This window comes from Lactuca serriola, chromosome 5 (assembly GCF_051521515.1).
Source record: "Lactuca serriola cultivar US96UC23 chromosome 5, Lser_US96UC23_V15, whole genome shotgun sequence".
Taxonomy (NCBI): Eukaryota; Viridiplantae; Streptophyta; class Magnoliopsida; order Asterales; family Asteraceae; genus Lactuca; species Lactuca serriola.
Window position 1 is genome coordinate 236,580,086 of NC_136412.1, and position 72,089 is coordinate 236,652,174.

Genomic DNA, 72,089 nt, shown 5'->3' on the forward strand with positions numbered 1-72,089 from the left:
GTACCACGGTACTTATCTAGGTATCTCCCCTAGATTACTCCTCTACTCAAATCCCCCTAAAGGATTTCAACTAAATATTCTCACTCATCACATACTCAAAAGCACATCGCATATAACAGCAATCCCTAGGCTAAGGCATCACAAATCAGGCCATTCTAGTCCTAAGATATGAATTACCTAGCATGCCTCTAACATGCAATAATATCTCATAAGGTGCATCATAAATATCTCATGACACAAAAGTAAGGGTATTTTGGGAAATCACCGTTCGGGCTCTGGCTGATTGTACACACTGCTCTTTCTCGCTTTCTCTTTAAACTCTTATTTGCTTTAGAAAATTATTTCTTTTAAAACTTTTCTTACTTCCTCAGTTTGAGTCCAGATTTACCCGAAGGCGCATCCGAATCCCTCAAACCAAGGCTCTGATACCAACTTGTAACGCCGAAAATTTCAAAACAATTTTTCATTTAAAAATATTCATTTAATTCTTAAAATACTTTGCTTAAAATCTCATTCATAATCGAATTATAAAACATAACTCCATTTTCACTTGCATACTAAACCAGGATCCTTAAAACATGACTCTTTCTCTGGTGTGTACAATCGAGCCAGAGTCGTCCCGTGATCCTGAGAGAAACCTGAAACACATAACACAAAACACTGTAAGCACGAAGCTTAGTGAGTTCCCTAACATACCACACATAACACATATTAGCCACTCGAGGCTATAACTCTGTGGGTCCGTGGACCCTACTCTATGAACCCTCTGGTTCTAACTCTGTGAACCTTCTGGTTCTAACTCTGCAAACATGCAGAGCATAAATCACATAGAAATAATGCAGTACAACACATAACATACAAATACTCTGTCACATAACTCTGGTTACCTACTCCAGGTAAAATATAGTGAGAAGACTCACCTCGCGTATCTCGATAACTCGCAAATCCCGGAAATCACTCGCGCTCGATCCTCCGAGCTATAATCCTCCTATAACACAATATATCTCTAATTAACACTTTCACAACTAAGGTTGACTACCCCTATCAAGCCAACACTGGTCAACTCTGGTCAACGGTCAACTTTGACCGGACTCGGCGAGTGCACTAGAGCGACTCGGCGAGTCTACACATGTTCACTGACTCCCTAGGATCCTCTCTTGACACGTCAAGTACTTCCCTGACTCGACGAGTTCCACCAGGCATGAATCGCGGGGCCACCACGACTCAACTCGCCGAGTCTCAAGAACAACTTGGCGAGTTCCAGCTTGACTCAGTCCACCTGTCAACCCTCTCTGGCTCTCCCTGAATCACTGAGTCAACCCTTAACTCGGTAAGACCACTCGCTGAGTGGTTATGGACAATCTTCATGCTACTCGCCGAGTCTGTTCTTCGGACTCGGCGAGTCTAAGCCATGCATGAACTCAAACTCACTCCTGAGGTCAAATCCGTTCCAGTAACTCATAGATCCAGTCCTTCCAAGCACATTTATCATGTAAAGTTACAATCTTGGTGCTCATGCAAAGGTCCAAAGGCCTTATTTGATGATATGGTCTCTAGGATGCTATTCTAAGCTCATGGCCTCCATTAACACTCATAAAGCTTGAGGGAAAAGAGTCTCTGGACCTCTTTGGGTCCAGATCTAAAGTATCAACACAAAAGGAGGCCAATTACTCCATGAATCATTCCACAAAGAAGCCCTAACTCTAAGATTTACACCAAGGGCTGAGAAAGGGGCGAATGGTTACCTCAAATGAAGTCTCTGGAATCAGGAATCACTGGATTAGCACCTCCTTTGGTCTCCTCTTGCCTTGATCCTCTTCTATATGCAAAATCACCCACAAATAATCAAGGATCTTCCTCTTTTCTCTCACAAAACGCTCAAGGACTCTTTTAGGGTTCTCTCTGGGGTTGGCGGCCGCAAATGACGGCCATCAGCCCCTTTAAATAGGTCTCATACCTTGAAATTTAGGGTTTCATTAAACAGCGTGGACTCGCCGAGTCCACCTTTTGGACTCGCCGAGTCCACCTTTTGGACTCGCCGAGTCTGGACACGAACCATTTCCCAAACCGCGATCATACTCGGCGAGTTTGAGCTCCAACTCGCCGAGTCTCCTCACAAAACACCAAAATTAAGAAGAATAAATACCATCTGGGAATCCGGGTTGTTACACCAATCTTGGTGACAGGCGATGCTTTCCTATTCCCCATGATCAAGTTCATCTTCCCGTGCTCCACATCACTACTTCTTTTTAGACCCTGCAAATTAGAACAAATGTGAAAACTACATCCTGTATCAAGGACCCAAGAATTAGCATGTGATAAGTTATTAGAATGAATAGTATAAATACCTGCGAATGTGGGCTTTATACTTCCATCCTTAATGTCCTGTAATTACGTAGGGCAGATTCGTTTCCAGTGCCATTTTTCATGACGATGGAATCACTCTGCTTCCTTTGGATTGGAAGAGGGAGCAGTAGAACCACTTTTGGACCCACTAGAAGAGGCTCCATCGCGAGACTTTCCCTTGTGATTCTTTGTAGGAGCTTTCCTTTTCTTCCCTTTACCATGTCCAATTTCCAGGACTGGGGCAGCAGCAGTAGGAGTACATACAACAGATTTTCCTTTCAAACTACTTTCATCAGTTCTGGGAAGGCCTTGAAGCTTACTTAGAGTGACTTCCTCCTTGTTCAAATGATAAATCATTCTGAACTGATTATAACAAGAAGGTAAATAGTGTAGGATAATGTCGATAGCCAACTCTTCATCAAAATTGACATTCAACTTCAGCAAGCGGTCCACATATCCTTACATCTTCTGTAAGTGGGCCGTGATGGACTCTCCATCCTTCATTTTAGTTGTTTTCATGGAGGAAATGATTTCATACCTTTCCTGTTGAGCACTTTGATGGTACCTTTCCATCAATTCTTGGTGCATCTTGAAAGGATAGTAGTCCTCATAGGACTTTTGGAGTTCAGCTGTCATAGTGGCAAGCATGACGCTCGACACCTTTGTCGTGTCCTTCTCATGAGCCCTCTGTTCAACAAGTTCTTCAGGTGTAACAGTCACTTCATCAACCTCCTTGAGCTCTTTAACGAGGACATATTCCTTATCCTCGTAACGAGTTACCATCCGTATGTTTCGAATCCAGTCATTGAAATTCGACCCATCGAAAATCCCTCCCACATAAGTTCATGAAGGAGAAAGAGCCAGGAGAGTTGGAGCTAGCAACATTTGGGGTAGACATCTGAAAAGAAAGACAAAGTTTAGTTTAGATAAGAATCCTTAATATAACACCCAAATGAAACATTAAGGTTAGGACCCAACACAATATTTCACAATTCGGAAGAGGGATGCCGTAATCCAATTGCAAAATATTTGAAGGTAGGTAAATGACAATTTACCAATTTTCACCATGAAAAACGAAATTTATGATTAACTTTTAAATGAATTGAAATTCCCAGATCTTTGAGATTCATTGAACATTTTCAATGGCATGTTTAAATCTCGATTATGCCCTTCAAGTTTCTGACTGGGATACCGAGGATCACAAACAAGGTGTGAATAACCATGCAAATGTGCTTGGTACTCTTGATGTCATTTATCACCTAATCAATGTGCCGGTTAACCACACACGCTCCATTGATCTATGACAAATATCAAGCTACCCTTTTCTACCCTTGCTAGTTCAAGTTAGTGTGCCGATTAACCACACATGCTCCACTAACAACTTGGCGAGGTGCAAAGTGCAGTTTCATGGAATAGCATAAATTTCTCATTTTTCGTAAAGTAACTAAGATCAGGAGTTTATAAAAACATTTAGTTACTTTTATAATTAACATTATACCTTTTAACGAGTATTAATGTCCTATCCTACCCATTCAGATAACGACCCTTCACTAGTCAAGGAAGTGGTGGGTGAGAGTGGATACCCATTTAATCACCATTTTATAGGCAATTTCCATATAACCCCTTATAGACCAGCTTTATGAATAAGACATGCAAATAGTAAGGCTGACTTGTCATATATATATATATATATATATATATATATATATATATATATATATATATATATAGTAATAATCCTTTAATATTATAATAGTATAAGGGTTGAGTTTTAACATTTTAAAATTCTAGGGTTTAGAATTTAATGTTTCAAAAATGAGACTTTTCAAATTCCAAAACTTGAGGGCAAGTTTTGAAACTCTTCAAAAGCTCTTTAATTTTAGAATTTAATGTTTCATAAATGAGACTTTTTAAATTCCAAAACTTGAGGGCAAGTTTTGGAACTCTTCAAAACCTTTTGGATTCTAAAACTTGATGACAAGTTTTGTAAGTCTTCAAGACCTTTTGAATTCCAAAACTTGATGGCAAGTTTTGTAACTCTTCAATGCCATTTAGATTAAATTTTAAAGACAAAACTTCAAAAATGGTCCCTGTGGTTTTCGAAAATATCAATTTTAGTCCTTAATTTAAAAAACCTCACAGATGGTCCCTATGGTTTCAAAACTTTTAACAAATGGTCCTTTTCGCTAACATCGTTAGCTTTTGGCAGTTAAGTGAAGGGCATTTTTGTCTTTTCACTACCACAGGGACCATTTATGAAGTTTTGACTTTATTTAAAAAAAATATAATTATTTAATATTAAAGGTCTCTCTCTCTCTCTCTCTCTCTCTCTCTCTCTCTCTCTCTCTCTCTCTCGCGCGCGCGCGCGCGCGTTCAACCCCTGAATACTCTTTCAAGACTCCTCCGACTCAATTTCCAATCAAATTTGTTGTTTCAGGTTACAAATTTCCAATGTTATTTTGTTAGTATATGATCTGAAGAAGTTGGAATTTATTGTTTTCAAATTTGTTCTTTCAAGCATTACTAAAGAGAAGCAAAACAAATACAAGATTCATTTTCCCCAAATCGAAACTGTAGGAGATAAAAAAAATTACATAAATCATTGAAAATCAAGAAAAACACCATGGGGGATCGGACCAATATTTGAAGGTCAAGAACAAACTGAGGGAATCTGAATCTATCAAAATGCCTCAATAATTGTCAATTTATGGGTTTAGATGCACATTTCTCTCATGGCTTCTCGACCAACTTCTAAAGCTCTGCCCAGTTACCAGATCCAAAGAATCTTTGTGCTCAAAGAAAGATTCAAACCCACCAAGAACAACCCTAAAGGACTCTCCGGTCTACTTGGGATTAATATCTTCGTTTCAATTGCAAATGTAGAGAAAGACCACCTCTCGTCACTGCAAACACCATCCTTTCAATTTTAGCAGTTGATTATCTGGTTGATAAGGGCGCCTGTTGCAAGCATCTGGTTCTATTTTCTAGCGAATTGCGCTTTATGGTTTTAGCACACCTCGTGCCACTGAACATCATGGATGGTTCGGTGGGAAGAAGATCAAGTTTTCATTGAGAAGAATGAAGAAGAAAAAATTCGATAGCGATGTTGTGATGATCTTGCCGATTGTAGATAATCGGAACAATGAAGAAGATGATGAACTCAAACTGGCCTTGATTCCAGAGCGATTCATAGATTCCACCTATTTGATCGACTCGATTGTTGTTGCTAAATTTGAAGGAAGATTGATTCATGAATTAAGAGGAAAAGGCGGCAATTGTAGACCTTCAGGGTCTCTTGCAATCGAACGCAAACCTATTGATCGAGCAGCCATTGGAGAAGCGATTAAGGTTGTGACCTGTTTCTATGAATGGAATGGGGTAAACGATTCGGGTAGATGTACGACTCAATTTTGAGAGAGAGAGAGAGAGAGAGAGAGAGATGGGGCCCTTTAATATTAAATAATTATATATATATATATATATATATATATATATATATATATATATATATTTAAAATGAGGCGAAACTTTATAAATGGTCCCTGTGGTGGTGAAATGACTGAAATGTCCTTCACTTAACGGTCAAATGTTAACGATGTTAGCGAAAATGACCATTTGTTAAAAGTTTTAAAACCACAAGTACCATCTGTGATGTTTTTTGAACATAGGGACTAAACTTGATATTTTTGAAAACCACAGGGACCATTTTTGAAGTTTTGTCAATTTTAAACTGGTAAAATAATCACATATTTTTATCATTTATGAATTTAATCTAATTCAACTCTATAGCAAGATAATTTCAAATCAAATAATACAAATAATTAACTTATCATATAATCTAGTAATTATCTTAAAATTTGACAATTATCCTCTTAATTGGATGAGGATAATCACTACCATATCAGAAAAATGGATTTTATGATACAAAACAGTTTGTGGTAATGATCCTAATCCAATTCAGGCCAAAAACCTTGAAAATCTGCCAACAGTGGTCTCTGCCCTCGAGTCTGAGACATAAGCCAAAAACCCAAAACACCCCTGCTGAAGAAGTCTCCTAGCCCTCGCAGCCGAACAGTGAGTTGGACCATACGAGGCTCTTTCACCATAAATAACCAGTTCTCGCCCACTTGGGGTTTGAACTCTCACCCGCTGCCGCTCACAATCAATTACGGCCCCAACCAGTCGATCCCGATGATTAATTTCAATCGCCTCAAAGGAATCGGTACCAAATTGATAAGAAATCTCTCGATGAACATATTCAGAATACTCCTCCGAAATACCCTTGCAACGCTTATGGTACGGTCATCCGCAATCTCAACCTGGAGAGGGGGATCCAAAGTCCCCGGAGCATCTCGAAACTTCTTGCTGAGCGCAAGAGATACAAAGGATCTCGAAACTTTTTGCTAAGAGCAAGAGATACACCTATGTATCCTAGCATTCGTAGGGACCCCTTTTCCAAAGAAAAATCATTCTAAGGGAAAGAAAAGTAATTACCTGAATTCCGACCGTTACACATGGAAGGAAACTGAGGTCCAAGATTACATTTTTATGGTTCCTAATATCTCCATAATGGATAAAGTTTCCAACTTTATCCATTAGAATGGTCCAAACAACCAAGATCTAGTCTTTAAATCTCAAAAGAACCGAAAGTGCATCTTTTTCAACTTAATCCATTAAGTCCAAGTGTAAAACCTTTGGATCTAAATCAATATGATGTTTAGAAGGATACATTTTCCAACTTTATCCATTACAAGGTGACAAAATTTCAAGATCTTAACTTTATGCACTAAAGTGACCAAAAGCTCATAACACCCAAGACTAGGTAGATCTATCAAATGCATCATCAAGATTTAAACTTTATACCTCTAAAAGCTAGATAAAGATGAACAAGGACTGGATCTACAAGCTCCAAGACAACCAACACTTCTCCAAGGTGTTCTTCTTCTTCTTCCCAATGCACCTAAAATCCAGCAAAATCACTCCAAGGCTCAAAATATTTTCAAATGGGGGCTAGGGTTTCGAATTTAGGGTTAGAGGGAATGTAGGCTGAAGATAAGGAGGGTTTGATAGGAGTTAAGGTCATTAAATAGGGTCCACTACCCTAAATTAGGGTTATCACCTGGTGGTCGTATGCCCAACGTACCAGGTTAAACACTCGCAATCATCTAGTCCAGTATGCCCAGTGTACACCAGGTACGCCCAACGTACTAGACTAACCCATAATCCTCCTAACTTATAAAGTTCATAACTTCTTCATTCCAACTCCATTTTCGATGATCTTTATATCCACAGAAAGGTATTGAGGAGCTTTACAACCATATCTAATTACTTTTAACTTAAAACACATCAAACTAAAATACTTAATCAAGTTAAAAGGTATGAAGCATCACTTTTAGCATTATGCCCTTGGGCTCCAAGGCACAAACCAAACTTTTGGATCACATAATCTGCATTACCCACTTCTAATTGGGTCTAAACCTCTCTTTCCTGAAAGCCCGAAGCCTTATGATACTCAATGTTCGGGTCACAGCCTCGAACTATGAAACGGCTCGGAACAGGGTGTTACAAATTATCTTTTATTTAAACTAAAAGCATCAAAATTAGAACCCCCCAACATATAAAAAATGCCTCAATTAAAAAGAAAAAAATAAAAGTTGTTGATTTATTTTTACCAAAATCTAGAAATATACATTATCAAGTTAGCATTGCAAAAACAAAACCTAAATTAGATTTCAATAAAAATAATTGATAAAAGCACACAAAATCATCATGGTATATATAGACATCGGATAAATATGAAAAGCATGTATACTTGAACCATGTATTGAACCAGGTAATCTTTGATGCGATTGCTGCAATAACAAGACTGCTCTAGTTAGACAAGGATTTATTTATTCTCCAATGTTTTCCCATTTCTTGCTTCAACGACTATGTTGCCATCATCAACCTAATACCATAAATACATCCATGCAAAGATTTTGTAAAACATAAACCAACGAAAATTTTTGAAAATCACAAGATGTAAGACTTTATAATACATGATAGATTGACCGATTGATGCTTGGAAAAAACCTCCATCTAACTTTGAGAAAAGATACCAACAACAACCACCTTTATATGATATATCTCACATTAAGCCGAAAATACAACCAAAACTCAATAAGATGGTAGGTAACACTTAAAATAAGGCTTCACAATAAACTAACTTGACAATCATGTAAGACGGTAACCAACTTTGAGAACATATATAGAAATAACAATAAACTTTAACCTATTTGAGTAACATATTTTAAAACAAATACTCCTCTTGATCGTTTAAGATTTATATAAATAAAACACAAGAAAGAAAAGTATAAGAAATCATAATAAACATTAGGAATTTTAAAAATAGAACATGACATACTTATACTAAACATGGTACATACATATCTTTGAGCAATAGCAAATATTGGTTATACAATGAAATAAAAAATTAAAAGGATTAACAAAAAAATACAATCAGTAGCAAATATTAACTAGTAATATAGTAATGATGTAACATACAAATGAATGAAATAAATACATAAAATTTTAGAGTAATTTAAGTCATAACAACTTTGTTTAAAGCCATTTGCAAGTAATCCATCTTTTAACATACAAGGAACCAAAATAAATGCATAAAAATGTAGAGTAATTATAGCCAAAAACACTATGCTTGAAGTCGTTAATAAGTAATCCTTCGTTAAACATGATTTCTTGAATATAATACAAAAGGAAACGTTGTATGATACTTATGGATAAAGATAATTAAACTTAATAACTTTGTAATTTTTTCAGTTCTGGAGAACGTCGTCTCATATAAAATAAAATGTTTTTAAATCAAAACAGAGTGAGATTTATATTGATAATATTCTTAAAAGTAAAAAAGAAAGACCAAATTTATTAATTAGCATTGAATTGTAACAGTGATAGTAATTCAAATTGAAATGAATGTTAACAAATTTATCATCATCACATGATAAAGAGATTTAATGTCTCAAAATTAATTAAAAAATATCTAAATAGTCTAACAATGTTGCAATCCTTGATGCTGCATTGGTCTATAAATCAATCAACATAACATTAATTGTTACCACAAACTATAATGGTTATGTTTGTGGAAAAAACATAATGGATGTTGCTAATTTTGTTTTTGCCACAAACATAGCCACTCACACCACTTTGGACAATATACATTATGTTTTACCCTACAGATAGCAACTACAGATAGCAACTTGCATTTGTTTTTTTAAAAGACTACGAATTTTTTTATAGATTAGAACTATAAAACATTGTTTGTTTTAGACAAAACTGTACAAATGGTCCCTATGGTTTGCTGAAAATTGTCACTTTGGTCCAAAAAGTTTTGGACTAGCACCACATGTCCAAACTTTTCGTTTTGTTGCGAGTTTGGTCCACTTTACTTTAAAAAACTTTGTAATGAAGATTTTACCATTCTTTTTTGTTTTTTTTTTTCAGTTTATTTATTTATTTAAATATTTTCATAACTAAAAGAAAAGAAAAAAGAAAATAACTCTCTCTCTCTCTCTCTCTCTCTCTCTCTTTTTTCTTCTCCGATTGGATGCCAAAGAAACCTCGAGAGTGGTTGCTGATTCCGGCGAGGTCAAAAGGGAGCAACAAACCTTGCTTTCTGTAACACCGTAATTTTCAAAACTAAAATTTTCATTTAAATTCACTTGATTCGTAAAACACTTTTTGTAAAAATCTCATTTTTGTTTAAATTACAAAACTTAACTCCATAATCAAATAAACAATAATTCAGGATCCTCTAAAACATAACTCTTCCTCTGATGTGTACAATCGAGTCGGTGTCATCTCGTGATCCCGAGAGAAACCTGCAACACATAACACGGTAAGCACGAAGCTTAGTGAGTTCCCCAAAATACCACATACAACACATATTAGCCACTCGAGGCTATAACTTTGTTGATCCTCTGGTCAATGTGTCTCAGTGGGACCCTCCAGTCCCATAACTCTATGGACCCTCTGGTCCTAAGCTTGTTGGACCCTCCGGTTCGGTCTGCTTGAGCCTTCCGGCCTCATGAATCGTTGGACCCTCCGGTCTGGTCTATAAACTCCGCATAGCATAAATCACAAAGACATAATGCATAGCATGTCACATACAACAAGATAACATAATACTCAATGTAAGCACATAAGACCTTCCGGTCACACATAACTACCACTCAAGGTAAAGTATAGTGAGAAGACTCACCTGAAAGCAGAAAGCAGTTATCCTTACACTTGAATCTCGAACTCGCCACCGCCTAACACATAAGGTAAATATCTCTAATTAAACCGACAATTTCTCTTTCCCTCTCTAATCGGGTAGTGGGTAAAAGACCATTTTACCCCTCTATGATCTCTATTACTTATGTTGACCAAAACCCCAAAGTCAACAGAAGTCAACTCAAGTCAACGGTCAACTATGACCAAACTCGTAGAGTGCACAAGAGTGACTCGGCGAGTCCATGCGTGTCTTTTGACTCCTCCAAGGCCTCACTCGACTCGTCGAGTGAACCTTCCACTCGACGGGTCTCCACTGGATTCGAATCGCGGGGCAACCCGACTCGACTCGTCGAGTCTTCCCATGGACTCGGCGAGTTTCCTCCATGACTATGCTCATTCGACCTTCTGAGGCCAGATCTGCTTTACTAACTAGTAGATCTAGCCTTCTAGCACTCAAAAGTCATGTAAAGGTTCAAACTTTACGTTCATGCAACCCACATATAGCCATAAATTGAGAAATAACCCTTACAATGATCACCTAAGCTCCAAACTCATAAAGGACTGCATAAAGCTGGGGAATAGGGACTTTCTGGACCTCTCAAGGTCTAGATCTGAAGATATATACACAAGGGGACATCACATACTCTAGATCTCTTACCAAAAGAAGAGAAGAAACCCTAGATTCATGAAATCTATCACACAAACGAAGATGGACATGAATCCTTACCTCTCACAGCAGCTCTGAACGAAATGATGGAAGATTTGAGTCCCACAAGACAGCCTAACACGAAATCCATCCTTCCTTTTGCTAAAACACACCAAAATATGAAGAATTGGCCCTCCCATTGCACCACAAGCTTTCTCTCTGCTCTCTAGGGTTTCTCAGGGTGTAGTAGCCGCAAGTGAAGGCCATAAGGACCTTTAAATAGGTCCCAAACCTGAGAAATTAGGGTTTCTCTGCCCAGCACCTACTCGACGAGTCCCTCCTCTGACTCGTCGAGTCCACTCATTAAATCCGCATGAGAAACCTGACTCGACTCGGCGAGTTGGATCCTCAACTCGTCGAGTCTCTCATTTAATCAAAAGATTAACGTACACAATAATAACCCTGAAAATCTGGATGTTACACTTTCATCTTCTTCCTATGTTGACTAGAGCTGCTAAACATACATGGGGTTATCGAGAAACGCAACCCAATAACCCCAAAACATTTTCTTCCCTTGTTATCCTTCTTCAATCGACAAAGATACCGGTGAGGAAAAACTCCATCGACTTCCACTATTGTTGTTTGCTCTCTTCCATCGGACCTCCGATTTTTCCCCTCCTCCAGTCGAAAAGCATCACCCAAACACTCCCTCGTCACTGCTATACTCGATCTCCAACCATTTCTCTCGTGTAGACCTCTAGCAAAGAATAAGAAGCAAGATCTAGTTAAGACAACCTCCCCCATCTCTTCTTTGTTTACTGAGCAAAACCTGTGAGTATTCGACCAACCCACGAGCCTCCCCACCTACACCGATTTTTCATTGCTCAACCTCCCTTTCATCTCCAACTCGTCTATCTCCCTCGTTTCTCACTTCTCCGGTAGAGAGAGCCACCACAGTTGACTTGGCAGCTCCTCCGCCTCCCCCTGTTGCGACCCACAACCATCCAACATCCCAAATCCAAATCCATAATGGGTGTTGTTCATTCTTGATTTTGGATCTAAAATAAAACCCAAATCCAAAAGTTGAAGGTAGGTATGTTCTTGGCTCCAAATTTGAAACGAAGATGGAGAAGGGTAGATCTGAAACAAAATCCACACACAAAACCTTACCTGAAACGAAAACCAACCATCGATTCGAAGAGAAAGGAAAACCCACCATTGATTTTGGATCTGAAATAAATCACTACACTTGTTGCATCCTGTTTTTCTTTCCTACCGGCAAAGAGGTGGTGAGGTCATGTACGGTGGAGTTTATGGTGGTCGTGGTGGTGCGGTGCTGTGACAGGCGAAGAGGTGGTGGATGTTCACGGTGGTCACCACAGCAACACCATCGGTGTCAAAACCATTGGTGCTCCATTCTTTGTTTGTGAAATAGGGACGAAAGGAAGAAAGGAGATGAATCAATAGAGAGGGAGTTGTGTGTGTGTGTGTCAGAGAGAGAGAGAGAGAGAGAGAGTTATTTTCTTTTTTATTTTCTTTTAATTATGAAAATATTTAAATAAATAAAAAAACTGAAAAAAAAACAAAAAAGAAGGGTAAAATCGTCATTACAAAATTTTTTAAGTAAAGTGCACCAAACTCGCAACAAAACAAAAAGTTTGGACCCGTGATGCTAGTCCAAAACTTTTTGGACCAAAGTGGCAATTTTCAGCAAACCACATGGACTATTTATGCAGTTTTGTCTTTGTTTTATAAACATAGTTATACAAACTCAATTAATTTAGAGTAAATTACGGGAATCGTCCCTAATTTTTTTTTTCACTCGGATCATCCCTGTGGTTTGATTTTGTTGCGTTTTTCGTCCCTTACGTACATAAAGTTAGGGACCAAACGTGCAATTTTGACCAAATCATAGGGTTGAAAAACGCAACAAAATCAAACCACAGGGACGATCCGAGTGCAAAAAAAACGTTAGGAACCAAACATGCAATTTTTACCAAACCATAGGGACGATTTCAGTAATTTACTCATTAATTTAATTAGAAAATAATGGAATCTATGCTTGTTTATATCAAACATACATGAGATGAGAAAGAATGAATACCTGTACATGACATTTGTAAAAACAATCAATACGAATTTGCAATCAACGTGTTCTACTAACTGGTTCAAGTGCTTTAATTGTCTGTACACTGTTTGAGCATTCTTATAACTTGCCAAAAGAAGAGGGAAAAATATATGAAGGCTAGTCTAAACTCGATTGATATTTTGTGTAGTCTTAACTTATTTCAAAGGCGAATCAGGTACTACAATTGATGTTGATAAAAATGGTGGTGGTAATGGAGTTGAAACTAATGGTATGCATGTCATCGACGAGGTCCTCCATCCATGGTGTTTCAATTGTAGGAAATAAACTGGAGTGACAAAGAGAGAGGGGTGAAAGAGGTGAGAAAAAGTGTTATTTTCAAGTGGGTAGAGGTGAGAGATGTTTATTTTGTAGCTTTGAGGAGTAGAGATGGAGATCGAAGAAAAAGCATCGGAGAAGGAGATGATATCAAGAGGAGCATTAAAATTTTAAAAAATTTAAAGGGATCACGGGATATCCTTCCTAATAAATAAAGAACTTTTTGCCACATGTCACACTCTCATTGATTTGGCCACATGTCATTTTGTGGTTATTTTCAATTAATTTTTTTTCACATGGCATTTTGTGGTTTTTTTTTTCATTTTATTAATTTTCACATAATATTTAAATGTAATAATTACAATAAATATAATAATAAATGTATATCAATTTGATTAATTGATTCCTTCTAATTTTAAATTTTCGAAATTAAAGTATAATTAGTTTCCTTTGTTTATTTATCAAAATTATTTGTTTAATTTAAAAAAAAAACAAACAATTTGATTTTAATAATTTAATATTTTTTTATTTTTTTCTTATAAATTCAAATTTCTCAAATGTTTAGAATTTTATATTTTTTTTCTTTAAAATGAACACATGTAATATATGAGTATTATACCTAATGTTTTTAATAGTGATGTTAAAATGCTAACTGAATTGATGATAACAGAAACTACTGATTTTTTTGGATACAATCAAAATCGGTAATTGAGGATTTCAGAAATGTTATGCTGATTTTTTGGATACATTCTATCCTCAATAAAAAAACACAACAAATGCCTAAAAATCTAAGACGTGACAATGCCTCAACATGTGACAAAGTAAAATTATTCTATGTAGGGAAGATTTGACTTTTATAATTTTATATTTGAATCGTATTATAATGAGCATATATATCAGAATACATAATTATGTTATTTAAAATTTTATTAATTTTTGTGTTTTAAGTTTTAACCGTAGGTTACTTCACTTGATTTATGTATATAAACAAAAATACGTAAATTTTTAAATTTTAATTTGACATTCAAAAAATAGCAATATATACAATATTATTGTCATTTATTTTATTCTAATAAATTAAGTTTGTTTTGCAATTTCGTAAAAAAGAGATATATATTAGTTGATACTATTGCTATATGGAAATGTTAATTTTATTTTTATTTTCAATGTGTTTTGTTCATCCAACTCAACTAAAGGTGATCAAATGAAAACGAGAATGAAAGCAAATACTTCATCGGTCGGTGACACACTTGTGTTTGTGATATAAACATATTTTTTGTTGTAGAAAGATAATATACTTCGATATCTTAAGGAGAATTTTGTATATAGCTTTATTAAACGTCTAAATATCGTATTTGTCCGACCTAAACTTTAAATATCATATCTGTCCTTCTTAATGTTTTAAAATATCAAATTTGCCAAAATCTAATTTTTAAACAGTTTTTATTATTTATTAATCATTTTTTACAACATAAAATCATTAAAATTGAAAAAAAAAATAATTAATTGGACAATACTACCCTTACCTTCTATATCGCATATCGCATGAATCCTTTTACCTGCTGCCATGGCAGATTTAGTCGATTATTATACCCTGCATCGACCTTTTTTTCTGTCTTCTCACCTCTTCCCTATTATAATCAACTATAATTATCATGTAAATTTCTGGCTTTCTGCCATCTCAATCCCTCTCCTTAAGAATCATCTTCGACACATGCCGTTTAAGAATTGATCTCTCTCCAATAACATGAGCCTCTTCGCCATCTCAGCCCCTGGCCGTCATCCTCGTTGTTGGACGAATGGGTTGAGACCATGGGCTGAATATCGCGGGTCGACCCACCAGCGTCTTGGAGCGTAGTCAAAGCCCAAGTCGTATTCAATTAGGAATCATCCCGATAATGCTAGGGAACAGATATTCACATGTTTAGGTGTCCTAGTTGTTCTACAATTCATTGTCTATATAAACGCGATACCGAAATTTGTATAAGCATCGATTCATAGAGTTTGGCGAACCCGATTTCTCTATTTTAATCAAAGAGATAGTTTGATTATTTGTTTTGTGTGTGGTAACTGTTTTCTGTTTCAATTCTTCAATTGGTATCAGAGATTGCAATTCCAATCATGCAGCAGGAAGAACGATTACTTCCTAGCAATCATTTCTCTGTGTAGCACCTATTTAATAATTGGTGTGGTGTTTTCTGTGTTTGGAGGTCTGTAGCACAATCAATGCAACACAAATTGATCAGGAGCATTGGTCCAATAGTAGCAATCATTGGGTCCAATTAAATCAATCTTTGATTTTTTATTCTATACGTTGATCAAGGAGGGAATTAATATTGAAGGATTATGAAACACGTTGTTTTTCTTACAACTCATTGTTGTTTCCAATCTGTGAAGAGACTGAAGCGAAATCGGATCATCTTCTTGCTACTGATTTCTGCAGTCAAGCATGAGAGGAAGAGAATCATCAAACCTACCAGCAAGGGAATCACCGACGATGACGTTCCATTTCCCGAAGTTAACATCAATTAATTATACCATATGGTGAATGCACTCTTCTCAGTGTACATGGAGTGTGGGATGTGATCGATCCAGGTTCAACCGATGCTAAACGAAACAACATTGTGAAAGGATTGTTGTTTCAAGTGATGGGTTTTGAGCATAACAACAATCCTATGGTGCACATGCAAACCCTAAAACTTTGGATCTAGGTTTCTCTATTGTACATGCAAATTATCCAAAGCTTACTGTAACACCCAAAATCAGGAAGGCAAAGAAAGGAAAGGAAACCCTAAGTTAAAGGGCCGACTCGTCGAGTCCAAGGAGGAACTCAGCGAGTCCGAGCGGGATCCGAGTCAAGAAGTAAGTGACCGACTCGGCGAGTCGGCTAAGGGGACTCGACGAGTCTGGTCTGAACAAGGAAAACCCTAATCCCAGGAGTTGTATCCTATATAAAGGGTGTTATGTCCCTTCCTCAGCCTCCATATCATCCTAGAGAGCCTAAAAACCCTAGATTTCGTGTGATCTTCCATCATTTGAGAGAAATAGCTTTGGAGGAAGGAACATTTGAAAGGAACTTGAAGATCAAGAGGGTTGCTTCAAAGGAGAGGTGTAGATCCGAGATCTACTTCAGTTTGTGTTCATCTTGGAGGTAATAAGCTACTATCTTCCCACCTTTGCATCTAGATCTATTTTTGTTATGAGATTTGGGGGTTTTATGGTTGCTTGAGACCCAATTCGGGTTTGGGGCTTAGATATGTGGTTGCCACTTCAGATCTAGTGTTGGGATGGTCCAATATGTCGTAAAGCATCAGATATTGAGTAGTTGGTGAAGCCCTTTTGTCCTAAAACCTAGCCCTAGTGTGTTTTGAGCCTAGATCTCTTTAGCTATACGTAAAGTTTGCAACTTTATGTAAGGATTGAGCTTTGGAAGTATGGATCTACAGTTTGGAGCCCCTGCATGGCTCGAAAAGCCACTGAATGGATTAAGAACTGGAACGACTCGGCGAGTCACATGGGTGGACTCGGCGAGTTGGATGAAGTTGGGCAGGAACTCGGCGAGTTGGAAGAACAACTCGGCGAGTCTGTTGAAGATTGCCTTGGACTCGGCGAGTCAAGTCGCGCAACCCCAAAAACCTTCAAGTTAAGACTCGGATCATTGAGTTGAGTGGGGACTCAGTGAGTTGGACACGTCAGGACTCGAAAATCGGTAGACTCGGCGAGTCAGGGGCTGACTTGGCAAGTCGAGTCGCGAATGGAAGGACTCTGAGCGTGTGAACTCGGCGAGTAGGGTTGACCTGGAAGGTTGACCTTGACCAGGACTTTGACTTTGACCTGAGTTGACTTAGTTGACTTTCGAAGGACAATTAGACTAAGTGTTGCATTGATATTGGTAGCTCGGGGAGCTAGTGGAGCAGGAGTTCAGAGAGTTGTCGGGCAACAGCTAGAGGGGTTATCAGCAAGTTCAGCAAGTGCAGGTGAGTTTCCCTTTGTGTGAATGGGTCTAAGGCCATAATGCCAGCCCATGTAGTTATGAGTAGAAAACCCGGGGGTTAGCCCTAGGCACAGTATGCTAGTATGATATTTAGGACGAGGTCCAATGATAGCGGGAGGGTGCCCAAAGAATGATTTATATGATAGTTTATACTTGTTGTCTGTGTGATACATGTATGTGCCTGGTAGGGAGGTGAGTGTGGGCGAGGTCCCGTACCTCACCAATAGCAGAGTGTAGATGGTGTTCCACATCTCATTAGCAGCAGAATAGGGGCGAGGCCCAAGTTAGGGAAGGAGTGAGTGTGGGCTGGGCCCATAACTCACTATCAGTAGGAGCGTGGACGGGGTTCCATGACTCATCAGTAGCAGGACAAGGGCGAGGCCCAGGATAGGCGAGGCCTTAGGATAGGATCTGTTAGCATATGTTTAGCTTATGTGTTGTGATATGTTTATGTGCTATTATATGTTAGCGGGCGAGGCCCAGTGACAGGCGAGGCCTAAGTGAAACAGATCTGTATCTAAGCGGGGCTTGAAGCCAGGCGGGGCCTGGAGCGGCGGGGCCGTTGTAGCGGGCGAGGCCCGAGGCAGGGGCGAGGCCCAGGATAGCGGGCGTGGCCCAGTATGTGCAGTATGTGGTTATGCATGGTATGTGGTAGGTTGGGGAACTCACTAAGATTCGTGCTTACGGTTTTCAGTTTTGGTTTCAGGTACTTCAGGTAGCAGAGGGAAGAGCTCAAGGTGATCGCATGACACACACCATAGACTAGACAGTCTGGGAATGTTTTACTCTGATAACGAACATGTGTTTTGAAAATTAATACTTTGATTATGTTTTGGATTGATGATTTTGCTTTAAGTAATGTTTTATTAAAAGAAATTTTTAGTCTTGAATTTTGGGACGTTACACTTACAAACCCTAGATCTAGCATATCAAAATCAAAATAACATATAAAATAGGTTTAGATGATTACCTTTTGATTGTTGCAAGAATCTTCAAGCTTTAAGAGCCTAGTATCACAAATGTAATACCTCTAATCGATCACAAACACCAAGGCAAGAAGGATAATCTTGAAGAGAGGATATGGAGGCACAAAATCGGCTCTAAGGACTCTAGGGTTCTTCTGGTAGCCTATTTTGGATGCCCTAGGGTTCCTTATATAGCTGAGCTGCTAGGGTTTCAGTCAAAACCCTAATCGGATAACTTAGGCCTTAAGCAGTCCAATGGAACATTCTGGAATGAGGCTTGGATGATTTCAGGGTGGGCTTCCACCCTAATTTCGTCCACCCCCTTAATCCACAAGATCCACAACCGAAAATCCAATTATCTTATAATTGTAATTCCAGTCCCCTAAGTTCAATTAGTCTCTTTTGATCATAGAATTAATTTCTAAATTAATTCTTGACCAATATTAATTAACTAATATGATTTCTCCATTAATATATTATTCTTATAATATATTAATAAACCATAATAACCTCTTTCTCAACTAATTATCCAGCCCAGTTGCTTTGGTGAAGGCAACCCAAAAGGACCATGCTACAACTGGGTCAAGTACATACCAAATATAGTTATTGACTTAGACACTAATCCAACATCAAGCAGTCGCGTAGGACGTCATATTACAAATCGGAAACCTTGCGAAGGGAAAAGAGACGTGGGATGCAATAAAATCCCGTAACCTAAGGGGCGATCATGTGAGGGAAACACGTCCACAAACCTTAACTTTTGAATTCGAAAGTCTAAAGATGATGGACAACGACACTATTGATGAGTTCACATCAAAACTTTCGGGCATTGTATTTGTTTCGGAAACTCTTGCAGAAGCAATACCGCAACAGAAGTTGGTGTAAAAGTTCCTCACAAGCCTACCTAGACAATTCATTCACATTGTTGCTGCGCTCGAACAAGTTCTGGATCTAAAATCAATCACCTTTGAAGATGTTGTTGGAATCCTGAAAGCATACGAAGAACGTATAATAGATTCATATAAAGCAACCGATTTGAATGAAAAGTTACTTTAATCCAGAACCGAAAGTTCAAAAAAAAACCAAGACTTAAACCGTGGAAGAGGACGAGGATTGAACCGAGGCGGGCGGGGCCGAGGACATTGTCGTGGTTAGAATAACACTCAAAACCACGATCAAAGGGACTCGTCAAAGAACTGTGATGATCAAATACGAAAGGCAAAACCCATGAACAAGGAGACCTATCAAATATTCAGTGTTACCGGTGTGATAAGTACGGACAATTTGTTTCGCGATTCCCGGAACGTAACAGGAAACATGAAGCAAATCTCAACGATGCCCGAGAGGAGGTCGATCATGAAGAAGGAACGTTTATTATGATGCAAGAGGAGACAGTCTTCCTAAATGAAGAAAAATACATTCCACCCAAAGTAGAGGCGAATCAAGAAGACAATGATATGTGGTACCTCGACAATGGGGCAAGTAATCACATGGCTGAGAAGTAATCGTATTTTTCGGAGTTGAATGAACGGACAAACGGAAGAGTAAGATTCGGAGATGGTTCGTGTGTTCGAAATGAAGGAAAAGGGTCAATTTTGTTTGAAGGTAAAAATGGTGAGCAAAAAGTTATGAAAGATATTTATTACATTCCCTCTCTTCGTAGAAATGCCATTAGTCTTGGCCAAACAACATTATTTGGTTGTGACATTAGAATACATGGTGATTACTTAATAATGAAAGATCGATATGGGAGGTTGCTAATAAAGTTTCCGCGTAGTGAAAATCGTCTTTATAAAACACGACTTAAAGTCGGAAAACCCCAATGTTTGCAATCAAAGACTGATGACGAATCTTGGTTATGGCATACACGACTAGGCCCATATCAACTTTGGTGCGGTGAATATGATGCACAAGTTGACTAGTGGAGTTCCGGTTTTGAAAAACCAAAAAGAAGTTTGTGAAGTTTCCGTGATAGGCAAACAAAATAAGCACACGTTCCCAAAGAAAGCTAATTATAAGTCTAAAAATATTCTCGAGATGTTACACGGAGATATTTATGGACCGATAGATCCTCCTACCCGGTAATATTTATATTTTGATTTTAATTGATGACTTTTCAAGATACATGTGGTCCTTTTTGTTGAAGCATAAAAATGACGCGGCGGATGTAATCAATAGATTTAAAAATTCAATCGAAACCGAATCGGGAAAGAGATAAAAACATTCCACACGGACAGAGGCGAAGAGTTTACTTCAAACAATTTTAATCTTTTTTGGAGCGAAGAAGGTCTTGCAAGAATGTTAATGGCTCCGTACTCACGCCAACAAAACGGCATAGTAGAACGATGAAACCAGATGCTAATCGAGATGACGCAATGTCTTATGAAAGCAAAAGAAGTTCCAAATCAGTTTTGGGGTGAAGCCATTCGACATGAAACTTATATTATAAATTGTACCCCTACATGAGCATTAGTATGAGCCATGCCTTACGAAAAACTCTATGGTAAAAAACCGAATCTTGAAGATCTAAAGGTGTTCGGATGCGTTACGTATGAAAGAGTTATTTCGAAACATCTAAAGAAACTTGACGATAGATCGAGACCAATGGTTTATTTTGGTAAGGAACCAGGCTCGGGAGGTGCTCGTTTATTTAATTCGTACGAAAATAAAATTATTATAAGCAACAATGTAATATATGATGAAAAGCTATCATGGAAATGGAAAACGGCACAAGAACAATAGCAGCGGAAAAAAGAAAATGACTCTCGTACTTTCAAAATTGCTTGGGCCACTTGGATAAATTAGTCGCATAATGAGCCTCACCAACCCAATACCAATGATACCCTATCTTCGCAGCATTTAAATGAAAGCCCACCAGCAACATCAATCCCAGTAGCAGACACCCCAATCTCGACAAAACCTGATACGGACAACATCGATCACAAGTCCAATGATAATAACGAGTTCGAAAATAACCTGGTACGTCGTACTAGTTGTGTCTCCGTTTTTCCGATTCTCCTCAACGATTATAAATTTAACATGAATGAATTGATCTTATCGTTTGACGAGGAACCAAAAAATGTTAAAGAATCCATTATGAAACCTGAATGGCGTAAGGCAATAAAAGACGAGATCAAGTCAATAGAGAAGAATAACACTTGGATCCTAGTACCTCTACCCAAGCATGCCAAAGTAATTGGTTTGAAGTAGTATACAAAATCAAGAGAAATGCGGATGGAAAGATCTCAAGGTACAAAGCGCGACTTGTTGCAAAAGGCTATGTACAAGAATATGGCATTGATTTTGATGAAGTTTTAGCACCGGTACCCCGAATCGAGACAATTCATTTATTGATTGCTCTCGCGACCGGGAAGGGATGGAAAATTTACCACTTGGATGTAAAGACGACCTTCTTGCATGGTGAATTGAAAGAAGAAGTGTATGTACGACAACCCGAAGGTTTTGAGAAAAAAGGAGAAGAAGGAAAAGTGTACAAGATCGTGAAAGCTTAATATGGCCTAAGACAAGCACCAAGGGCGTGGAACATTAAACTTGATGGCATTTTATGCGGAATGGGATTTATACGATGTTTATAAGAAAATACAGTGTAAAAAAAGGTGGAAAAAGGAAAATACATCATAACCGGGATATGCGAGGAAATTACAAACCAATTCAATAGTATGATGTCCGTGAAGTTTGAAATGTCGGACCTTGGATTATTAACTTATTATTTGGGGATTGGAGTTTCTCAACAAAAGGGGTGCGTGAAAATCAAACGAGAGGGCTATGCAACGAAAGTTTTAAAAGAAGCCGGGATGGAAGAATGCAATGCCACTCAATGTCCAATGGAACCGAGACTAAAATTGTCAAAGGCCAAGAATGAACCGGAAGTTGAAGCCACTCATTACCTTCTACACACTCGTCCAAACTTATCTTATTCTGTGGGAGTTATAAGTAGATAGATGCAAAGTCTGAGGGAATCTCATGCGCATGCAATCAAGAAAATTCTTTGTTACCTTTGTGGTACAATTTTGCTTGGAATTAAATATGAGAAGTGTGACGAGTTGAAACTTTTGGGTTATAGTGATAGTAGTCATAATGTAGACAAGGATGATGGTCGGAGTACTATTGGTCACATTTTCTTTCTTGGTAAATCCCCTAGTACTTGGTGCTCGTAAATGCAAGAAACTATTGCTTTATCCACGTGTGAAGCCGAATTCATGGTAGCTACTTCAACAGCATGTCAAGCAATTTGGCTAAGGGAGTTGCTCGTGGAGGTGACTGGATTAGAGTAGCAAAAGGTGTTGATTCGTATAGACAAGAAGTCAACGATCGCATTGTCTAAAAATCTGGTGTTTCACGGGAGGAGAAAACACATTCATACTCATTTCCACTTCATTCGAGAACATGTGGAAAACAAGCAAGTTGAATTCGAACACGTGGCAGGAAAAGAACAAATGGCAGATCCCCTAACAAAGGCCTTAGCGCGAGTAAGGTTCGGTGAAATGAGATCGTTGCTCGGTGTGTGCGAGTTGCCTTCTCAACCATTCAGAGGGTGCTTGTTGGGCGAATGGGCTTAGACCATGGGCTTAATGTTGCGGGTAGACCCACCAGTGTCTTGGAGCGTAGTCCAATCCCAAGTCGTATTCAATTAGGAATCGTCCCGATTATGCTAGGGAACGGATATTCACATGTTTAGGATTCCTAGTTGTTCTACAAGTAATTGTCTATAAAAATGTGATACTATAATTTGTACAGGCACCGATTCATAGAGTTTAGCGAAACCGATTTCTCTATTTTAATAAAAGAGTTAGTTTGATTATTTGTTTTGTGTTCGGTAACTATTTTCTATTTCAATTCTTCACTCGTCCTCCCAGACTTTGACCGCCGTCTTCCATCTCCGGTGATGTCGCCCTCCTCACATTAGCTTGAATTTATCATTATCTAGAAACAGAAGGTCTCTCTGGTTTGCTTTCTATTTTTTGGTTTTTCTGATTTAATCCTACACATTTAGGGTGATTGGAAATTATGATATGAAACATATCCATCTTGTAATATTTTTTTTTTTGCTTGGTGGATAACCAATTTTTGTGGATTAACACCAATTGTTTGGGTAGTACTCGGTGTGCTTCATTCTTTGTTGTGTGTATAAGTGTTGATCGAGTGTGAAATGGCGGTTCAGGTTTTTGACAAAATTAGACGATGGTGTGGTATTAATTTCGTCAATCTTCTTTTTGTTCGAGATGTACCTGATTTATTGAGTTCTCTACATATTGACAGCAAAGAAATTGGTTTCGGGAGTTATAGTTGTCATGGCTTGGTGGTCCTTATGGAAGTTCAGAAATAATTGCATTTATGACACGATAAAACCGAGAAAAGATAGATTATTTGATGATATTGTTTTGTTTGCTTTTAACTATGTTGCTCATAGGAAGCATAAGTTTCAGGTTAATCGGAATGATTGGCTTCAGAACCCTTTATTAAACTCCCTGATGTAATCGTTTGGTTTTTGTTAGAGCTTTCTTTTTATAATATTTCAGTTGTTCAAAAAAACCTATTTTTATAACCTTCTAAAACTTGATTCTTGATTCCCTTTTCATAGATAGAGGTGGGATAACAGCGAAGGAATCGGAGGCGGTGAGGATATGCTCTAATATTCGATGAAGAGGTGTGTGGTATTCTAATCGGGGGTGAGAAAGAAAGTAGATGAAATAGAGAAGATGTTCGCTTCTACAATGATAAAGAGAAGATAAATTGACGACAAAGAAGATAAAATGTCTCATGTGAGAGGATAAACCCTACTAAATAACATATATGCAAAAAAAATATATAAAAAACTTCTGATTATAACACACCTACAAATGATTTAGGATAAAACCGAATTTTAAAAGTAAAAAATTAAGAATTTTTATATAATTTTCCGGTTACTACGTTAAAAAGATGATGCTAAATTAACCCATTAAAAAGTCAAACGCAAGGTCAAACATCACATCCTGTTGAGCTCTCTCCATACGGTTACAGGAACGCAGAAGCCCTAAAAGAAGAATTTGGGTTCAAGATCAATTTCTAATAGCTGCAACTTGAAAGTTGTCAAATTAGGGTTCGTCTTTGAATTTCCAATATTTCCATCCTCTTGTTCTGAAAGAGGTACGGTTTTGAGGTTTTCTATCACTCAAATTCTAATTTGTTTAATCAGATACATATAATTCCGGCATTAATGAAGATAATTAAGGTTTTCATCATAAGTCGCAGATCAATGGAGCGAAAACGAGCTTTTGCTTCGTTAGATGGTAGAAAGAGACAACGAATGTTGGAATTAGAGAAGATTACAATCGACTTTCAGAGAGAATTGGAGCAGCAGAAGAAGCAGAAACTTGAGAAGCTGCAAGCTCAGATTTCAAAAATAACGCTTACAGATAATCAAGAAAGACATTGATTTTATGCAGAATGTAAGCATATAATCTGGCATTCATCTTCAATTCTTTTTCCTTTTTGCTTCATTGAGTTTCTGCTTAAGATAATTTCGTTTTTCAGACATAATCAAATCATAATCGTATACTAATTTCATAAATCGTGAATACAATTGAATCATAAGTTTAATCTGGATCTGGGAAAAGCTCATCTTTAAGCGAAGGAGCGATCCATTGAATCTGAATATAAGTGATTTCCCACAAATCATTCCCTTCTTGAGGTACCAATATTTCCTTTTCTTGCATAGTCTGGATCATCTTCTTCAATAAACCAGGAACAAGTTCTCGCATCTTCGATTCTCCATAAACCCCAAGATCCGCTTTCATAACACTATCCATTCTTCTCAACATACTCAACCAAAACGTCTTGAATCCAGGGCTCTCCACCAGCACCTTCAAGAATTGCAGATAAACATCCACAAAAAACTCCATAGCCAATTTCAATGTCCCTTCCATGCTCCTCGTTTCCCTCTCTGCGTTCTCTCTCGTGGAATATTCCAACATCTTCTCGTGCACATCATCCACCAGTGCAAAAATCACCAAATTGAAACATTGCATGATGTTGTTTGGAGTGAAGTAAAGCTCATCGGCGTTTATGAAGCTTTTATGGAGGGAGGTAACCGCGTAGTTTCTTACCTCTTCTCGTCTCGCTAAACTCGTCTTCCTCAAAACTTCTCCAACCTTCACGAACAGATTCATTGACATGTTCATGGTTCCGAGAGCTTTCGTGTTATCATCAATGGACGCCGAACTGTTTATGCTCGAATTACTCCCCGGATCCGAGTAACCGTTTCTCGACCATTCGACTATCAATTTCACCGAATCCGCCATTAAATCCATCAGCTTCATGTTCTTATCCACCGGACTGTTTCTCAACGCGACAAATCCAAACGCACAATCGATACAAGATGGGTAATTTGTAACTGAAATCCCCGAACCATCTGCCATTAGGTTTATTAGCGCTTTGACACCACGTTCATAACTCTCCGGATGTCGACCTGTGATTGACAACAAATGAAGAACAGTTTTCCACCCTAATTGAGACAATAAATTCCCTGAATACTTGTTTAAAATCTTCGTAACCGATTGGATTATGAAATCGTTACACGTATCGAGAATCTCCCGTTCCAATTTCCACATCATGTTTATCGATTTGAAAATAAGTTCTTCAGCAACCTTTTCATTCGACTTAGACGCAAGAAGCTTCAAGCAGATTCTTATCAGCGCAACAATGGCTTTTTCTGCAAACGGAATCGGTGAAAAAGTCGGCAATTGAACGACAGTGAGAAGATACTCATTATAAGTCGGCCAGAATTGTGTAAGCCGGTGAACATTACAAGACGCCATCGCTTGAATCAAATCCCAACAAAACTGAACCGTTTCCTCTTCTTCCACCGGAGTACTAAACTTCTGCCCTTTTCCGGCCGCCGCAAAAATCAACGACCGGCCAAGGTTTAGCAACGGATCGAGCGGTAATGTCGAACTCTTACTAAAAATACTTCCGATTTGACATTGTTGAATAACTTTCAAATTCTGTTCGAATTCACTTATCCCAAGGTTTAACGACTCTTCTAGATTCTCCATTGATAAACAATGAGATATCGCCGCCATTAAATTAGAGGTGTTGATCTTTCCCGTTTGATCTTTGCTAATCACCGATTCCGATTCCCCCCGTCTATGCAGGCGGCCATTGGCGGTAGAACTCCCGACATCGACCACCGATTGTGGCAACAGTTTAAGTTTTTTTAATTTCAATAAACAATCAATAATACTCCTCCATCCTCCCCTAATTGAATTCTTGAAATTATTAGCGACAGTGAAAACTGCAAGTGTCGCCATTCGTGGCTTCAAATCATGCCCAAATGAAAACAAAGTTTCTTCAGCTGAAGCATACGGATTCAACAAAGTTGTAAATTTACAAAACGAGGATATAAGTTCATCTAAAGTATCTTCAAGTCCATATTGACAAATCCTCGCAATTGCAAATAATCCTTCAATGCATTCATGAATAATTTCTTCATCTTCAGCATGTTCAAAAATAGCGGAAAGTGTCGCTACAGATGGGCCCGCAATCACCGCAAACATATCTCTCCCGATCCTCCGATCGAATCCACACTTGACATACGGTAGGATTAAGTTCGATTTGTTTATGAGTTGGATCCAACGGCTAGGATTCATCTCGATCGGGGAACCGGTTTGACCAAAGATCGTGATTGCTTTACTCGCAATCGATTGGAAAAGATCCGATAGGTATTCGCGCGGGAGATCGTTGCCTCCGTTTATCGCGCGATTATTTCTTATAAATTCCTCTTCGGTCATTTTCTTTTTGACTTGCGGGTTATGTTGATCAGTGTTTAACATGATGACCGAATAACATAATATGAAAACCGCGTCTTTACTCACAAAAATTTCCGATGATTGTTGATTGTAAAAACGTTCGGAAAATGCTTCTAGAATTCTATGGATCTTTTGCGATTCCCCTGGGAGGCGGAATGTTTCTAGATATGTTCGTAAAGCAGTGTCGAGTACCAACCCGGTTAACTCGAATGACTCGGTGAATTCTTTGAGGACTTTGAGATTAAACTCACCCGGGTCACCAAGAAAGTCACCGATTTTGACTTTATCGAGGCCCGGAGTGTACCGAAAAAACATTGCGTAGCCTCTCGGGTCAGGGGAATCGGAAATTAGCTTTGATATTTTCAAATAATCCAACCCTTTTTTATCATCGCGATTGAAATGACTTCCTGCGATCATTATCTTTCTCTTTTGCGCCTTTCTGAGTCGTATCGAGTCAATCCAAGTTTCTGACTCGGTACCTTCCACCGGGGTTTCCTCCCAAAACGGTTTATAATCGGTAATCTCAACCGGGTATGGGCCTGTACCCGAGTCGGTTTGTTTATCGACAAAATCAGCGATATTATGGATTAAAACCATAAGCCCTTCGAAAGATTGAAATTGTAAGCTCGTGGGAGCGGTTCCACCCGATAAAAATGCGTGTTTGCAAAGAGTTTTTCCGATTTCTTCGAAAATATTGTTAAACATCGGATCACAATCGTAATTTATGTAGGCTTCGATTATGAAAGTTGGTTGTCTGCAAAAGTTTATAATCCCTTCGATTGCAAGTTCTTGGAGTTGAATTGAGTAACCTTGGTTTGCGGTTTTGAATAAAACGAATAGAAAGAATGCCTCGAGCTGTAAACGGATCGATTTCCGATGGAAATAATAGATGTTGAAAACCGTACTGCAAATCATCGAGAACACAAGCGGGCTTGAAGATGTTCCGTAATGGATTAAATGATGGAAAAGATCATCTTTAACCATTCGTAATAGCTTCTTGTGTTTTCCGATTCCGTCCCCGCTCAATTCCAACGCCGAGTTGATTAACACAAGCGCGAAAACTTGCACATCTTCGTCCGCAGTTAACGACGGAGACCCGTCGGAATCAACGATTCCTACGACGTTAAGTAGCGAACAAAGGAAGTGAAATATGTCAACCGCACACCGAATTCCATACCCGGTTTCATCCGTCGCGTCTTCGGTATCTGACTCTGAATTCTCCCAATCCCCGACTTCAATCTCCAAGAGCCGCGAAAATATAATTTGTATCAAATCATGCATCGTATGGCGGGCGGTTCTTTGTAAGAGATCACCTTGGTTGGCTGCCTGCTGAACAACTTGAAAACACGTGTTGACGATCGTGCACACTGCATGATCATTAAGGAGGACGGAGGCAACATGGCGCATCACCGCCACTAAAACCTGCAAAATCCTCATCATCACGGCGGCTTCCGTCACCGGATGTGTCTTTTCGAGGCGGCATCCGGTGACCGCCATGACAACGTTTGACACTGCTTCACGAGCTCCCGGTGTTTTCTTGTCAAACATATCGAGTTTTAGCATCTTTAAAATGGAGGAGAGGGCAACTGCGGTGGCGGCGGCGGGTACATCGTCAGAGGAGATGACGTCGAGAAACGGGGAGAGGTAGATTGACGGATCGACCACCCGCCATGATTGGCGGGGATTGAAGATTAGTGATCTTAGTGATTTTAAAGAACTCAATATATTTGAATCCAAGGCGTCGTCTAGGTAAATATATGAGGATGGGTCAGATCTGCGGCGGATTACTGCTAGAACTGCCCCGACCTCTGTATTTAACATACATGAGATTCCCAGCTCTTTTGATTTTCTGATTTTGATTGTTTTGTCATCTTCCTCGTCCTCGTCATCTTCCTCATCCTCATCATCATCTTCGTCATCGTCTTCCTCCTCTTCCTCCACCTCCTCTTCTTCTTCGTTTTGTTTCCCCATTTAATTCACCGATTTGAATAGTGACGGAATCTCTTTTGCAATGAGAGCATATGAAATTACCATTTTTTTTGTAAAGATTTACTCTGTTGAAGTGAGGATAATGTGTGAAGGACAGGGGTAATTTGGGAATTTAGTATGTGAAACTAGGTGTAAAAGGAAGAAAGAAAGATGGGTATGGTGGTGTGAGGTAAAACAAGAGGATGAACCGAATGGTAGTACCTAAAATTACTCTTTATATTTTGGTTTTCAGTGGCTATAATTCAGTTTTTGAATATTTCTACCTCTAATCTCTCACTTCTAAAATTATAGTTTTTATTTATTTATTTATTTTTTTATTATTATTTTTTTAAATCCTTTTAACCAACATATAAAGCAATTTTATTTGTTAATATCATTAAACCAAAAACAACCAAGGGCATGTTATTCGATGATATCAAATTATTGAATACCAAAATATGAACAAATTATTCTCATAATACATTACTTGACAATAATGATGAAGATCATTTTTTGATCAAATAATGGTAAATTTATATGTAAAATTTATCATTATTTGATCAATTATTTGATCAATAGGCTATTTTGGGAAAGCCTAGAGCCACGGGGAATCATATATGGGCGTGGCCACGGTTTTAACGTGAAGATAATGATCAAGACCCTCAATTCCCGATTCTTTTCCAAACCCACTCATTTTATACCCTCCATGAGGGGCATCTTTGTCAAGTGCTAGAAAACAATTGACCCACACCGCACCAGCTCGAATCGATCTCGACACTGTGTTTGCAATGTCAATATTCTTTGTCATTACGCCTGCTGCAAGCCCGTATTTTGTGGCATTTGCTCTCTTGATCACCTCATCAATAGTCCTGTATTATTCATCATTAAGATATATGTTGTAAGTAAACCTAGGTTTAATAACCGTTAATCTTTATATTGTAGGGTGTAAATATGTAAAAGTGGAAAGTTTGGTGGTTGAAATAAGAGAAATGGAACTTTAAGGTGAATGTATCCTATCTATCTAGAAAAAAAAAAAAAAAAAAAAAAAAAAAAAAAACTTACTTGAACTTGAGAACGGAGATAACGGGGCCGAATATTTCTTCCTTCGCTATGATCATATCATCCTTCAAAACCAAACACCAAATCGTAAACGAAATTAATAACCGTAAGAGATGTATAAGATTTTGTTTGATGTGTTAGATGAAAAAACTAAGCTTTTAGTTTAATATGAGTTATTTTATTAATAAATTATCTCAAATAGCTTATCAATAGGCTAGCTTATAAGCTATGAATTATGATAAACTATTTTTTTTGGTTTAATCAAACACTAAATTACAATAAGCTAGTTTATGCGCGTCAAACAGACTCATATTATATCTATATACCGTAACATCTGTGAATATAGTTGGCTCGATATAATATCCTTTCTTTCCAAAAGGTCGACCCCCGATCAACAAAGTTGCACCTTCCTTCTTGCCATGCTCAATCAATGAAAGTACTTTCTCATATTGTTGTTTATTGCTCTACACAAGGCTCAAGTTAACATTGTATAAATCAATGTGACATATGAAAGCTATGAATAATTAAGTTTGAAATCCATAATTTTGTTATACCTGAGGTCCATGACGAGTGGTCGGATCAAATAGGTCTCCAATCGTCCAATCTTTCGTCTTTTCTGCCAACTTATTAACAAACGCATCATGAATTCCTTCTTGAACAAAAACACGAGATCCTGCCACACATATTTCTCCCTGTATGTAAAACGAGTTATTTGTTGCCTTTTAGTATATAACTTCTTACAAACATGGCGTAATTTAATTACTTTTTTTTCCCTCAAACTTTGTGATTTTCTATAATATTTTAAAACAAAATTTATTATTGAAACAAAAAGAAACATGGCCTTAGGATATACCAATAAAGAAGGTTGAATTATATATATACTTTGTTAATGAAATTTCCATAAATAGCAAGATCAATGGCTTTATCAAAATCTGCATCATCGAACACTATGAACGGCGATTTCCCTCCCAGTTCAAGCAACACAGGCTTTAGATTGCTTGTCGCAGCAGCTTGCATTACTAGACGCCCAACTTCCATGGACCCTGTAAAACTAACCTGGATTCATCACATCACAAAAAAGAGAGATCCGTTAACAAAATACTCAATTTTAAACGTTCTCTTTTGTATATTACCCCATAATTTTTCTTTTTGGTTGTTTGTTTAACTATTAATGTTTTATTGTTAGTATCATTTTTGTCCAATGATTTAAGGTTTGTAAATTATATTAGAAGTGTTATTTTTACCTCCATTTGGAAAAAAATTCGGTCTTTACATATAAGTATTACGAGTAAAAAAAATAAAAAAGAGATAGGAATAACCGTATCAATGTCCATATGGGAGCTTATAGCAGCACCAGCGGTTTCTCCAAAACCATTGACAATGTTAATCACACCATCAGGAATACCCGCCTACATCAAGAAAATAAATCAAAGACATGAAAACATAAATGAATCAAAATAAATCGCCAAACTAACTTCCATTTTAAGTAATTTATAAACCAATTCAATCATTTTTGTTGGTTCTAGTAAACAAAAAGACTTAACTAACCAATTTAGACAAGTGAGCGTAAAAGAGAGCCGAAAGAGGTGTTTGTTCAGACGGCTTGACCACCATGGTGCACCCCACGGCTAAAGCCGGTGCAACCTTCATGGCAAACCCTTGAGAAGGGAAGTTCCAAGGAATGATGTGTCCCACAACCCCAATGGGTTCACGCAATGTGTAAGCATGAATACTTGTACTCATTTTAAGCGTTGTTCCATGGATTTTATCTGCTGCACCTGCATAGTAGCGAAATAGCTCTACAACAGTTGGGATTTCTAAATACCTAGACAAACTTATGGGTTTTCCACCATCGATCACATCTAAGGTTGCTAATTCTTCAACATTTTCTTCGATCAAGTCTGCGAATTTCAACAATATCTTTCGTCGTGCCTGATCATAGGAAAAAAATAAAATAAATAACAGTTGTATGATACAATTTATTGCTTGATTGTTTAATTAGTTGTTACTGATACACATTAATCGAATTTAGAGTGAAATGGAGAAATATGATGGAACAAAAACAAATTTGGTTTGCTCAAGAATAATGATTTATCATTCCGAAACCAAATTAAGTATAATAGAATGAATTACCAGTCCTTTACATAAGTAGCCGAGTCAAATTCGAATGATAAATATGATTGATTGACAGTTAAGTCAAATTCAAAAACTACATGTTTGTCATCCACGCTAGAAAGGTTACCAAGAGAGGCACTATTTTCACATTGATTGGCATAAGGTTTTCATCATGGGAGGAACTCTTTCAATATAATGAGCATCTTCCATTGGTTATCATTTATGACCTTTGTTGGGTTGTCTGATATATCAGATAGTAACAATCCAATTATGGTTTTCTTAGTGCATCTAATTCCATTATAACAATTGTAGGAGTTCTTGACAAAGATCCACCCATTGATATCGCAAAGATATAACTGACCTTCGTAGCATAATAGATCAAAACAACACACCACTTGTCCAAATGCAATTTGATTCTCATTTAGAATAACCAACACATAATACCTCTTGTTAGTGATTAGGGTTTAGGCCCAATACATTTAGGGTTTAGGTTAAGCCATTTTTATATCTCTATTTATATTATATGACCCTCACAATTAATAAACAATCTATTTTATAACCTCTTTTATTCCCCATAACCGTTATGAACTTATTCTGCATAACGGATATTACATAACTTGAAATCATGACATTACAAGCAAGTGAAGCAACTATATCTATGTGACATTTCATGGAACACCTTGTTGGATATCTCAAATCTTTAGTCTTTTTTCATATGACTATGGATAATCATCCCATTCCTTGGATAAAAAAATCTCTCCGGTTATTCTCTTTCTATAAGCGAGGTGGAGGAGAACAATAGCGAAGCGGAAGAGAACAGTAGCAAGCAGAAGTGGGAAGAATCTTGGGAATAGTATTAGACAAACATTTTTGGATGAGAATCATATCGATTTTGGTGTAGAATTGAGCAAACGGTTATGTAGGCAAGGAGAAAAGCAGCCACGAACAACGCAAATAGAAACAATATAGAGAAATTTGTTTGTGGCGACGGAGAATGGAAGAATGACGATCATGAAGGATAACCCCAAAATCTTTGAGGTGGATGTCAAAAGAAGAACATCACGAAAACTACATAGAGACCAAAATCGAATTTGATGAAGGAATGACCATGGGTTTGCCGGTGGTCTACTTTAGCCAAAACAACAATGTTTTAGAGGTTCTATACCTATGTTAGAATACATAGTAGCCATATATTCTCTAACCCCGTATATGTTACGAACTTACTTGGTAATAGATTTTAGATTATAATTTATTTCCATGTATAAAAGATACCTTTGTCTTTATTAGCATATATAATTTCTTCTTTCTATTTATGTATGGCTTTTAATTCTTAAAACCTAACACAACATAATAATCAACTATAAAAGCTAATTTTGTTGTTTTGTCTATTATACATTTTATTTTATTTCATTTCATCATAATTAAAGTAGAAAAATATTGATATCTGTCACCATATCATAATACCATCTTACAATATACATGTATGCACAACATACCTCGCCAGACAAACGAGGCCAGGGTCCATGGTCGAAAGCGTTACGGGCGGCTTTGACAGCCAAATCAACATCTTCCTTTGTTCCTTCAGCCACTCTAGTTATTATTTCTTCAGTCGTTGGATTTGTTGTCTCAAATGTTTTTCCTGTATGTATGTAGTTTCAACTGAGGTTACATGAAAAATCGTTTAAACATGTCTAAGCATGATTGCATACCTAAAAGGGAATCAACAAATTGGCCATTGATGAAAAGCTTAGTGAACTTGATCTCATTGGTGGCTCCATTGCTTTTGGAACTCATTTCTCTCCCTTTTTTGTTCTTTCAAAATTTGACTTGATATGAGCTTATATATAGGCCTTCGTTAGTTATATCATTACCGACGAGTAGCACAATTGCACAAATATTTTCTAGATTCATTTAAAAGGGCATAAATTTATTTGCAAGTTTTTTCGATTGTTGGTTTAGAACATAAATAGTAATGATAAATATATGTAAATATCAACGTTATTAGATAACTGTTAATTTATTTATATAAAAAAACATGTTAATATGGATTTTTAAACGGTCAAATATTTCCCATAACTTTTTTTTTTTTTTTAAATACCTATAACTATTAGGCTGTAGCAAAAAGGACACTTTTCTATAAGTCAAAATGTGTATACGTTCTTTTTGTTGTAATTAATTTTGTTGTAATAGTTTTACTATTAACACCCACGGCATTGAATGTGTGTTATACTGATATCAGGCTACTATAGTTAACTAGCTAGCTGAGACGATTTGTGGTGGGTTGTATTAGGATGATTATATATTTATAGACATTGTGCAACTCGTATTTGACAATTTTTTAAAAATTTTCTAGAAGGTATCTTATCACATGTAAAATACGTTTATTGAGTATGGTTGGAGACAAATTACATACATATAAAACATAAAAATGACTTATATTATTATCACTGTCTTCAAGGAATTATTGCCCTTTGATAGCTTGTAGCGTCTGGAGCCATGAATTTGGTCATGGAGGTATACACGTATAGTATACACATATTCGAAATTCAAAATAGTGTTTATAAAAAGTTGTGAAATATTTAAAATTGTCTATCCTAAAAACATGATATAAAAAAATTGACAACAGGATCCACCGAATCTTTATTTGTTGAAATAGGTGGATTATGTGTTACCGAAAATATGTAAAAATGCGTCATACTCCATGAAAATAGACAAACAATAGTTTATAATTTGATTATACATGCTGCCCTGCAAACTTATTTTTGATACATTATTCTGGAAAAGAAAAAAAAACAATTATTAAAAATTAAAACTAAGCATAGCTGTACCTTAAAAAGTTGGGCAATTACAAGGATAAATAACAAGACTTATGGTCATTAACTCATTATAAGAATTAAGGATAAACATACCTCAAGAGTTATTTTGGTCCAAATAATAATATTTTTTGAATAAAGAGATTATTGTATAGAAATGAAATTCGAAGGAATTATAATACGAGGAAAGGAATCTGAAATGTTTATGGTTAGACATGAATGACATGCTTGGTTATGTTTTTTTGTTTGGTTTTCAAATCGGTTGATCATAGATTAAAATATTAAAGAGTTTTGAGTTAATTGGCCATTAAAATTCCACGAATGTTATAATTTAGCCATTTAAGTTCTAATTACGCTAATTAAATCATATTGAACATTTACTTTTGTTTACATTTCCCTCTTATGAAATGGTTACTTCAAATTTGTTTGACTTAAGTGATCATTCAAATTATAAAAACGTCAAAATTTAGTTATCTAAGTTCATCCGAACTTTTTAATTTTTTAAAAATCTATTTATAAATTTTTTACAACTTTTTTATACTTACTTAAAAAATAGTTATAAACTTGTTTTATATTTTTTTAAAACTTGAACTACAAACATATAAAAAATACACTTTTATACAACTTCTTTTGAATGAAAATGTATTTAATATTTAAATTTTTTAATAATCTTTTTGAATTTTTTATAGGGTTTTATACGGAAAAATCTCACTATTTTGGGAAATTTTTTAATAAAATCCTAAAACTTTTTTTTAACAGAAAAGTCTTTATTTTGAAAAATTACATAATCTGTCATTTGTTGTTCAAATATATAAAAAAAAATTTTCGTTAATTTGGACAAAATATAAAATAATCAGGACTTTTCTGTTAAAAAAAACTTTTAGAAATTTATTAAAAAAATTCCAAAATAATGAGATTTTTTCGCATTAACTTTAATAAGACTATTTTGCAACTTTCATATAATCATTTTTAGAATTTTTTATAGAAATGTCAAAATTTTGTCATCTAACTCAAATCGTGATAATTAAGTCATTGAAAAAAACAAATTCTATTTTTTTAAAATTTTTTATACACTCTTTACAACTTTTTTATATTTTTTTAACGACAGTTTGACTGGTTAGAAGTTAATATTAATATTCCAATTCATGTTATTACCAATTGAGCTATTCCCAATTGACACAACTTTTTTATATTTTGTTTCAAAATAGTAATAAACTTGCTTTAATATTATCATTTCTTTTAACTTGGACTACAAACTTATAAAAATAAATTACACTTTTGTGCAATTAAACAAATAAAATTTTTGAAAATTTATAATCTTTGAGTATTTTATGCTTTCGTACAACTTTTATTGTAACTTTCATATAATCATGTCTAAAATTCTTTTACAATATATTTTTACAACATTTCCTAGTATATTTATGAATTTTTTATACTTATTAACAAAAAAAGTGATAAAATTATATTTTATATATATATATATATATATATATATATATATATATATATATATATATATATATATATATATATATATATATATATATATATGGAAAATCCCAGAAAAACCATATGTTATACCCCAATGCTTAAAAGAATCCCTCTATTATTTTTTTGTACCATTTATCCTTTATTATTTTCCAAATCGTGTGATGTTTCTAGTTTATACGGTAACCCCAGGTTACCCGTGATACATGCTCCCACTATTCCATTTTGATTAATTTAATATGTAGAACTGTAACTGTTCATCGTCATCTTCGTCTAGACCTGCAACTAACCAAAACAAAAGAAAGAAAAATAAACAAGTAAACTTATTTCTGCTGCCTTCTTCGTTTCAATCCAACCCAAGATCTTCACCTGCTGCTTCGTCTTCACAGCCAAGACCCGAGACCTGTTCCATCTTTACCAATCGAGCTTGCCATCACCATTAAAACTGTACCCACCTCACCACCAGTTCACCACCATCGAACCCACATACTGCTGCCATCAACGCCACCATCTCTACCACCTTCTGCCATCTAAAACAAACCACCACCACCTTAATCGAGAATCATGAAAAAGAGAACAAGAAAAATTCAAACTGTGTTTTTTCTTTGAGGCTGTCGATAAACACACATTTTTAGTGAGGGAAGTAGAGACAAAACCTTGAAGGAAAAAAATCGAAATTCAAACTGTGTTTTTTCATTGTGATTTATGGGGACCCTCTCATATTGCTTCAAACGACAACTATAGATATTATATCATATTTGTTGATAACCATTCTCGCTTTACTTGGTTGTACCCACTAAAGGCAAAATATGAATTTTCATGTGTGTTAGTGGGTTTCATCCAAATGGTCCAAACCTAATTTTCCAGGAAAGTAAAAAAATTTCAAAGTGACGGAGGCACTGAATTTTTTAATAACCAAGTCAAGTCGATTTTTGAAGAAAATGACACCCTACATCGATCCTCGTGCTCATATACTCCGCAGCAAAACGGACGTGCCGAAAGAAAACATCGTCACATAGTTGAAACGGGTTTGGCAATGATGTTTAATGCCCATCTCCCCTCCGCTTATTGGATTGATGCCTTTTCATCGGTCATCTACATAATCAATGGGTTACCCTCAAAAGTTCTTGATGGGAAATCTCCCTTTGAGATAGTGCATTCCAAACCGCCAAATTACTCAACATTTAGAGCATTTGGGTGTCGGGTCTTTCCTTACCTATGTGACTACTCGGAAAATAAACTTGAACCACGTAGTATACCGTGTGTTTTCATTGGATATAGTCCTATGTACAAAGGCTACCGGTGCCTTGATCCTCTCATATCGCGGATATATGTTTCCCGACATGCAAGATTTGATGAAAATGTCTTCCCATTATGGATAATACACAACCTAGCTCTCTCACCAGTCTTGACATTAGCACATTCCTTGACCACTTACATACATTCATGTCCAAACCTTGTGCCTTTATCACTCCCATACCATCTGCAAATACCAAAAACTCCTCTCCATGAAAACTGTGCTCAAAAAACACCATTCCAAACCCCCATCCAAGCCCATCCCAAAGCCCAACATCGATTCACTCCTCTAGCCCAACAAATGATTCCTCCTCTAGCCCAACTGATTCACTCCTCTTGAGACACAAACGCTTGATAGCTTGGGTGGAGGACATAGAGACCATTCTCACAGCTTCCGCTGGCAAGGACCTGTTTAGTGTGACAATCTTGGATGGAAAAGGAAGGATAAGAGAGTAAGACATCTACCGAGTTATCTTTAGTTAGTTTACTGATAGATAAGAGGTTGTGAGTGAGATTTGGTACAACCAAGATGTCATTCAAACGTATATGGTTATTGAGGATTGAGTGCCCTTTGTGAGTGACAAGGAGGGACTTACCATTACCAAATGTAACAGATTTGTTACCTATGGCAGAGGAAGCCCCAAAGACCGACTGAGTGGTGGAATTCATGTAATCCGTTGCACCTGAGTCAACGAACCAATCAGGGAGTGGAGACGTGACATGACATTGAGATAAGAAAGCCGAGGCTAAGTCATTATCCTTCACATCAATCCCGACAGCAAACTTCTTTAGATTGGGACACACATTAGCATAATGCCCATTGGTGCGACACAATTGGCAGTGGGGACTGCGTCTACCACCCCGATTGCCACGACCACTATGAGACCCACCATTGTTTCCACCACGATAAGGTCCATGACCCCCACAATTTCCAGAAGCATTCACAGGTGGTCCAGAATTAGCATTGAAGGCGACAGCAGGTGTGGCGAAGTGATGAAGGGCCCTGATGAATAACTTGTGGCTTTCAGCCATAGCGAGCAAGTCAGCGAAGGATGGGGCATGCCTGGTGGAATGAACGGTAGTGGAGAAGGTCTCAAAGACTAGTCCGAGGCCGCATAAGAACCAGTGTAATTGGTCGTCTTCATCAACGGGAAACCCTATCGCAGCCAACTGATCACACAGGGATTTGAAGGCACGACCAAATTCTGCAACAAATTTGGTTCCCTTCTGAATCAAAAAAAGTTGATCACGGAGGTTATGAACCCTCCCAATTGATGAGTTACCATAAGCTTTTTCAAGGGCAGCCCATATTTGATGCGCGGTAGTCATACCCACGATAACGGTGATAGCTTCTTCCGATAACGAAGCTTGCAGAATGATGATGCATCGTTGATCGGTACTGACCCAAGACATGAATTCAGGGTTCACGAAAACTTTGTTTTCAACAGTGATGGTGTTGGGTGGGCACGGGAGGGATCCATCAACATGCGAGATCAAGTCTTGATAGGTTAAGATAGGGTTCATTTGATTCTTCCACAACAAGTAATTTGTGGAATTGAGTTTAACTGTTATCATGTGCAACAAAGTATTTAACGGGATTGAAGCTTTAGAGGTGCTGGCCATGGAAAGAGGAGGGAAGAACTAAGGAAGAAGAAAGGACAGAAGCGAGAGGGGCAAGGAGAGAAAGCAGGAGATGAAGTGGGAGGGCTTTAAGTCTCTGATATCATGACAGTAAGATGAATGGAATGAATTGCATAACATCAAAAGGTATCTATAAATAGATACAAAAGATACAATAAAGGAATGAAGAAATAAGAGAAATAAAACAATAGACCCTACACATATTAATTACTAGAAGGTGATGAGTTGTTACTCCTGCATGAAGAAAATATAACACCTAGTACTATTCACCGTCTTCCTCATAAACCTCACCACCTTATACCTCCATTTTACCCACCTTATATCAACCTCGTTTACTGCCTCTAAACAAACGTGAACTAACCACGATTTACCACCTTTTATTTCATAGTAAACTGCCAGTCAACATTTATATCACCATCACCGTAACCTTCATCGGTCCTCCAAACATCCACCATAAACATTTACCTGTTATAGGTACCTCATACACCACCATAGTATACAGTGACTCCAAGGTTACCAGTAGCTTTAGGCTAACCGGTCACAAAGCATGAAAATAATCAAAGTTAGAAAGCATATGTAACGACCCAATTCTCAAGTTCAAAAATTTCATTTTTAATTAACTGACTTGTAAAAACATTTATAAGAAAACACCATGTAATCATAACTTTTCATAAAACCACAACCCATGTTTGAAAACCATTCACAAAAATAAGAATAATGTCAGAGTACAATCCCAAGAAACTTTAGTGTGGAAAACCAACATGTGTGTGTATAATGTGCCGTTATCGCGCCAGCTCCTTCCCCTTTGCTGAAGAAGTACCTGAAACCAAAACTGTAAACTGTAAGCACGAAGCTTAGTGAGTTCCCCCATCATACCACATACCATACAATCACATAGCATACATACTGGTGGGCAAGTCTGGGGTGCCCGACCTACCCGGTACGGCCATTCTGGGGTGCCGACCTACCCGTGCGGCCATTCTGGGGTGTCGTCCTATCCGTGTCAAACCATTCTGGGGTGCTGACCTACTCATGTCAAGCCATTCTGGGGTGTTGACCTACCCGTCGTTCCTAACAACCAACCCTCGGGGACTATTCCACCCCCTACTGCACATATCATAACATAACATACTATCAGACATAACTGGGATGTCCGAACTACCCTTCGGTCCTAACAACCGAGCTTAGGGACTGTTCCCCTCCAACTACCACTATCACATATAAAGTATCATGCTAGCATATAAACATATCATCACATACTGTCAGACATATCTTGGGTGTCTGATCTACCATTCGGTCCTAACAACCGAACTCTACTACTATCACATATAACATATCATGCCAGCATATAACATATCAGGTAGTAGCAAACCTAGATGATATCACAAAGACAATCATCTAATCATACAACTCCTACTGGTGGGTCGGCATTGTGGCCGTAGACCCACCGCTCGTAGAAGGTAACTCACCTGGAACAAGTAGCTGCTGATAATTTGTGTGGGAAATCTCTGTCTGCTGCTGCTGCTCCGGAAATCCTCCGGCTACAATCCCCACAAAAACACTTAGTCAGAAACTGATATCCACTCTTTGGGTAAAATGACTATTTTACCCTCAACCAAGTCCAAGTCAAAGTCAACTTCAAGTTGACCCGACTCGTCGAGTTGGACCGTCAACTCGTCGAGTCCCCAACCCTTTACTCATCCTTATCCACGACCCGACTCGTCGAGTTTGGCAACAGCTCGACGAGTTCCTCTTGGATATGAACATCGAATGAACCTTCATCCGACTCGCCGAGTTGTATGAATAACTCGTCGAGTTCACCTTCATCTGATGAACAAGTTCTGACCTTGACCCGCCGAGTTGTATGAACAACTCGTCGAGTTCATCTTCATCCATAAGGAGATTGACTTGGACTCGCCGAGTCTATTCTAGCACTCGTCGAGTCCCATGAACTCCAGGTCTAAGGCTAAGTCCAACACGTTGGGTCACTCCTTCGGACCTTCTACAACCCTTCTAACACCCAACTGAGTTCTTTTGACCCTCAACAGATAAAGGACCCTATGCATTGGACTCGTCGAGTCCCAAGAACAGACTCGCCGAGTTGATAACGTCCATGCTCTATTTCCTCTATTTCTGATGTACAACCTTTGACCAAAAGATAGATCCAAGCCCCTAAGCTCGATCTAGCACGTAAAGTTTCGAACTTTACGTGCATGCATGGGACTTTTGAGCCAAAAAGGCTCTAAAATGGCTATTATGTTGCATGGGACCTTCCTTGGGTGCAAAAGCAACCCAAATCTGCCTTGTGACTCCTTCCAAGACTTAGATCCGAAGTCTTGACCCCCAACCATGTTTGCAATCATGGTTGGCCACCTCACATGGTTTAAAAAGCCCTAAATCTTCCCCAAAAAGGGATCTAACAAATGAACAAGCAAGGTACAGACTTTATACCTTTCAAGGACTGAAAATGATGCACAAAACTCGAATCCTTCAGTCTCCTATTGGTCCTTCTATACTCTTCCTTCTTTCTTGAGGTCAAAACCCACAAAAATCACTCAAAAGCCTTAGATCTTGCACCAAAACACTTATGGGTTACTAGGGAGGGTTTCTGGGAGCATTAGGGACGAGTGGTGGCTGAATGAGATGATTAAATAGGGTGCAAACCCTCATATTAGGGTTTTTGTCCAGTCAGAGCCTACTCGTCGAGTCCGGGACCCGACTCGACAAGTCCATCAATTAAATCTCGCGTTCCATCCCGCTTCTACTCGGCAAGTTGGTCCTTCAACTCTCCGAGTCCAAGGCTAAAAATGCAAAATACTTAAATAAATTACATACCAAGAACCAGGTGCTACAAATCTCCTCCACTTATTTTAGACTTCGTCCTCGAAGTCTGCTGCTCGTTCCTGAAACAGCTCTGGGTAATGCTCCATCATATCGCCCACCGGCTCCCAAGTCCATTCCGAGCCCTTCCGGTGCTGCCATTGCACCTTCACGAGCTCCACCCTCTTTTTCCTCAGATCCTTCGACTTCCGGTCGAGGATTGCCACTGCCCGCTCGATGTAGTTCAGGTTGTCATCAACCTGAATGTCCTCCAAGGGCACTACTGCTAAGTCGTCCACCAGGCACTTTCGCAGCTGGGAAACGTGGAAAGTGTTGTGGATCTAACTGAGTTCGGCTGGCAGATCCAGCCTATACGCCACCTTGCCCACCCGGGCTATAACCCTAAACGGTCCAATGTACCTGGGGCCTAACTTTCCTCGCTTCCTGAATTGGATGACGCCCTTCCATAGTGACACCTTCAGGAGAACCATATCCCCGACCTGGAACTCCAAGTCTGATCGGCGCTTATTAGCATAACTTTTTTGCCGACTCTGAGCAGTCTGAAGCCTGCTCCGGACCTTCTGAATCCTCTCTGTCGTCTTGAGCACTACTTCGGTGCTCCCCATTACCCTCTGTCCAGCCTCGCCCTAACATATCGGGGTCCTGCACCTCCTCCCATACATCATCTCGAAGGGAGGGCGGTCAATGCTCTCGTGATAACTGTTGTTATATGAGAACTCTGCCAATAGAAGATAGGTATCCCAACTACCCCCGAAGTCTAACACGCATGCTCGCAGCATATCCTCCAGAGTCTGGATGATCCGCTCGCTCTGACCATCCGTCTGCGGGTGAAAGGCGATGCTAAAACGCAGACGAGTACCCAACTCATCATGAAACTTCTTCCAAAACCTAGAAGTGAACCGCACATCCGTGTTTGATATCACCAACACTGGCACCCCGTGCCGCGCCACTACCTCCCTGATATAGATATCGGCCAACCTTTCGGCCGAAATACTCTCCTGAATTGGAATAAAATGGGTGCTCTTGGTTAGTCGATCGACGATGACCCATATCAAATCCACTCCCCACGCGGTCCTGGGAAGCTTTGTGATAAAATTCATCGTAATGTCTTCCCATTTCCACAGCGGGATGTCCAACGACTGCATCTTGTCGTGAGGTCTCTGGTGCTCGGCCTTGACCTTCCTGCAGGTCAAGCATTGCTCCACGTACCATGCCACATCCCGCTTCATGCAGGGCCACCAATAGTCCAGACGAAGATCCATATACATCTTCGTCGCCCAGGGATGAATGGAGAGTCGAGATTTGTGCGCCTCCTCCATCAGAACCTGGAGCACACCCCTGTGGTATGGCACCCACACCCTACGGTGTAGTGTCAGTAATCCTCGGCTGTCAGAGTCGAAGGAGGAAACATACCCCACAATCCGCTCGCTCTTCCGATGTTCCTCCTTCATGGCCTCTTGCTGGGCCTCCCGAATCTGCTCCAACAGCGGAGTCATCACTATCATCCTCTGACAAGTATCCCTGATCGGCGCTGCCTTGCGGCTAAGCACGTCGGCCACCACATTGGCCTTCCCCGGGTGGTAAAGGATCTCGCAATCGTAATCCTTCACCACGTCCAACCACCAACACTGCCTCATGTTTAGATTCAACAGACCCCATAGAGGTAATGACACCAAATCTTGAGGGCGAACACAACAGCCCCCAGCTCCAAATCATGCGTCGGGTAGTTCGCCTCATGAGGCTTCAGTTGCCTCGAAGCATAAGCAATAACATGTCCCCTCTGCATCAATACCGCTCCCAAACCCGAGATAGACGCATCACAGTATACAACAAAATCCTCCATGCCCTCCGGCAGAGCTAAGATCGGTGCCTCACACAATCTTTGTCTCAATGTCTCGAATGCGGCCTGCTGCTCAGGCCCCCAACGAAAGACCACGACTTTTCTCGTTAGCCTGGTCAGGGGTACGACTATCTTGGAGAAATCTTTGATGAATCTCTGATAGTATCCGGCTAATCCTAGGAAACTCCGAATCTCGGATGGAGACCTCGGAACCTCCCATCTCATCACGGCCTCCAATTTGGCCAGGTCCACCGATATCCCATTCTGGTTGACAAGGTGTCCGAGAAACGGCACCTCGCGCAACCAGAACTCACACTTGGAGAACTTAACATACAAGTTCTCCCTTCTCAAAGTCTCTAGAACCTCTCGCAGATGCTCCTCGTGCTCCTCTTGTGTCTTGGAGTAAACCAAGATATCATCGATGAAAACTATCATGGACCGATCCAACATCGGTCTGCACACGCGGTTCATGAGATCCATGAATTCGGTAGGAGCATTGGTGAGCCCAAAAGGCATCACCATGGGCTCATAGTGGCCATAGTGCGTCCGGAACGTTGTCTTGTGTAAATCCCCCTCTCTGACCCTCATCTGATAATACCCTAAATGCAGATCAATCTTGGAGAACCAAGATGCTCCTTGTAGCTATTCAAAGAGGTCATCAATCCTCGGGAGTGGGTAACAGTTCTTCACCGTTACCTTATTCAGCTCCCGATAATCTATACACATCCGATGCGAACCGTCCTTATTATTCACAAATAGAATCGGGGCTCCCTAGGGAGAGCTACTCGGTTTAATGAATCCCTTGTCTAACAGTTCCTACAGCTGTGTAGACAACTCCTGCATCTCAGGAGGAGCCAACCGATACGGTGCCTTGGCTATCGGAGCCGCACTAGGAACTAGGTCGATCTTGAACTCCACCTGTCGCTCTGGAGGTATCCCAGGCAACTCCTCGGGGAATACATCCCGCAAACTCTCGTACCACGAGCACATCGCCCACTGTCGCCTTTCCCGCCTCCCGGGTGTCCATGACATAAGCGATATATCCTGCGCAACCCTGCTGAAGGTAACGCCTTGACCTCGCTGCCGAACATAAGGTTGGCCCTTGCTGTGGCCTCTCGCCTTGAATCACTAACTCTCCCCCTCCTGAGGTCCTGACTTGCACCAACTGTTATGCGTAATCTATCACCGCCCCATTAGGGCTCAACCAATCTATGCCGATAATAACCTTGTTCCCCCGCAAGGGTATGGGAACCAAGTCTACCAGGTAACCCTCCTCGAACAATCTCAAAACAAAATTTCGGAAGACCTCTGATGCTCGCATCGACCGGTCGTCCGCAATCTCGACCTCTAAAGGGAAATCCAACATGCCCGAAGACTCAGGAAACTTCTTGCTAAGCACAAGAGAGAAAAATGATCGGGTAGCACCCAAATCAAACAATACCTTAACTGGGATACCGTTCACATGGAACGATCCTAAACAGAGCACATACATAACATATCAAAATCACAACAACATATCATAATAGCATAAATAAGGAGTCATACCCGTCACCACATCGGGTGCAGCGCATGCCTCCTCGGTAGTCAACTGGAAGGCCCGTCTCCTCACCACTGGAGCCTCAGCCTTGGCTTGCCGGCCATCAGTAATCTGCAGGGTCGCCAGAGCTAGCGCCTTCACTGGCGCTGCTGTTGCTGTTAACTGGGGGCAGTTGGCCTTCTTGTGGCCCCTCTGGTTGTAGTAGAAACACAGCAACTCAAACGTCTGAATAACCGGTGCAGGGGCAGAACAATCCCTGTTGAAATGCCCCATTTTGCCGCACTTGTAGCAGCCTGACGATCCTAACCTACACGCCCCTCATGTGACCTGCCGCATTTCCTGCAGCGGCCTGGTTCTGACTGACCTTTCAGCCTACCATCTGATCCCTTGGGCTTCTTCCCCGAAGCCCCAGTCGTCTGCCCCTCCTCTACCTTCCTCTTCCGGACATGCTCCAGATCAATCTCCCTCTCCCTTGCCCTGGCAATCATGGAATCCAGTGTAGGGCAAACTGAAAAACTAACATGCTCCCGAATGTCGGCTCGCAGCATGTCATGATAGCGGGTCCTCCTCATATCCTCATCTCCCGCATACTGGGGCACCAACAATGCCCTCTCCTGGAACTTGGCGATGACCTCCGCCATAGTCTCCATAGTCTATCTCATGTCCAAAAACTCTCTGGCCAGCTACTGAAGCTCTACAGCTGGCGCGGACTCCGCCCTGAATCTGGTCACAAAGTCTGACCAAGTCATAGCCTCAACAGCCGAGGCTCCCAAGGAGTCACCAACAGACTCCCACCAATCTCTAGCTCTGTCTCTCAAACACCCTGCTGCATATCTCACCTTTGACCCCTCGGGGCAGAAGCTGGTCAGCTGTGCAGACTCAATGTCCGCAATCCATCATCTGGCAGCAATGGGGTCCTTCGCCCTGTGGAAGTCCGGCGCGCCACTGCCCCTGAAGTCCTTAAAGGACAGTGTGCGAGATCCTAACTGGTTAGTCGTCATGTCACTCCTGAACGCCCTAAACATCTGTAGTTGGGCCCTTTATTTGCACACTCATCGGCATAATTAAACAATTGCATTTTTCCTTTCACAAAAAATACTTATTTATTAGTTAAACAATAAAGAGTAATGGTAAATGAACGTAGACAGAAGCATTAGATGATTACTTATTTGATGAAAATTATATATACTATATGCTTTTTAAAGATCTAAATAATGTCTCATATGAATTTTAGTTCTCACTATTAGGTCGGCAGAAAACCTTTATATATATATATATATATATATATATATATATATATATATATATATATATATATATATATATATATATATATATAGGTTCAAATGTTTTTCATATCTATTGTGTGCTAGAATGCACCAATAAGAATTTAGTATTAATTATATGTATATTAAATGTTATCCATACTTATAACTCACTTTTATGGAAACTAATTAAATTCGTCATTAATGTCAACAATAATATTCTTTGAGAATGAATTCATATCTAGAAGAATGAGAGTGTATTCCAGCAGAATGAGAGTATATTCTAGTAGAATACACTCTTGTTCTTCATATTCCATGCAACTTTATTGTAGTTTAAGTGAGTGAGTTCTGAAACAAAATACGAACTCATATATAAACACCTAGATGCGAATTCATTCTGAAAGAATGTTATTGTCGAGATTAATAACGGATTTAATTAGTTTTCATAAAAAGAAAATTATAATTATGGATATCATTTAATATACATATAATTATGGAAATCATTTAATATCTATATTTATTTAATTAAATAATTATTTAATTTACTAAATTTCTATTGGTACATTCTAGCACACAATAAATATAAGAAACAAACTAACCTAGCCCTATATATATATATATATATATATATATATATATATATATATATATATATATATATATATATATATATATATATATATATATATATATATATATATATATATGACAAACTTTTCTTTCTTAATGATATAATAAATTATCACACAATATGTAGTTAGTTAGACTAAATTGTAAAAACTTATTTATGTGGTTTCTTATTTTATGTGACTAAGGTCTAAATATTTGAAATGTTGTAGATTTGGTCATTTTTAACAAATTTTGTTGTGATTTTGGTTTCTCTTCTGTTAACTTAAACAACTTCACTGTTAACTTTTTTAAAATGACTATTTTACCCTTAGAGACCATTTCTACAACCAAACTACAATGACCATTTCTACATATATTCTTTATATTTTTATTAAATTATTATATATTAATAAATGTTGTTTTTATTAGATTATTAATTTCTTTTAATTAATTTTTTTTAATTTATTTGTTATCGGATATTTAAATTGGATTATTATATAGAGAAATTGTTAGAAAAGTCCCAATATTTTCGGAAAATATTACACTTTAGTCCCAAAACTTATTTTTTGAACATAAAAGTCCCAATTATTTGATTTTACACGATAATATGTCATTTTCTGTTAAAAAAATGGTTAATGTCATAAAAACCATCAAATTCTCAGAGTTTTGTCGATTTTGCCCAAAGTTGAAATTTATGTCCGTTTTTACCCAAACATTTTCGAAATTTTTTTCAGTTTTACCCCTTTACCGGTGATAATAGGTTTTCCAGGTTACCATTATATTAAATTCGCAAAAAAAAAACCTTAAGTTTACCATTTTTTTTTGCGTTTTTACCTTTAAGTTTATAATTTTTTTTACACTTTTACCCTAAGTATATTTTTTTTTTCATAATATACATATTCATATGATTTTTCTGCTTGAACACGTATAATATGAGAAAAAAAATACATAGGGTAAAAGTGTAAAAAAAAATTATAAACTTAAGGGTAAAAACGTAAATAAAAACTGTAAACTTAAGGGTTTTTTACGAAGGTAATATAATGGTAACCTGTTATCACCGGTAAAAGGGTAAAACCGAACATTTTTTTTGGAAAATTTTAGGGTAAAAACGGACATAAAATTCAACTTTGGACAAAATCAACAAAACCCTGAAAGCTTGAAGGTTTTTATGACATTAGCCCAAGAAAAAATGACTTTTTTTTTGTTAATTTGAGCCAAAATAAAGTAATCGGGACTTTTATGTTCAAAAAATAAAATTTGGGAATAAAGTATATATTTTCTGAAAATATTTGGATTTTTCTGACAATTTTCCTATTATATATGAATAAATATTATTTTTAATATGTAATATTTATATATTAATAAATATTATTAAATTGGGTAATTAATTTATTTTAGTTAATTTAGTTTATTGGAGTAATTTTTTTATTGGATTATTATATATTAATAACTATTGTTGGATTAATTTTTTACATTATCAGATTATTAATTTTTTTAGTTAATTTTTTTCATTCCTTTTAGTTGGATTAATTCTTTTTATTGAAATATTATTTTTAATTTATTGTTTTTTATATAATATATATTATTTATTATATTATTTATTGTTTTTATTGTATAATATTAATTCTTTTTAATTTTATTAGTTCCACCACCAAGTTGTTGAAATACGCAAAAGCGCCGCCTTTCATCAATGAAAATCGTCGGGATCACCGCCAAACACCTTTATTAGAGGTCCGACGTAAACCTTACTAACTTTTTCCACCCAACATCACCGGTAGCCACATGCGATAATCTCTTAACAATCCGCTAGAATCCTCCATATCACACACAATGTGCAACAAACTCTTATAAACGTTAAAAGTGGTGGCGATGATTGGATGATGGTAGTCGTGTTATTGTAGGTGAAAACCACCATCCTTATAGTTCCATTGGAGGTCAGACAGAAACGCACAAACCTTTTCCAACCAATGATGCCGGTAGTCACATGCGATAACACCACTACCATCACCCTATCACCATCACCACCACTTTTAATGTTTATAGAAGTTTGTTATGCATTATGTAGGATATGGAAGATTCAATGAATTATGAAGATGTTGTCGCAGGTGGCTACCAATAACTTTGGGTGGAAAAAGTTAGTAGGGTTTACGCTGGACCTCCAATGAAGGTGTTTGACGATGATCCCGAAGATTTTCGTTGATGAGAGGCAGCGTTTTTGCGTATTCCAACAACATTGTGGTGGAATTAATAAAATTAAAAAGAATTAATATTATACGAACAAAAAATATAATAAATAATATTTATTATATAAATAAAATAATGAATTAAAAGTAATATTCCAATAAAAAAGAAAAAAATAGGAATTAAAAAAATTAACTAAAGGAAAATATTAATATGATAATGTAATATTTATTAGGATATAAACATTATAAATTAAATATAATATTTATTAATATATAATAATCCAATAAAAAGTATTATTCCAATAAACAAAACTAACTAAAATAAATTAATAATCAAATATAATAATATTTATTACTTTATATATAAGTATTATATATTAAAAATAATATTTATTCATATATAATAGTCCAACTAAAATATCCGATAACAAAGAAATTAAAAAAATTTAATTAAAAGAAATTAATAATCTAATAAAACAATATTTATTAATATATAAATAGTATATATTAAAAATAATATTTATTAATATATAATAATTCAATAAAAAAAAGATATGTGGAAATGGTCCTTGTAGTTTTGTTGCAGAAATAGTTTCTGAGGAAAAAATAATTATTTTAAAAAATAATTAACAGCTAAGCTGTTAAATTTAATGGAAGAAGGACAAAAACCATTAAAAAAACTTGTTGAAAATGCAAAATCTATAACTTTTTAAAGGTTTGGACCTTAGTCATGTAAACTAAAAAAACACAAGAACAATTGTTGCAGTTTTATCGGGTAGCTAGTTAGTAGAAACCACATGTTGATGGAGTTAGCTTAGAATGGTTACAACCATTGGGCAACTCATAATTGATGTGATTTCATTCCTATTCTAAAAGGTAATGATATTATGGCGTGTGAAACAAAACTAGCTGGAGACCAGTAGTTGGAAACTGGTAAAATATAAAAGTTAGGAGCTAGAAGCTAGAAGCTTGAAGATGGAAGTTGTAACTTTAATTTATATATAATAAACATGTAAAATTACGTAAAAAAAACTTATCTAAAATGCATCATTGATTTTTAAAGTGTAATTAAACAAATTTAGAAAATATAATATAGTTTTTTTCTGTTAAACCTACTTGAATTAGAATTTGGATTTGAACCTTTTTTTTTTATTTTTGCTTAAAAGTAGAAATTTATATTGTCGAACAAATTTTTTTCTTAAAACTAAGGGGTGTTTGACATTCATTTTAAAACAATTTTTGTACTTTTAACTTTTCCAAAAAGTTAAAAAAAAAAAAAAAAAAAAACAAAAGATATTTGGTAAAGCAAGAAAAGTTTTTTTAAAACAACTTTTTGCCATGAAAAAAATAAGTTTTTTTTAAAGTCATAAAAAGTTTTAAAAGTCAAGTAAAACATATTTTAAAGACATTATTTTAGAAAAAGTTCTTATATAAAAAGCTATATTTATAAAAAAACATTTAAATTAAAAAAGAAATCCAAAACACACCCTACAACTAATCTGATGTATAAAAACATGAGATTCGCTAAAAAGAAATCTTATTTTACCATATAAACAATCTAATTAAATTTTAAAATATTTTTATTAATTAAAATTACAGGGTTTTTTGAAAAAGTTAACTATAATTAGTTATTTATAGCTAGGTTTTTATAAAAGTATGTGTTTAAATGATGTCTTATTAGCATCGCTCAAAAACATATAGATAACTTTGCGTTGCTGTTGCCACCGTCTTTTAAGTTATTATTGCCTCTACTTGTTAACTATGAGAAACAAGAATAAATATGGGTATTTTGCCCCATAAATTGCAGCCACACTTAATGCAATACCAGCTACCCTTTATCCAACTTTAAACCAGCTACCCTTTATCCAACTTTAAACCTTGAACTTAACATTAATTTTAACCCCATTCATCACTATATAACCAAACTTTCAATGAACTTTTCACTCATCTTCCTATTTTAAGTTTTAACCTCCAATCTTATTTGACTTCTGACCTTTGACTTCGACTGCTAAAAAACTGCAATCTTCTTCTGCAATGGCAACCATAGGGAAGCTTGATGTTGAAGTGAAGGTGCAATCTAAAGCAGATAAATTCTTTAATAGCATTATGAACTCTGCGACCATCTTTCCTAAAGTTTGCTCTGGTCTCTACAAAAGTGTTGAAGTTCTTGAAGGCGATGGACAAAGCGTGGGATCTATCCGTGTGGTTCACTTTGCTGAAGGTATGAACAATATAATTTCCTTTTTGGTGTTCATATCTAACATATTCAATTACTACAAAATATATAGGGTCGCCAATGAAAACAGTGAAAGAGAGGATAGAAGAAGTTGATGAACCAAATATGAAAGTGGTATACAGTGTGATTGATGGAGATATGATGCAATCCTACAAGACTTTCAAGGCTATTATTGTGGTGATTCCTGAGGGAGAAGGAAGCCTTGTGAAATGGTTTTGCGAGTATGAGAAAGCAAATGATGAGGTTCCAGATCCTAGCATGATTACAGATCTTGTTGCTAAGAATTTCCAGGCGGTTGATGCTTATCTTCTTCAAGCATAAGATGCATGTATTTGATCAACTTATGTTTGCTATAATAAAATACATACAATAACATTCGTATTTACGTAATTTGAGTTTTAAAACATCTACTCCTAGACAACATCTTGTAAGAGAGATGCCCCTTCATTATGCAACTTTGACATACCTCCATTGTTAAGAACCACAGCTTGCAGCACTTTCTTATTCTTGCTTTTGCTCACATTATAGTGAAAACCCCAATAACTACATGATATTATCATAACAAATTGCACAAATCATATATTAGCCACGGGGGATCGATGTTGGTGTTGATCCAAACCAGGTCAAAGTCACATGTTTTACTCAGGGCATTTTAGTCTTTTTATTAGGAGTAGGACCGAGTAAATAGCCAGTTTTTAGTTGGTAAAAGTTGCACTCTTTTTAGGATAAGTAGTTGAGATTATGTTATTTAAGTTAGCTGTAATCGTTGTTTTTGGAGGTGAAAAACATAGAAAATTGTCCCATAAAGCTTCTTTCTTCTTCTGTTCTTATTCCCTGAAAATCACACAACAAAAGCATTGGAATATCCTGTTGTTTGTTGCTGCAGTGAAGTGAGTGCCAAGGCCTGATTTACTAAAAAGCACCTAACGACATACTTATGACAAAAAAAACCCTAATTTAGTGACAGAATACTGATGAAAACGACGGATTATAATGTCGTCGAAAAGTATTGACACATATTTAAAAAAAAAATATTTTTTATATTTTTTTACCTGTTGTTAGTATTCTGTAGGTAATTACCCAAATATTTCTTGTAACAAAGTTAAGATGTTTCGAATAATTAGAAAAGAAATTTTAAAAGGTAAGATATATTTTCATATATGTTGGCATTTTGTAACCTTTAAAAATTTACTTATAATCATAGCACATGAAAAAATATATAGGGCGTGTTTGGCACGGAGCTTTTGGAAGCGTTTGGGAGCTTTTAGCTTTTGATGAAACACTCTAGTTTAAACAAAAAGCTTCGTTTGGCAGTAAGAGCGTTTAGCTTTTAGTTTTAACAAAACGCTCCGATTCTAAAAGCTACTTCATGTAGCGTTTAACAAAACGCTCCTGAGCTTTTGAAATCAATTTCCATAATTACCCTTAAAAATATATTTATATATTTATTTATTTTTAATCAATTGTCCTTTTATGTAATTTTATATATTTCAAAATCTTCCAGCTACTTTTGCCAAACATACATACAACAAATAAAAGCTATATCTTCCCACTACCAGCTACCTGATATACGCTACCAGCTACCCGCTACCAGCTAACCGCTACTCGCTTCCAGCTAACAGCTACTTTTGCCAAACACACCCATAGGGGAAACATGACACATCTCATTCATTTATAGGGGTTGATGTGGACTTAGAATGATAAATATAAAGTGTTGGGAACATGGGTAGTAACTAGTAAATTGATAGGAAAATATCGATCTTTTGAAACTTTAATCCGTTAAAAATCGAAAAATGTCATAAAAAAGCAAAATGAAAAATATTTTGATATCTAAACATTTGTAGTGTCTTAGATCGGATGGAGCAGGTGCGAGAAGGAGGGGCAGGGCGTTTCCCGCCCCGATGAACACCACACCGGGGGTGCGGGAAGTGCTGCGCGGGGAGGAGGTGGGGGGAGGGTTTGTCGCGTTCTCGCTTCTAAGGATATTGGATAGATTTTTTTTTCTTTTTTTTTCAATGGTTATATCATTTAAAATGTAACTCTTTTACCCTCTACAACCTCTATAAATACCCATACTCATTTACCTTCAATCAAACCCCAACCTCTATTTTCTTTAAAAAAAAATGAATCCCGACAATCAAACCCCAACCTCCGATAGAAGAAAAAAAAACTCATGTTTCGAGTTTAAGCACCCCTACTCAAAACATTTTTGCTATTGATTCATCATTACACGAAGTTTATCGTCCCCAACTCAATGCTCCCATTCAATATCCACTAAAATTTCAATACCAAAATGTTAGACAATATTACCTGGTCCAAGTTCCAAATATTACTCCGCAAATGTTTTCAAACTTTGTTGTTTTTCCCGATTAACATTTGCCAAATCAACCCAATCCCAAACCCAAACCCAAAAACAGTTCCAACTTGTCGATGAGTTGAATGACTCGGAAGAAGAAGAGACGGTTCGCAAAACTCAACTCACACCACCCCCACAACGACGCAAAGGAAAACAACAAGTGGGCGAGGGTGTCGCATAACCGCGAAGACAAAGGTCGATACCATGGCTTCCATAAGAAGAGCTAGTTTTGGTAAAAGCCTGGGTCGACATTTATGCGGATTCGAAGACGGGAAATGCACAACCGGGAGATCATTTTTGGCTTCACATTTTAGAACGATTTCGGGAGGAGCTAGGAAAAGGTGGCAACCACCGTACGAAACTCCAAATGAATTCGAAGTTTCGAGAAATAGAAAGGGGGTTTAAAAAAATAAACGGGTTGTACAACAACCTAAAAACTCAACGAAGAAGCGGCCAAGGCGACGCAGAAATACTTCAAGAAGCTTTGCAAGTTTACCTTGAGGAAGTCGGAAAACCATTCAAGTGACACGATTGTTGGATATTATTGGTTAAAAGTCCTAGGTGGAAAAATATGAGCAAGAATTTATTTTTGAAGTATAACAATCAAAGCGAACGAAAACTGGCACTAGTGGTTACACAACTTCCTCCGATGTTCGGGTCGGTCTAAATTTAAATCAGGAGGACAAACTCGAGCTAGAAGAAATTGTCCGACTGATGGGTAGGGACAAAGCAAAGAGGAAGGGAAAAGGGACTTCTTCGGGTGCATCGGATTTCAACATGGAACTTATCGAAATGCGGAAAATAACAATGTTGTTTAGTAAATATAATCTTAATTTCGCTGAACGTTTTGCGTTCGACAAAGAAAAAAAAAGAAGCAAAGAAGAAGGAGTGCGCAGAGAGATTAGAAATAGAGGATATGAAGTTCTTGATGGAAAACACCGACCATCTCTTGGGACCGGCTCTCGAGCTCGTGATGAAGAAGAGATAAAAAATTAGGAAAAAACATAGGTTGTTGTTGATTTGTTTGATATTTTATTTGTGTTTTTTTTAATATTCTACTTTTTTAAATCTTAGGTTTATTGTAATTTTTATTTTAATTAATGAAATGCATTTTCTTTTTAATTAAAATTTATGATTATTATTAATTTAAAAATTATAAATCATAAAAATGAATTAATTTTAGTTAAAAAAATAAAAAAAACAAATAGTGAGGGAAGCTTCCCGCCCATTTCTTGGGTTTAGGTGAAGGAAAGAAAAGTAAAAGATAGGATGTTGTGGCTTACAAAAAATGTGGGAGTTTTCCACTCACACCCTCCGGTCTTATAAACATGTTAGGACCAGAAGTTAAAAAAAAACAAAAAAAAATAGATGTTAAGGTCAACACTGCTTACTATGCTCTAAACAAAATGTAAGTACCTATGCTTTAATCTAAATTTGTTTGATCCTTTCAAAAATAAGACTGAGAGAGGTAACTGAAATTATGACTTTTTTTATATAAATCTTATTTGTGTAAGGTATTTACTGACTAATATATATATATATATATATATATATATATATATATATATATATATATATATATATATATATATATATATATTTTTTTTTTTTTTTTGAGGAACAGTTTCGACAAAACTGGTCCTTTGTTTATGAATATGTGTTTTCTGATGGTTTGTTGCTGCGGATTTTTGTGTGGGACATTTTATGTCATTTTTTTATTTATTTATATGTTTTTAAATGTGTATTAGTTGATGTGGACTAAGTAGTTATTTGTGCTACTAGAGTTGTACGAGTTGGGCCAAAGAATGAGACTGATGTGTGTTGTATTGATTCTGTATCTTTTAAACTTTGATAATTGTATATCTTTGTAACTTTAAATTACATATATATTCTTTGTAAACTTTCATGTGAGACCATTATATTTTGTGAGACAAAGAGATGCAATCTTAGCCATTTATTTTGTATATATAAAAAAGCATTTTTAAAATGCAAAATAATTGAAAATTTTCGAATTTTTTTAAATATTATTCTCATCAATTTTTTTTATAAAAAATAAATAAATAAATAAAATTATTGTTTTTTTAAAATATATGTTAAATATTTTAGTAGAATATTAGATTATTTTACATATCTGACAAATCTACTAGAATACTCGAATATTTTAACATTCTAAAAATCACATTGGAATATTTATAGTGTAATATTCTATTAGAGTATTTCACATGTTTTTCAAAAAAAAAAATACAGTAGCTTTTTTTATTTTTAATTATTTTAGGTAAAGAAAATGGCAAAATATTAATTAGAAAAAGAATTTTTGGATTTTTTTCCTTCTATTTTTCATTTTAAAATTATTTTTAGATTGCGTCTCACGGTCTCACAAAATTAATATGGTCTCAAATGAGCCTAAACTTATATATATATATATATATATATATATATATATATATATATATATATCCAAATACTTAATTTAATCATATTAATATATTAAAAAAAATCAAAAACAGTATCTTTAAATTTATTTATTATTTTTAAAAATATAATTAACTTGTAATATTATATTACTATTCTTGACCTATATACTTTAAAAGAGAATAATCACAGGTCTCGTAAATTGTTTAGAAGAGAATAATTGTAGGTCTTAGGAGATGAACTATATTGTTTAACAATTTTAATATTCAATCAATGAGTTTTGCTATATGATCATGTAAAATATGAAACAACAAAGAATCGTATCATGGATACATATTGTGAATAAGGATATCGATTATGGGAGAGATTGCAAATATGTACTATAGTAATTTAGTTATAATTTAATTTCAAGATATTTTTTAATTTTTAAATATATTAATTATCATTCAATTAAGTATTTGGATATATATATGTAATTTTATAGGTTATATATATATATATATATATATATATATATATATATATATATATATATATATATATATATATAATTTAAAGTTTACGGAGATATAGATGAAAATTTTCTTTGATTTTAAGAGAATGACATGTTTCTAAAGGAAGTTTCATCCGAGGGACTAATATTGTTGAATGAGGATCTTGAAGGATAACGCCTTGTTTAATTGATACTTTGTGGATAAAAGCGTGAATCTACCGACCTGGATTTGGTCCAAGGACTACTATTGATCAGCTCCTTGAAATACCTGCACTTATATTCTCAAATACAGGACTACTATTGAGCGGTTCTCCTCTTTCCTGACTCATGGTACACCTATAGTAAAGGAAGAAAAAAATTTAAAAAAAAATAATAATAACAAAACAAGGGAACACAGAACCTTCCCATTCATCTCTAATCCAAGAAAATTAATATCAATCCTCTTTCTAGCCATTCCAAAGAGAAACATTCCATTACCTGTAATTTGTAATTTTGAATTAAAAATGAGTGTAAAAAAGAAAATTGTAGAACATCAACGAAATAGTCAATATCACTTACAATATCAACAAAGAAAGGTCGATCTAGATCAGCATAAATTGTGTGCCAATTTTTCACCTATAAGGGTATCCCTACAGTCAATAAAAGGTTATCAACAAATTAAAAAAGTTGACTAATTTTTTTTAAAAAAAAGATTTTTTAAAAAAGGACGAAAAAACAATCAGAGAAGGAGTAAACTAAGTACTTATGTGATTCTCCATCGTTTAAGAACAAACTCAACACCTTCTTTCAGTGTTGCTCTTCTTTCTTCTTTCTTGTTCCAAAGCTCAGCCAATGAATATCTGCCACTTCAATTGTACTCAATGAGCTCTTTTAGGGCTTTCACAACCGCATTGGATCCCTGAGATGACCTTCCCATAAAGATATAAACTTGATTGTATCCTCTTCACTTAAACAGCGTCGTTTAGCAGCATCCATCAAAGGGTTTGCATCAAGCTCACCAATTCTTGTCACGCTAATTGTAGAACAGTATCCACGAACATGATTATCTTCAAAACCCTGTTTGGTTTAAGAGGGGTAAAAAGGTAATTAGAAGATAAATATAGCAGCATCCATATGATTATATGAAACCTTCACTGTATTCTCTACTATAGGGCAATACGGACATTTATACACCTTTTCTGAAACCTTCATTTTGACATTTATACACCTTTTCAAGTGAACCCATATTTAGCTCAACTGTATCAAATCCCAGCTGCTTACATTCCTGTTATGGTATACAATACAATTTATTAGGGTAGAATTGGAAGTCAAGAAATTCATGAAATGTGATTTGACATTTTGTGAGTTGTGACAATAGCTAATTACCTGTATATACTCTTCTTCAAGAAGATGAACCTTTTTGAAGCAGATATTCGACCAAATCACCTGTACTAACATATATGTCATGTTCATGGGCTAATTTTGTTGATTCTTTAATGATAACTTAGGAATATCTTATTACTTCATGATACACTTTAGAAATTAAATAATAAATACCTCTGTTAAAGTTGCCAATGATGATTTCATTTTGTTGAATAACAAAAGCCATATCAGAATCAATCCAGCTTATAAGTTCTTGACTTCTTTTGCTCATTTCTTGTAAGAGAGTTTCCAAGCCCAATTGAGGATCTCTGGTTCTTTTAAAGGTTGATTCAGAAGGCAACCAGCCACAGACGCCTCCAAGGGCAGAATCGGAGAGCGGTCTTTACAGCGAAGCTATCTGAAGTAGAACACATAGGGTCGAAAATCGTTGATGGTCGACGCGGTGCCCCTCAGGGCTTCCTGGGGTTACGCATAGGATCGATTCCATATCAGCAGAAGTAGAACACATAGGATCGATTCCATGTATATATGAAATCAATGGGGTTACGCATATCGACAGAAGGAAGGGGTTAGGGTTCATATCTATTGAGTTTCATGGGGATGTCGATAGCTCTTGGCTGATTGTGTGGAGAGAAAACCTAAGAATGAAATTAGGAATGAATCGTAAGAAGGAAGTTTTATTCGGGAGGCGTGTGTATTATTTGGGTTAGGATGACGTGAGCAAAATGATTCTAAGGTGGAGACTAAAGGAGGAAAATGCAATCAAGGACCCTTGTTTCTTCATTGTAGAATTTAAGGTTTTTTTTAATAATATTTAGAGATGTATGGCAAAACTTAGACAGTAACTATCTCTTTATATTTCTTTCAAAAAGCAAATATCCAAAAGGAAATATATCTAAAAGGGAAGAATACTTCCAAAAAACAAATATCTAAAAAGGAAACAAATTCAGAAGAGCAGAATACGTATTCATCAATCCAGATGATAGTTATATTCATCAATCCCAGATAGTTTTACTATCATTTATATTTTAAGATCTTAAGACAAATAATGACACATAATGTAATGTATCTCATAGTAAAATATGCAATAGTAAAATATTATTATCAAACCGTAAAAAACCGCCCGCATTGCATTAAACCACACCGCACCACATAACGTGGTTTAGAACCTTCGCGGTGTGGTTTGTGGTTTTCGAAAATCTCAAACGGCACATGTGTCGCGATTCGCAGTTTTCACTCCAAACCGCACCATGCATATCCCTAGTAGAAACCATGTGTAGACAAAGGTAGATTAGAATGGTTATGGCCATCAGGCAACTCACAATTCGTGATTAACACTATTTGTTTCATGTTCTAAAAGGTGATAACATTGTGTGCGTGTTGAGCAAAACTAATAGGATGTCGTTAGTCGGGAGTCAGAAGCTAGTAACGGGTAACAAGTAGTTAGAAGCTAGAAGTTGTAGCTTTTATTTCTAGACAAAACTACAAAAATGGTCCCTGTGGTATGCATTTTTTCTTAGGTTTAGTCCAAACCTTGACTTTTTAGGCTTCATGGTCCTTTTGGCCTAGTTTGTATGCGGTTTTGTTCCCTCCAAAAATTAAAATGACTATTATAGCCTTTTATTTTTATTTTTACATTTTTAATATTTGTTTTAATAATTTAATAACTAAAAATATAAAAGAGGGCCCACATACTCTCTCTCTTTCTCTCTCTCTCTCTCTCTCTCTGTCTCTCTCTCGTCTTCTTCGCTGGAACAAAAACTCGATACAAATTTTCCAAAATGTATTCATCTTTTTCCTAACCAAATTTCCACAAAATCAATCAAATCCAGTGAAATTAACATTGACAGGACTATTTTGTACTTCTAACATATACCAAATTTTGTTCCTTCGTCAATTCGTTTCAAAACCCTTTATGTGATTGAAGAAGCAGTGAGACAAGAATGTCAACAAGAAGTACGATGGTGAAATGGCACATAACACCAGCATCACCTAGACCCAAAATCATTAACTTACCTAGAAGGCATAGTACTCAACGAAAAAAACCCATAGACGTCAATAAACAACCCATCTCGGCCACCACTGGTCAAAGGATGATACAAATGCATAATTACAAAGAGAAGCTGGAGAGTTTGTTGGAAAGAAGTGAGAGATGGTGGAAGCAGAGCCAGAGGTGGACATCCACTGTATATAGATACACCGATTGTACAAAATGTTACTTGTATAAGTCTTTTTTCCCAAATTATTAACAACATTGTTTAGATACATCGATCTTGTTTTGCCTTTGAATTTAAGTTCGATCCAATGTTTTATAGGGAAGAAAGAAGTTTTTTTGAAGGGAAGAACATGGAAGTGGTGTTGGAGGAAAAAACGTAAATCTTCAGATCTTGGTTCGTCTCTAGTAACGATGACAAGCTCAAGATGACATCGACTTTCAGATCTGAGGGTTTTCAAACAGGTTCAACACTAGTGGATATTTGACCGATGGTTGTAGGCATATCTTTTGGGTGTGGTGGTTGTATTGATCAGTGGTGGTGGCAGCGTTGAAGATGGAGCTGAAGATCTTGAAACCCTTTTTGCCGGAAAGTTGAGGATTACTGATAAAAAGATGGCTGGCAGCTCTGACGGCTCACAAAGGGTTGTGTCGATCTTTGGTTTGTTGCACTTGGTCTTGTTTATCTTGTTCTTGAGTAGGCTTGCAGAAAATTCGAAGGTTCATGTTTAAGTTCTTCACAAATGTGGAAAAATCTGAGTGTGTTTTTTTATTGATCTGGAAAATCAATGAGAGAGAGAGAGAGTGGGCCCACTTTTATATTTAATAATAATAATATTAAAAAGTGAAAGAAAAATGAAAAATAAATTCATTTGGGGTATAATAGTCTTTTTAGTTTGGACAGGGACCAAAATTGCAAGCAAAGTAGCTCAAAAGGACCACCAACCCAAAAAAGTCGGGGTTTAGATTAAAACCTAAAAAAATGCATACCATAGGTACCATTTTTGCAATTTTGTCTTATTTCTATACATTTGTTCATCAAAAGTAGTTGGAAACTTTTCAAATCTGTAAAATTAATAAAAGACAAAACTTCAAAAATGGTCCCTATGGTTTTCGAAAATCTGAAGTTTAGTCCCTAATCTTTAAAAACCTCACAGATGGTCCCTGTGGTTTCAAAACTTTTAACAAATGGTCATTTTCGCTAACTCCGTTAACTTTTGGCCGTTAAGTGAAGGGCATTTCGTTCATTTCACTACTACAGGGACCATTTATGAAGTTTTGCTATATATATATATATATATATATATATATATATATATAATATAATATAAATAGGGGCCCACCTCTCTCTCTCTCACACACACATTTTCACACTCACATTTGTCTCTCGTTTTCACCATGTTGTCTTCCAGCCCTTATGAGAGGAGTAGAAAACCCAATTCAACAACACCATAAATCTCAGTGAACTGAATCGAAATCTAACACCCCGTTCCCGAGTTCAACTTAACGAGAGAAAGGAAAGGAAATGGGTGGAAATGAGAAGAAAATTAAAGAAATTGGTGTTCCCGAGTTTCATTAAAGGAGGGACGTGGAAGGAAGTGGAGGGAAATGAGAGGATGATTTTCCCTCCTAACTTTCCTTCCGATTTGGGAGGATTTGGAAAGAAAGAACAAAATGATTCATTTTCCTTCCACTTCTCTCCAACTCGGGAACACAAAAGAAATTTTTTTTTTCCTTTCCTTTCTTTTCTTTTCTCTAGTGACTTTTTTTTCTTTTCTCTTATTTTCTTTTTGCCAAACTCGGGAACCAGGAGTAAGTGTTCCACCGGTTGATGAAGCTGTAATAAACTTGATGGAGTCTCCAACTTACTACCAACCACCGCCGCCGCTACATCACTTCGACCCATCTCGCCCCACCTTATGCTTTCCTCTCGGCACCACCTTACTACTCATCGTGATGATTTTCAACATCAGTAGTTAATCGAATAATAGATCCTTATTCTATGAAAGTTGATTAATTTGATTTGAAATGTTTTTAGGAAAAGACGCAAAGTGAGAATCAGAGTTTGTCGGTGGTGATGCCTGGCGATCAGGTTGCTCGATTCATCGCATTGTCGTGTCCGTGTGAAAGTCGATTGCTTTTTGGATATCATACTTCTCGTCTTTGTTTGGTTTTCGTTTTTCCCAATCTTGCTGACGAATTGAAAACCTTCGTTCTATATTCAATGCAATTTCATCGACTCAAACTTGGTTTTTAAGCAAAAGTACCTTCTTTCAGCACAAAAATCAACCAAATAATTTAGTTTGGTCGAGTCCGATTATCATTGATCATTCTATATAATCCTTAATTTGGGCTTAATTTGAATCAAAACAGTTTCATCGCTTCTGGGTCTCACAGTGGACCATCTGATGTTTCACGAAACATCAAGTTTTGGGATATAAGATTCGGGAATCTTGTTTCAGAAATAAAAGAGAAAGTCCATTGCTTTTCGAATATCATAGTTTCTGATACCCTTCAGCTAGTTCAAGATCGGAACAAATTCCGGAGAGGTTTCATACATTGATTTTAGGAACATTTTGTTTGTCTCGGTTATTCAAGAAAAGTGATGAATGTGCAGAAAGAAGAGTATGGTTGTAAGATTGAAAGTCATGGGAATCAAGGGTTTTTTTTTTTGCACTAAAGAATGTGAATCGGAGTTGTGGTCTGAGGTTTTTATGGGTTCTTTGATAACCGGTAAAAATGGGAAAAAAGAGAGGGTCTTTAAGAAGAACATGTTGGGTAGGTCGAAGGGTTTAGGACAAAATAGGATCACAAATCCAGGGTTTGGTGGAAACAAAATGTTCGTTACTAGCAAAGATCACCAATTTGTCAAGGTCTAACAAAGCTCTCTGAGAGAGAGAGAGAGAGAGAGAGAGAGAGAGAAGGGTGGATGGGTGGGCCCCTTTTATATTAAATAGACAAAATTGCAAAAATGGTCCCTGTGGTATGCCTTTTTTGGGGGTTTTAGTCCAAACCTTGACTTTTTGTGCTTCGTAGTCGTTTTGACCATGTTTGCTTGTGATTTTGGTCCCTCGGAAAAACTGAAAAGACTAAAATGCCCTTTCTAATATATTTTTTATATTTTTCTATTTAATTTAAAGAAAAAAGAAAATAAATAACTAATTTGGGCCCACATCTCTCTCTCTCTCTCTCTCTCTCACCAAGAACACATACATACAAACATAAAAAAAAACATTTCATAACTCCTAAACCATTTCTAGAACTAGAAAAAAATCAAAATTGAATATGAAACACCAAAATAAATCTGGAACATTAAAAAAAACCCAAAAAATGAATACGAACCCGTTTGTTCTTTAAAATTGATTTGGGAACTAAAAATGTAACGCCCGCAGATCCGGGCTAGTCAATTTAGAGGCAATAGGGGTCGAAAACGACTTTTTGACAAAAAGATTACTTAGAATAAATAATCTTAACCAAGTTGTAGAAGATGTCACAGGGTTTCCGTACATATAAAGAACGCCGAAATCCGAGTTATAACGAAGAAGTTATGACCCGTCGAAGTTTCGCGTCGGAACCGGCACGGCGCCGGGAAGCGTAAATAGTAAATTTATGATAGAGCGAGATTTAGATTTAGCGCTCTAAACGAAAGTCGTAGAATATGTTAAACTAAGAACTTCGATAAAAAGAACGCCCAAATCTGACTTCGTATGAAGAAGTTACGATTTTTCGAAGTTTCGGATTAGCAGTGTACAGTCCGAAATTCGAATATTAGATCAAGCGATTTTTAGCTGACACAACCTAAACGAGAATTGAAGATCTCATTATTAGTAGCGTAACAATAAAAAGACAGACGAAAATGGACATCGGGTGAAGAAGTTATGAGATTATAACGGACCAATCCTGTCCCGGCCTGTTAAAAATATAACTTTAAAAATAAATTCAAAATTAGCCGAATGAGTCTAAACGAAAGTTGTAGAGTGCGTCTCCACCTACGCATGGATATAAAGAACGTCAAAAACGGAGTTCGTATGAACGAGTTACAAATTATAATAGCATATTTACGTATTAAAATAAAGTATAAATCATATATACATACACATATATATACATATGTATATATCATTAGAAAGGTATCGACGATGCGGTCATTATAAGACTAATGTTGAGTTCTTTCGACATTAGTTTAGTACAAATATCTTTAAATCTATTTAAAATAGTATTATAAAGGGGTGTTTAGTTGTTTATATAACTATAAGGTCATTAAGTAATTATGGGGGGTAGTTTTTGTAAATTCAATTACTATAAATAAGAGGCTTGGGCTCTCATATTTCTTGCACCATTCTCTTGATTCAAGAGTCTTTCTCTCCTTATCCCCCGAGCATTTTCGGTCCCTCGTGATTCGACTTCTCTTTCTGTAGTTTTAGTATAGTAAAGTGAGCGCTGAAGCGCTGCACGAATCTTTCTTAGAAAGATTCGGCGACAAAGTTCTGCCCCTACAGAGCCCGACTCCTAGCTAAAATCCCCTTGTGAGTAAGTTATGCTTACCCTATTTTAAATATAGTTTATATTTAAAATTAGTATTGTTATTATAAATTTATAATAAATATTTGAGCTATTATTATGACTTATATAAGTGTCGTTATAATATCTTTTTAACTACTCGCGGTACGGGGAATCTGGTTTAAAGGGCCGCATAGGGTTGTTGGATTTCAGAAGTGCTATATGCCAAAATGGTCCTGCCCTCCGGTGTTTTATGTCTGGCCCCTGTCTGTACATAGTGGTTGGAAAGTATTGTTTAAACGCTTATATAATAATAATAATAAGACTAATAATTAGTCGGTAAATATTAGACTAAAATCTAGTGGTAATAATACTAGGTTTCGTCGAAGGAAATTATTTTAAAGTAAACGAAGCGATGTCCGAGTACCGAGTCACCACCTTCTCAAGTGAGTGCATAGTTACTTTCATCTTACACATAGATATGAAGTATTTTATATAAACTACGTGCTATGTGTGCACATTATCTGAATACTTGCTGTCTATGTTGGTTGAACGTTTTATACATGTTTTAAAGGACTTAAACTGTATACGTATTTTATATATACGAAAATGTTGGGTATGAGATAGGTAGATGAATGATGAGAGATAGAAGATGACGTGAGTATACATTGGCAGCTACAGACTTAGTGCCTATGGGACAAACACCGGTAGCTATGGACTTAGTACCTTTTAGACGTTGGTAGCTATGGATTTAGCACCTGTAGGAATTGGTAGCTATGGACTTAGTACCTGTTGAACATTGGTAGCTATGGACTTAGTACCTATTAGATAAAGACTGGTAGCTATGGATTTAGTACCCGATGAATAGACTATAGCAGCTATGGAATTAGTGCTTTATGAACGAACATTGGCAGCTATGGATTTAGTGCCAGTCCCATAACCCTGGAAGTAAGGGACTTCGGAATAAACGAATGCAGGATAGATGACTCTTAGGTTAAATCCTTAAAGAGTAAAGAAGATAATGGGGATGGGTAATTGGGTTGATTGTTTGATTGAACATAATAATTATATTATTGTGGGTTGAAAACCCTATGTACTCACCAGGTTTCCCAACCTGACCCACTCAGTTTATGTATATCACAGGTGACGAAGTGAAGTGACATTACACTGAGAGATTTAAAAGAGATGTAGATCACTAGTGTAAATCATTGTAAGTTCTGTTTATGCTTATGTTTCGGTATTAACGATGACATCCCAAACATTTTAAAATGAAATAAATACGTTTCTTCGAAAATGTTTTAATAACGTATTTACCATGTTTTTCTGGGAACAAATTCCGCAACCTTTTTATAAAATGAAGTACTCTGATTTTTATAAAGCATAAACAAAATCGGTCTTTTCTGGCCTTGATTTTGGGGATGTCACAGTTGGTATCAGAGCATTAGTTTAAGCGAACTAGGAATATGGATTTATTTCTAGACTTAAACTTAGAATGCTAAGCGATGATTGTGAGGTGTGAGCACTAGCTTATTTTAGGAATTGTGCCTAAAATGCTTTTATGTGCTAAATGCTTTGTGCATGATATGTTGTTAATTGTTCGGATCTATGGTCTGTTGTCGAGCGGATCTGGAAACCTTATGTGTTTAGGATTCTAAACGTACGACTACGGTATTAGAACTAGCATATAAATGTTTCGGAGTGATAAGGATGATTTAAACGTCAAGTAAAGGTCTAAATTCACCTTATTCGGTGTATAGATCGAGATGGTAAGGACCCGTAGCGGAAACGTAAACACAAATGGGAACAGGAACCAACCCCCAGTGGTTCAGCAAATACCTGTTGTAGAAGAAGTTGCGCCTGAGCCAGTCACCATGGCTGGAGTTCAAGCCATGATTCGGGCTATGTTGGCTGAACAAAGGGAAGAAATGAGACGGATGTTGAATAGGGACGAACCTACTATGCCCATTGAGCAACCCGAACTGATTCCCGAGCAATCTGAGGAAGGGAACTACAGCCGCCAAGTGAGTCAAGTTGGGACTCAAGGTGAGCAAAGGGATGGCCCAGAGGGGAGAAACAACAAGGATGGGCGGATGTACAAGAACTTCTTGGGTGCGAAACCACCAAGCCTCTCAGGAAGCCCAAAGCCGGTTGAGGTTATGGATTGGATCTCTGAGATGGAGATGGTGTTTGAGAGCTGCAGCTGTAATGAGAAACATAAGACTGTCTTTGTAGTATGACAGCTGAAAACTGGAGTCTTGAGCTGGTGGAAGCTATTGGCAGATACGATGCCACGAGGAGAAGCCTTAAGGATGTCGTGGGAAGAGTTTTTGGAACAGTTGAAAATGCAGTACTGCTCGGAGGTAGATCTGATAGACCTAAACAACGAGTTTCAGAACCTAAAGAAAGGGAAGATGAGTGTTGATGAGTATGCCACCGCATTTACCGAGAGGATGAAGCTATTTCCCTACTTGGTGCCTACTGAACTCTCCAAGATTGATAGGTTTGCTAACGGACTGCCCACTGACTTTGGTCCAATGGTCAAAATGGCAACTACCTTAAAAGCAGCTATTAGGGCAGCTAAGAACGTAGAGGCCCAGATAAGAGAAAAGGGTCTAGAAAAAGATAAGGCAGGAGAGAAGCGAAAGTTTGAGGGATCTTCGAGGTCGAACAAGGAAAGCAAATTCTCAAAACTTGGAGGAGCAGATGGAGGTGAAACAAGATGGTGTGATAAATACAAGAAGAAGCATGGTGGGAAGTGCAACGAAGAAGTGACTTGTTACAAGTGTGGGAGGACGGGTCACTATTCCAAAGACTGCACACATAATGACAAAGTATGCTACGGATGTGGAGGCAAGGGGCACATGTCCAGAGACTGCCCAAGGAAAAATAAAGCAGCAAGACCAGAAACGCCACCAAGGCCAAGGGTATTTCACATGATCCTCGACGAAGCAGAGAACCATGCGAGGAATCAAGAATGACGACTTCTTACCCGAAGATCGGATTATGCAGTAGCCATAGTTTCGTATGATGTAGCCTAGTAGAGGCATAGTCTAGGGTGAACTTGAACACCTATGTAATCGTTTCAAGAATTAATATAAAACCTTCGTTTTGTTATCTGATGTGTTGAATGATTGTATGATTTGCTGCATGGTGACTTGGGAAACTGCGAGACAATACTTGGGACGAGTATGAGTAGGTGTGAATGGTAGTAGAGGCCTATACTACCGGAAGCACAGGACTCACACTTGGATCAGGGAAAGTCACAAGGTTACCAAGAAGCTAGTAATTGATTTCGTTTTATTCAAGTGTGTTGTTACCATCGTTTCGGTAATGACTAAGAAGATTGTTGATATTCCGACCCTAGTGGTCATATCGAATCGAGTCCGACTACGATGAGTATGTTGTGTGGCTCAGAGGACCAAGTTTGATGTAGTGTCCGACTTAAACCAAACGATTGAAATCAAAGCGATCAATAGAAGTATCACACTCGTTGTTAAAGAAGTTGGTGGCTAGAAATGCCTAATGTTAAAGTGTGATTATATCACATTAGAACATGAAGGAAGGCATAGTCTGTTTTAGAATTTAACTCTAAGAGACCTAAGTCTAAGTGTTGCAACATACGATGATAGGTCATTAGAATATGACACATCGATCTATAGTAGTAATAAAAGAACTTATCTCAAGTCCGTATCCAGCAAGGATCGAGATTGTGACTTGAAGGTCATAATTTGGAGTCTAACCTGAGGTAGAGAGCAGGTGCACGATCGAGTACTCTTACAGTCAATGAGTTTAAGAGATAGAATTGAAGGAATGTAGAAGTTATAATTATTACCTAGGATGAAGAGATGACGTATGGAGTCATTATATGACCCTGTTTCGTTGATGATTCCGGGACGTAATCATCCAAAGGGGGAGATAATTGTAACGCCCGCAGATCCGGGCTAGTCAATTTAGAGGCAATAGGGGTCGAAAACGACTTTTCGACAAAAAGATTATTTAGAATAAATAATCTTAACCAAGTTGTAGAAGATGTCACAGGGTTTCCGTACATATAAAGAATGCCGAAATCCGAGTTATAACGAAGAAGTTATGACCTGTCGAAGTTTCGCGTCGGAACCGGCACGGCACCGGGAAGCGTAAATAGTAAATTTATGATAGAGCGAGATTTAGATTTAGCGCTCTAAAAGAAAGTCGTAGAATATGTTAATGTAACAACGCAAATTTTCAAACAAATTTTTCATTTTTAAAATATAATTATTTCCATTCAAAACAAGGCATAAATAGTTTAAGTACTCTGTCAAATACAAATATTCAAAATCCCAAGATCATAAAAGCATTCTTCAGTGTGTATCGATCACGCCGGCGCCTTCCCACGGTCCTCGCTAGTACCTGAAACACATTCATAACAACTGTAAGCATAAATGCTTAGTGAGTTCCCCAATATACAACTTACGCACATACGCCTTTCCAGGCCCTGACCTTCCGGTCATCAACACCACGCCTTCCGGCCCATAACATATTCGCCTTCCGGCCTATAACATATTGCCTTCCGGCCCACATAACATACATAGCACATATAACAAATATCTTACCACATATAGCATACATATCACATATCGTATCTGACCTTCCAGTCACACAGTCAAACCCTTCCGGGTACAGTATAGTGAGAAGACTCACCTCGTGAATGCTGAAAGCTAGCAAATCCTGAAATCACTCGTGCACAATCCGACGAGCTACAACCTCCCTATAACATCACATATCTCATTAACACATATATCTTCTAAGTGTGACTATCCCTAAGAAGTCAGACTTAGGTCCACTCTGGTCAACGGTCAACGGTCAATTCGACCGGACTCGGCGAGTGCCATGGCGACTCGGCGAGTCTAGACGTCCTCCAACTCTCTGAGATTCCCTATCTACTCGTCGAGTATCCTCCTCGACCCGACGAGTTACTCCTAGAAGAATCGCGGGGCCACCCCGACTCCACTCGTCGAGTCTGAAGAACAACTCGGCGAGTCCCAGTAAATCTTCAAGCTACTCGCCGAGTCTGAAGAACAACTCGGCGAGTCCATGCCATGCAGACGAGCAACTGCTTTCCAAATTACGTATGGTCCCGAGATATACCATCATGGGACTTTCTGGACTTCTAAACATCTTATTACTGGGGTATAAACGTTTGGGTAATAACATAATAACCCATCTAATCACTAAATGGGTTTCATAAACCCTAATTTCGCATACACATCAAAATAACAGAATTGGTCCGAGTATTACCTGAAAACGCACTCTCTGTGTCCCCCAAACCTCAGGACTCGATCCTCCTTGATATTCCTTTGACCAAATTCCTCTTCTTCTTGCCTAACAAGTTCCTCCAAGTTCCAATGGCTTTCTCTCCTGCTCTGGACGTCCACAACGATTAGGGTTCTTCTCAATCGACCAAAAGACGGAAAATGACGGCCTAAGAGGCGTTATATACGATCCAAAACCGAACGGTTAGGGTTTCTGCTGAACAGCGTCGACTCGCCGAGTCCATATCTGGACTCGTCGAGTCTAGTCGCGAACCCGCGACCAAGTCTGCGATCCTACTCGGCGAGTCTAGGCTCCAACTCGCCGAGTCCCCTCTTAAATCACCCCCAAAAACATAATTTAATAATACCTGAGATTTCGGGCTGTTACAGTTAAACTAAGAACTTCGATAAAAAGAACGCCCAAATCTGACTTCGTATGAAGAAGTTACGATTTTTCGAAGTTTCGGATTAGCAGTGTACAGTCCGAAATTCGAATATTAGATCAAGCGATTTTTAGCCGACACAACCTAAACGAGAATTGAAGATCTCATTATTAGTAGCGTAACAATAAAAAGACAGACGAAAATGGACATCGGATGAAGAAGTTATGAGATTATAACGGACCAATCCTGTCCCGGCCTGTTAAAAATATAACTTTAAAAATAAATTCAAAATTAGCCGAAGGAGTCTAAACGAAAGTTGTAGAGTGCGTCTCCACCTACGCATGGATATAAAGAACGTCAAAAACGGAGTTCGTATGAACGATTTACAAATTATAATAGCATATTTACGTATTAAAATAAAGTATAAATCATATATACATACACATATATATACATATGTATATATCATTAGAAAGGTATCGACGATGCGGTCATTATAAGACTAATGTTGAGTTCTTTCGACATTAGTTTAGTACAAATATCTTTAAATCTATTTAAAATAGTATTATAAAGGGGTGTTTAGTTGTTTATATAACTATAAGGTCATTAAGTAATTATGGGGGGTAGTTTTTGTAAATTCAATTACTATAAATAAGAGGCTTGGGCTCTCATATTTCTTGCACCATTCTCTTGATTCAAGAGTCTTTCTCTCCTTATCCCCCGAGAATTTCGGTCCCTCGTGATTCGACTTCTCTTTCTGTAGTTTTAGTATAGTAAGGTGAGCGCTGAAGCGCTGCACGAATCTTTCTTAGAAAGATTCGGCGACGAAGTTCTGCCCCTATAGAGCCCGACTCCTAGCTAAAATCCCCTTGTAAGTAAGTTATGCTTACCCTATTTTAAATATAGTTTATATTTAAAATTAGTATTGTTATTATAAATTTATAATAAATATTTGAGCTATTATTATGACTTATATAA

General features: G+C 37.0%; 3 protein-coding genes and 1 long non-coding RNA gene across 4 annotated transcripts; 2 read left to right on the forward strand and 2 right to left on the reverse strand.

Moving 5' to 3' along the window:
* The first annotated feature begins 24,590 nt into the window (after positions 1–24,590).
* LOC145053764 (uncharacterized) lies at positions 24,591–30,088 on the forward strand. The gene is made up of 3 exons (XR_013684606.1): positions 24,591–24,770; positions 24,876–25,072; positions 29,978–30,088. It is a non-coding gene; the product is annotated as an uncharacterized LOC145053764 (long non-coding RNA).
* Positions 25,129–29,637, reverse strand: GNL2 (GNOM-like 2). The gene has a single exon (XM_079001859.1). The coding sequence runs from the start codon at positions 29,399–29,401 to the stop codon at positions 25,220–25,222; it is 4,182 nt and encodes a 1,393-aa protein (XP_078857985.1). The 5' UTR covers positions 29,402–29,637; the 3' UTR covers positions 25,129–25,219.
* On the reverse strand, positions 29,796–34,435 carry LOC145053763 (aldehyde dehydrogenase 1-like). Its single transcript, XM_079001860.1, has 9 exons — positions 34,282–34,435; positions 34,069–34,211; positions 32,006–32,389; positions 31,777–31,866; positions 31,340–31,513; positions 31,012–31,149; positions 30,784–30,921; positions 30,461–30,522; positions 29,796–30,267 (listed from the first exon to the last, which is right to left on the reverse strand). The coding sequence occupies exons 1-9, from the start codon at positions 34,364–34,366 to the stop codon at positions 29,994–29,996; spliced, it is 1,488 nt and encodes a 495-aa protein (XP_078857986.1). The 5' UTR covers positions 34,367–34,435; the 3' UTR covers positions 29,796–29,993.
* Positions 34,436–52,016: 17,581 nt separating this feature from the next.
* On the forward strand, positions 52,017–52,817 carry LOC145051495 (MLP-like protein 423). Its single transcript, XM_078999449.1, has 2 exons — positions 52,017–52,306; positions 52,374–52,817. Exons 1-2 carry the CDS (start codon positions 52,120–52,122, stop codon positions 52,640–52,642), a joined length of 456 nt encoding a protein of 151 aa, XP_078855575.1. The 5' UTR covers positions 52,017–52,119; the 3' UTR covers positions 52,643–52,817.
* The last annotated feature ends 19,272 nt before the right edge of the window (positions 52,818–72,089 follow it).

What these genes read in the sequence shown, in the direction of transcription:
- GNL2 (XM_079001859.1), bottom strand. Translation starts at nt 29,401, where the DNA reads ATGGGGAAACAAAACGAAGAAGAAGAGGAGGTGGAGGAAGAGGAGGAA.
- LOC145053763 (XM_079001860.1), bottom strand. Translation starts at nt 34,366, where the DNA reads ATGAGTTCCAAAAGCAATGGAGCCACCAATGAGATCAAGTTCACTAAG. An exon ending in ACGCTCACTTGTCTAAATTG is followed by an intron (nt 31,867 to 32,005) that starts GTTAGTTAAGTC and finishes TTCTTGATGTAG; the next exon opens with GCGGGTATTCCTGATGGTGT. An exon ending in ATCTCCGTTCTCAAGTTCAA is followed by an intron (nt 30,268 to 30,460) that starts GTAAGTTTTTTT and finishes TGAATAATACAG; the next exon opens with GACTATTGATGAGGTGATCA.
- LOC145051495 (XM_078999449.1), top strand. Translation starts at nt 52,120, where the DNA reads ATGGCAACCATAGGGAAGCTTGATGTTGAAGTGAAGGTGCAATCTAAA. An exon ending in TGTGGTTCACTTTGCTGAAG is followed by an intron (nt 52,307 to 52,373) that starts GTATGAACAATA and finishes CAAAATATATAG; the next exon opens with GGTCGCCAATGAAAACAGTG.